Raw genomic sequence first — 72,089 nt, forward strand, 5'->3', positions numbered from 1 at the left:
AATTCTGCATATCTTCTGGGGATGTTTCTGATTCTTTGTGGTCTCTGAACTTGTTCAGAGTCTTGAGCTTCAGAGTTTCTAGCTTCAGATGGTTGACTTCCTCCAGAGCTTTGATCATCTTCAGGGTCTGGCATATTTCCAGAGTCTGAATTGCCACCAGAATCTGGATTACCATCAGAGTCTGGGTCATCAGAGTCTGGATCATCAGAGTCACCTTCATCTTCTGAGTCTTCTCCAGAGTCAGAATCACTATCAGAATCAGAATCAATGTCAGAGTTTACTCCAACTTCAGAAATTCTTAACTCTGACCTTTCTTTAGAAGTTCTAACATCAGAATCAGATTGAGACTTATCCCAATTCCAAACTTCTGATTCCTTCACAATCACATCTCTGCTGAATTCAATTTTATTGGTTTCTGGACAATAGAGCTTGTATGCACCTGTACTGTGGTACCCTATCAGAATCATCACTTTGCTTCTATCATCCAGCTTCTGTCTTCTGGCTTCTGGAACATGTTTATAGCAAACAGAACCAAACACCTTCAGATGACTAACACTTTGCTTATCTCCAGTCCACTTCTGTATTGGAACTATTTCCTTCAACTTCTTCGTAGGACATCGGTTGAGTACATACGTTATAGTGGCAACAGCTTCTCCCCAGAGCTTCTGAGGAAGTTTCTTCTCCTTTAGCATACTTCTCACCATATCAAGCAAAGTGCGGTTTCTTCTTTCAGCAAGACCATTGTGTTGAGGGGTATAAGGAGCAGTAACCTCATGCTCAATTCCATTCTCCTCACAGAACTTCTGGAACTCTTTGGAGTTATACTCACCTCCACCGTCAGTTCTAAGAATCTTCAACTTCTGACCACTCTGATTCTCAGCCTTCATTCTGAACTTCTTGAATTCATCAAACACCTCGTGTTTAAACTTAATAAGGGATACCCATGTCATTCTTGTGAATTCATCAACAAATAACACAAAGTATTTATTCCCTCCAATCGATGCTACTGGAAATGGACCACACACATCAGAATGTACAACTCCCAAGGCATGTTTTGCTCTTGGAGCAGTTTCTGACGCAAATGGCAATCGTGGTTGTTTTCCTTCCATGCAAACTTTGCATGACTTTTCAGGCTTCTTAATTGCAGGAATTCCATGTACCAACTTCTTTGAATTCAGATGTTTTAAGCTTCTGAAATTCAAATGACCAAATCTTCTGTGCCACAGCTCACTCTCCTTCTCAGCACTTGTTGCACTAAGACATTCTGAGTCTGCAGTTCTGACATTCACCTTGAATGTTCTATTCCTTCCCTGTTCTGACTCCATAATCAACTTCTGATTGCAGTCATACAACTTCAGAAGATTGTCCTTCATGGTAACTGAAAAACCTTTCTCAATTAATTGTCCCACACTCATCAGATTGCTTCTGATGCCAGGTACATACCACACGTTCTGAATCAATGCTGTTTTCCCATTGTTCAGAATCACTCTGACATTTCCCATACCTTCTGCATTAAGATATTTGTCATCAGCACATCTGATCTTTGTCCTCTTTTCAGAGTCAAAGTCAACCAGCCATTTCTTGTTTCCAGTAAGATGATTTGAACAGCCAGTGTCCATATACCACCAGTCTATCAGATCCAAATCATCAGATTCAGAGGCCATCAATAGCACAGATTCGTCATCAGAACTTCTGGCTATATTTGCTTCTTCTGATTTTCTCTCCTTGTTTGACCAACAGTCTCTAGCAAAGTGACCAAACTTCTTACAACAGTAACATTGGATCTTCTTCTTGTCATACTTCTCTTTTCCTTTCTGAGCATTCTTTTGTCTATCAGAGGTTGAGCTTTCTGACTTCTGACCACCATCAGATCTTCTCCTGGCTTCTGACTGCTTCTGATACCTCCTATCAGAAGTTGCTTTCAGAGTCTGCTGCTCTACTTCCCTTTCAGAAGTTCTTTCAGTCAAACGCAACTCTTGCGCTTCTAGACTGCTCTGCAGCTCTTCAATTCTCATGGTGCTCAGATCTTTGGAATGTTCTATTGCTACCACAATGTAATCAAATTGAGAGGTAAGCGATCTCAATACCTTCTCCATGATTGTTTCTTCAGAAAGAGTTTCTCCACACGCTTTCATCTCATAGTGATCAGAATCACTCTGGAGATGTATTCAGAAACTTTCTCATTATTCTTCATGTTGAGATTCTCATATTGCTTTCTCAAGGACTGAAGCTTCACCTTCTTCACTGATGCGTCACCACCATAACATCTAACCAGTGTGTCCCACGCAGCCTTTGCTGTCGTTGAATCTGCAATCTTCTCAAACACATTTACATCAACACATTGATGAATGAAGAACAATGCTTTCTGATCCTTCTTCCTTACTTCCTTCTGTGCGTTTTTCTGTTCATCCGTCGCATCTGCTGCTACCGGAACATAACCATCAGTGACAAGATCTAGAACATCTTGAGCACCGAACAGTACACGCATTTGGATCATCCAACGATTCCAGTTTTTACCGTCAAATACTGGAAGTTTGGTGTTCATGTTGCCGTTTCCGTTCATCTTTCTACCTTGCACAATACACTCAGATTTCTCACACAGTGTTTCCCAACCCACAGAATTAAAATTCTGATCAGATTTTGTTCAAGATTCAACACGAATCTAAGAATCAAAATCAAACACACAAGACCTCACGTTCACTCGTGTTTCCCGTGTTTCCCAATGAATCCGAACCGGAGCTCTAGATACCAATTGTTGGTGCAAAGGTAGAATGAAAGATGAATATTCTATTCAGAGAATGACGGCTACAAACATGATAAAAGTTACAATGATTGTCACCCTATTTATAAGCTAAAACTAGGGTTACTAGAATAGGATAAAATACTAAAATACCCTCTAACAAACTTAGGGGCTAAGAAAACTAAATATGAATTACTTCTAATAAGTTTTAGGGCTTGGAAGACGAGTATTCATGACTTACGAGCGATTACCACTTGAGCCTAATACTCGGGACTATGACTAAACCTTTCACCCAGATAGTCTTTTTCTTTTCGATTTTTTTGTAAAAGGTTCGAATATTTTACAAATGTTTTAAGGCGAAATACAAACACTTGAGCATGCAAGTTATTACATCTTGAGCTTAATGTTCAGGACTATGACTGGACCTTTCACCCATGTAGTCTTTTTCTTTCAATTTATTGCAAAAAAGATACGTGTTTGTATTTTATCGAAAGACGAGTATTTATGACTTACAAGCGATTACAACTTGGGCCTAATAGTTGAGGCTATGACTAGACATTTCATCCATTTAGCCTTTTTCTTTCATTATTGTTTGAAATGGTCAAAGTATAAATTAGTCATTTTGAATTTGATTATGAAAAGAGTTAGATATTGGGTCAAGCGTTTAATTTGCTTTTGTGGAAAGAATTGGGAAAATGGTTTAAGGTGTAAAAATTGTTCGACGTTGGATCAAGCACTATTTTTGTTCTTTTTGAACGTGGTTGATTTTATATAATAAGAACAAAATAAAGGGAATCAGTAGAATTATTACAGGTCACGGGAATGAAGGTACATTTTATCGAATGTGGATAAAATAAAGCGATTAAAATACAAGCTCATTGAACAAGTAAACAAGTGAATTATCATTTAATCAATTAATCAAGTTAATAAAAATTAATTAACAAAGCTAATAAATCTTAATTAACATAATTAACTAACTAAAACAAGATTTACTTAATTGATTAAGCAACAAGGAGCTCATTGTAAGAAAGCCCAAGAGAAAGTCAAGTGACCAAAAATAAACCAAAATCTAGAGTACTAAATTTAGTTTTAAGCTAACTTAAAGTGGATTCATGTAGGTATCACTCTATAAGAAGTCGAGCAAAAATGATATTACAAAGTCGAATTTGAAACGCAGTGAGAAATCCAGCAACTCGATAAACTATATATAATATTTACAACAGAAAATAAACTGAAACTTAAAGTATTAAATTTAGCTCTAAGCTAACTTAAAGTGGATTCATGTTTGAATTACTCTATAAGAAGCCGGGCAACCGAATCTATGCGTCTAAACAATTTTCGAAAGCTAAATTGGATTTAAACTCCGAAATCGCAACACAGTGGAAAGAAAAGCAAAATGCAACAACACTACACGCATATAATCGATATTATCAACAATAACCCAACAAAGTCCAATAAAAAACAATATAACAACAACATAAGCTAAAAAATATGTAACGATGCGAAATATAATCTGAATCATTACCATAGTATGAAAATAAAGTGTTGCTTCCCAGATCTGAAGATGCTTATAACATTAGAATTAAAGAAAAAATGGGTACATTTGTTGTTCAAGAAAGATGGTGGTCGAAAGAAAGATGGGTACATTAGAATCAATGATAAATGTAGATAGCTTAGACACAATGAATTAGGTGGTGTGTTAAATATGTAATTCTTTGTGTCGAAGTCAAAATAGTGTTTATATTCGACGGGTGTTAAAAGGTGTTTTAGTGTGTATCGAAATAGCATGCGTCGAACATAATTAGTATTTATTGTATTTGACAGAAAGTTAAATACAGCTTGTCAAAGCATGCAGTCGAAGCATGTAGCTACCGAAGGAGTTGACAGAGTCGAAGAAGATTGACTTAGCCTAGTTACTTTGTGATTACTTGGAGTGCAAGTAATCTCGTATATAAATATAGATGACCTCTTTTTCATTTGTATTGAGTGAGAATATCAAGTTGTTTGTACTAGCATTATGTAGCTTTTAGAAATCACAGTTGTGATTAATGCACATTGTAACAAACACATTGAGTGTAGTTTGCACAATAATACATTCATCTTCTTCATCCATAATTTATCTTTTCTCTCATTTCAAATTATATTATTTTCTTCTTTCAATTCTCTGCGTAGTATATAACCATCTTGCAACCAATGAATGATTGTTTCACCTGAGTAAAGGGTGAAAAACAAGAGGCGTGATCAATCATAAAGATTGATTCGATTAACTTCAAGATTTGAGTTTTTCCAACAAAAGTGACACTTTCAATATAATATTGACATGATTGAAATACGACGAAAGAATTGAAAATTTTCAAAACAGAGTGATCAAGCAATATGAGTGTAATTAGTTTCAAGCGTGACGTGATATGTTGTTTTTAGATTCTTTTTCTATAAATTATAAAGCAAGTTTAGTCATTAGTGTTTCAAATTTTTAAGAGGCATATGCATATTTTGATACCATAAAGAGGATAACACGAAGACTATAATTAGGGAGTCATCCCCTAATCAATGTCCTTGCTTTTCAATTATAATAGTCATAAATCTCTTAAGGATGAATGATTAGTTCTCTTAAATAAGGTTTCTTTTTTACCACTTCAAACGTCTTTGCCACCAACATTGTCCAAAAGTGGCACACTAAAGAGAGAATGGTGCAATGCGCTAAGTTATGAGGAATAGTGCATTTCAAACATTAATATTGTGCCAAAAAGAGAAGAAGAAAAACCAATGCTCCAACTTTTGGCGCAATGTGTCTAGAAATTAGAGCAATGTGCTAGTAATCACATTAATGAGCTAGCACATATCCCAAGTTTAAAACCCCCAAAATAATCAAATTGAGAGAGAGAGAGATTACTTTCTAAATCATTTAAGGAAGAAATAGAACCTCAATTTCCAACTTCTTCTTTGAGAATTGCTAGTATGAAGCCTTCTTCTCAACATGAGTTTATCATCTTTCAAGCTTGACAAACTTTTTTCAAACATAGCAAACTAATTATTTTAAGTCTATTTAGGTAAAATGCAAGGTCAAGCCTTTTAGGTCTATCAAGTCAAAATAATTTTGATGTTATAAATTCTCTAAAAGTATATTGATAATGTATTTCCTTATATAGTAAACATGAATTGAGTTAATATTAACATAATATATAGAATAAACAATTTAAAGCTAAAACATTCCACAAACTTTTGTTGATTTTCTTGTAAAGGAGACAATGTCCTTCCTCAACAACATTGTTCTTGTAATGAATAACCTCAAACATTTCAAATACATATTCTGCACATGAATTCAAATCTCAACATTTGACTTTGTTTCATGTTGCTTGTTCCTTCCTTCCATTTTTGTTTATTTCATACTTCAGACATTTTCCCTTCGCCACCTTTAATTAATCCCAAAATTTGATCTTTTCTCTACAAACCCTTCTATGTCATGTTTCAAATTTTGATCCAAAAGCAACCTTATTTACACTTTTTGTCCTAAAGCATTGATTTTTAGCTATAAATCTTCATAATTTTGTTGAATTCTAATCTGGGTTTTTTCCATTTTCATACCTTCACTTAATCACTTTGAAGCTTTGATCTTGTATCTGATAAAAATCTCATCTTTTGATTTTGATTTTGTGTTATAATCATGGGTATTTGTTTGAGTAAAAAAGAATCAGACCCAGATCAAAGACAGGTTGATTCTAGTCATCGCAATCCCAATCCTAATTCCAATCACAATCACAATCACAATTCCAATCACAATCATAATTCCAATCATAATCATAATCACAAGAATAATGAACCCCATGTGAATCAATCAAAACCAAAAGCCCCTTCTCAACATGCCTCAAGTACAAAACATGCTCATAGATCAGACACAAACACAATTCTAGGTAAACAATTTGAAGATGTGAAACAAGTTTACACAATTGGGAAAGAATTGGGGAGAGGACAATTTGGTGTGACTTATAGATGCACTCAGAATTCAACTGGTTTGAAATATGCTTGCAAATCGATTTCGAAGAGGAAACTTGTTAGTACAGCTGATAAGGAAGATATAAAGAGAGAGGTACAACTCATGCAACATATGAGTGGACAACCAAATATTGTTGAGTTTAAAGGTGCTTATGAGGATAGAAATTCAGTTCATGTTGTTATGGAACTCTGTGCTGGGGGCGAACTTTTCGATAGGATTATTGCGAAAGGACATTATAGCGAACGAGCCGCGTCTTCGATTTGTAGACAGATTGTTAATGTTGTTCAGATTTGTCATTTCATGGGTGTGATGCATAGAGATTTGAAGCCAGAGAATTTCTTGCTGTCTAGTAAGGATGATAAGGCAATTATCAAGGTTACTGATTTTGGCTTGTCGATTTTCATCGAAGAAGGTAAACATTTGATTCATTCATTGGTTTTTCTTTCTTGTATCTTTTAGTAATGTTTATGAATTATATAGAATGTGAAGCATGTGAACTGTAGCATAATCTTGAAATTTTATTTTAGCTGCAATGCACAAACCTGATTTTATCGTCGAGATTGTAATGTGCTATAGTTTATCGCTCGCTGCAACCAATGCGTTATAGTGTTGCGATGCAGATTCTCTGGTGGGCATAGAAACACTGCAATTGCAGGGCTGCGATTGTGAATCATGATGTTGCAGCTGCATCGCGTGATGTATAGTTAAACTTTTTTTATAATTTATTCACAGGAAAGGTATATCGAGATATAGTCGGTAGTGCATATTATGTTGCGCCAGAAGTTCTACGTCGTAGATATGGGAAGGAAGTAGATATATGGAGTGCAGGAGTTATATTGTATATCTTACTTTGTGGCGTGCCGCCGTTTTGGGCAGGTAAAATCAACTGGTTCATTTGTATTTTTTCATTCTGGAATAATCACCTTGTACTATACCTGAACTTGTCTATTTTTTTCCCGATAAATTACGCTTTTTAGAGACGGAAAAGGGAATATTTGAGGCCATATTGCAAGGTCATATTGACTTTGAAAATCGTCCATGGCCAAGCATAACAAACAGTGCTAAGGACCTTGTTCGTAGGATGCTTATACAAGACCCGAAGAAACGCATCACTGCTACTCAGGTTCTAGGTAAGTCACTTCACTTCTATTTTGTTTTTGCTTTTGTTGACGTATTTTTTCGAATGAAGAATTTTCTTCGGTACGGTTTTATAATTTCTCTAGTAACTGTTTTCTATGTATTGTATGGATTATCAGAGCATCCATGGCTTAAAGAAGGTGGAAGTGCTTCTGATAAGCCTATAGACAGTGCAGTACTTTCTAGAATGAAGCAATTCAGAGCGATGAATAAACTAAAAAAACTCGCCCTCAAGGTTAGTCCGGTTGCAATCTTCACGAACAGACATGTCGATAATTACGCACTGAGAGAAGAACTTAATGGATTTTGAAAACTCACTCAGGTAATTGCTGAAAATCTTTCTTCGGAAGAGATTCAAGGTTTGAAGGCAATGTTTACTAACATGGACACCGACAAAAGTGGTACGATCACATACGAGGAATTGAGAACAGGATTGCACAGACTCGGCTCAAAGCTTACCGAAGCTGAAGTTCGGCAGCTTATGGAAGCTGTAAGCCATTGCTGATTTACAACATTTGTTTTCTTCTCTATTTTTCGTATAATTAATTCTTCTAAAACTATATTCCTTCGCTTAAATTTAGGCTGATGTAGACGGAAATGGCACAATCGATTACATAGAATTCATCACTGCTACTATGCATCGACACAGGTTAGAAAGAGACGAACATCTTTACAAGGCCTTCAAGCATTTCGATAAAGACAATAGCGGGTAAGTACTTTCAACGGAATTTGAACAAATCTATTGTTATGTGATACAATATTTAGTACTAAATAATGTTGAATAGCTGCAATATAACACTATTGCGTAGCAGAATTTGAATGAACTGCTATTTTTCACGATCTAGGCTCGATAACACTTATGCTTTCCATGCGAATCTTTTGGTTATTTGGATTGTGTGTCGATATATTTTTGTTTGAATTCATCGCAGTTTTATTACAAGAGATGAACTGGAAACAGCCATGAAGGAATACGGTATGGGCGACGCAGACACAATCAAGGAAATTATATCCGAAGTTGATACCGATAATGTAAGGCTATTTGTTTCCTTACCTGGATTTGCTTTATTACGCAATTAGTACGGTGAACTAATCAGAGCCATCAGACGAAAATTGAACGACTCGCATACTTACCTCAAATGAAATACGAGTTGTCTAATGTTTCATCCGCCGGCTCTGATTGTTAGCTACACCATTTTTTAGCTATATCAAATCTAAGATTAAATTTTATCGGCACATTGCGGCTTTTAAAACTCGATGATATGATATATCTCAGGATGGTAGAATCAACTATGAAGAATTTTGTACAATGATGAGAAGTGGAGTTCATCAACAAGGCAAACTATTCTAAATCACACAATTATATCACTAGTTTGAATCTTCTGCGTCCAAGATCAGCTAATGAAAAAAGCTTAAACTTCTTTAGATGTGAAAAGTGCTTTCAAAAGTTTCATACATCATATCATAGGCATGTAAAGCATCTAATATAGATTTGTTTTCTATTCTTCTCTCATATTTCCCCTTTTTTGTTTCTTTTTAGTCTAGTTTTGAGCTCAGTAGCACCAACACCTCTGTAAAAAGGTCTCTCTATGTCCTAAACAGATACCGACACTTGTGATTACGTTTAATTTATACATTTTTGTAATTATTACCAGTGTTGATGTGTCAGTGTCGGTATCGTGTTTCTGATGTCTGTGCTTTATAGATTTTGCGTCATTTTGTAATTTGTTTTGGACAAACACTCATAAAGTATGAACTCACCTAGGAAAGGTGATTTTCTCATTAAGATTATATCAATTATACAAGATTTTTTATGCTTAATTATTTAATACAAGCATGCATGTAGAAAACACAAACATGAACTATAACCTTGATCAAAAACCATGAATCTTGATGTTATCCTTTCGGACGAGACCAGCATGAACAAGAAAGTGCGAAACATTCTTGCGCTGATCGCCTTGGAGTTGGATAATCTTGCCGAGATCCTTACAGTTGACGACGTTTCCGTTGCAACAAAACTCTTTCTTGAGATCCTTTAAGATCTTCTCATAGCTGAACTCCTTCTTCAGCCCTTGAACTGTGGTTAGGCTCTTCTTTCCATTCCGCTGCTGTATGCGAATATGCACATACTCTTTTGTACCCGGTGCATCTGATTCTTTGGCCTCCGCGAACGGGTCGAATGTGCTTGGGATTTGAATATCAACCATGTAAACTTTCTTTGTGGTTAACTCTTATGTAGCTGCAAAAGAAAAAACAAGAGTTATATTTCAATACGAGACGTTCGATCTTCATCTAACGAATGCGACTTCTTAAGAATGAACTTTATAGAGAAAGTTGGAAATGAAAGAGAGAGACAAACCTGAAGTATGCAGAGAGATAGGAAGGGTAGGAAAGAAAGAGAAGAGAGTTGGGGAGAATGAGAATGTGGAGATAGGTATATATATAGCAAGTGATGAAGGGTGTGTTAGATTTTGTGTATTATGTATGTGGAGATAGGTGAATGATGGTTGATAAACACTTAATTTAGGTGTTGGCGTGAAGAATATGAGATGCTTTTGGATGAATGGAGTATCATATTCTTGATGGGAATGACATGTGGTGCACAAGATAATTTTTGAGGTGGTAGTGGTAGAGAATGAGGGCAAAGAGAATCTAGACTCAATATTCATTTGGAGATTATGTTCCATCTTTTGGGTCTTGGTCATTGCAAGAATTCTCTCTTTTCAAAGTACTATTATATTGCATGTGCATATTATTTAAGGGTCATAATAAATTGTGCTCTAAGACCATAAGGGTACATATTAAAAAATTCATAAATAAATTTTTTGTGTTAGTTTCTGTCACAAAATTGCATGCAACATTGTGACCAGAAAAAACTTAAAACTAATTTTTTTTATCGGTTTAGTTAGTTTCTGTCATAAACGCGAGTTGTTTCAAGGAGTAATCTTGATGGTTTTTGTTTCAGCATCAAACACAAGGCGTGTGAGAAAAACGCCTTTTAGATACTTGCAAAGATCTTCCAACTCATAGAACAATAAATTATAAGAATCTATCTCTTTGTCTCTTTAAGTTTATGTCTCTAAAAATTACTTCTTAAAAAAATCCTTAAAAATCTTAAATACATCATAGCTTCCGAGACTAAACAACTAGCATTTTTCCAAAACGCCTAACTTCATGTTCAAACGCCTTGCAAACTTGGCTTAAGTAGAGAAAACTAGGACGGTGGATAAGGTTAAAAGTGTCTTTATCTTGTGCCTCAGAGATAAAATTTTACATGAACTCGCAAGGGAGAAGATCGCGTCAAAGATGTGGTTCAAATTTGAATCGTTTTATATGACCAATTTCTTTGATCTTAGATTATGTTTGAAACAACAAATCCACTCATTTTGGATTTTGGAGAACAAATATATTATGGAGTAATTTACGGAATTTCACAAAATTGTTGAAGACTTGCAAAATATTAAGGTAAATCCTGATGGTGAGGACAAGTGTATACTTTTATTGAGCAATTTATCTATATCTCTTAGCATTTCTGGGATATTTTTGTTTATGGTAAGAAAGACAATATCACCTTGAAAGAGGTCTCTCCAAACGAATATAATAATCAAGGAATTAACCAAGATGAAAGAGTTGAAAGTTGACGATAATGGATAAGATTTCACTATTTCAAGAGGGATGAATGAGAGAGCAAGGTAACCCAAACAAGAAAGAAATCTAGGTTCAAGTCCAAGTCTAAAGGGTTTTAAAGTCGAAGTACACAATCTTCCTTTTTCATAAAACAGATCACTTAAAGAAAGATTGTCCTGAGAAGGAGAGAAAATATGGTTCTGTATAGAATGAGATTTTCTTGGATGAGGTCGATCATGAGAGTATGGTTGCACTAGTGTAACGAATTTGAAAATGCAAAAGAGTTTAGTCATGGATTTTAAATGCTCTTATCATATGTTTATAAGGAAGCAATATTTTGATACTTATGAGTTAAAAGAAGTGAAAAAAAATTTGACTCGATAATTAAGGGTGGCAAACGAGCATGTCCACCCTATTTAGGTCCGCCCCGCAAAAGCTCACAAAAAACGGAGGGAACATAGTTGAGGGTGCGAACCTAAAATTTTGACTCGCACCACGCTAAAAGTGAGGACAGGGCGAGGCGGGCCCAATGGGCACCGTACATTTTAAATCTAAAAATACAAAATTTATGATACTGTTCGTGCCCGCAAAAATCCACAAAAAACGATCCAGACACATTAGAGGATGCGAGCCTAAACCTTTGGCCTCTCCCGTACTAAAGTGCGGACAAAATGGGCATGTCCAACAAGTCAGACTCATTTTGTCACCCTTATCGATAACAATAAGACTTGCAAGTTTCATTATATGAGTAAATTTTAGCACAAGATGTTTTAGAACCACGAGTTCCTTTTATGAAATGTGAGGTATGTTCCTATTACACTAGAATTGAACATGGCAGGTTGCAAATTTTGTGAGGTGCGTCAATAATTTCTAAAAGATCTAAAATGTGTGATTTGTACATTTTAGATGGTTCTAGTGGACTTTTGAGATTAAGACATGTTAGTAAGGTTTGGTTGAGCTAGCTAAACAAGGTTTTCTAGGTCACGAGAATTTGAACAAACTAAAGTTTTGTAGTCATTGCATATTAGAAAAACAACATAGGATAAAATTTAGGAGTGATATATATATATATATATATATATATATATATATATATATATATATATATATATATATATATATATATATATATATATATATATATATATATATATATATATATATATATATATATATTATATATATATATATATATATATATATATATATATATATATATATATATTGGTTACATTCACTCATGAGATACAAAAGGGTGGTTAGGTGCAAGTGAGTCTTCAAGAAGAAGAAATATGTTATCGGATTGAAGAACCAAGGTTTAAGGAAAAACTTGTAACAAAGTGTTTTACTCAGGTGGAGGAAATTAATTATAATGAAATTTTGTTCACTTATGAAAAACATTATTCTACAAGGATACTTATGGAAATTTGAAATCAATATGATATTGAGTTGAAACAAATATATGTCAAAACATCTTTATTACTTTGATACTGAAGAGATAATTTACATGGAGCAACTTGAAGATTTCGTAGAACACAAGTCTTAGGTGTGTTTATTGAAGAAATCTATGTATGAATTTAAACAAATTGCAAGGCAATGGTATATTCGATTTAATGAGTTTCTTCTTGAACATAGTTTTGTAAGAAGTGATTATGAATATGTGTTTAGATATTAAAGATGAATGATGAAGTCACTCTCTACCTTCTTATATATGTTGATGATATTCTGATGACAAAACTCTAGCACAAAAGAGACCAGTAGGCTCAAGGAGACTCTGAATGGAGAATTCAAGATGAAAGATATTGGTGAAGAGAATATGATCCTTAGGATAAATATCATGAGAAATCAGAAAAGAAGTTAATTATTTTTGTCTCCATTTAGTTCCTCAAATAAAGTGGTGGAGCGGTTTAAAACGAAATATGCTAAAATCTTTGTAACACCTCAAATTTGCACCTATCATTGTACATACATTCTCATATTAGGTCATAGCATAACATGGTCCACTGCATAGCATTGCATTGTCCCATTTGCCTCAAGTGCAAGCCAATCAAGAAATTAGGTCAAACTGGTCAGGAGATCAGTCAGTCAAGCAAGCAAGTACAAATTCCATTGAGCCAAGGCCCTAGGGTTGGTCCAACATGTTCACATGACTTGGAGGTCCATTTGAAGAGTTTAGGTCAAGGATTGGATGTTCAGAAGTCATCAGTCAATGCACAGTCAGTCAGAAACCCTAAAAAGTCAACTGTTGGTCAACTGTCCATTTAATCAGTGATTTGATGGTGGAAATTGGTTTGAGAGGTCTCATTCATGTCCATATAGTCTTCATATATCATGTCAAACACCATCATGGAAGAATTTGAAGCCAGATCAGAAATTTCCAAAAATGGAAACTGGACCTGTAACTGAAACTTACCAAAAATGGAAAGTCTTGATCCTCAAACTTACATCATGATACAAGCTTCAAATGAATTTTTTCCCAACATGAAAGTTGAAGATCTTGTTCTCCCATTTCCAAAAAGTCCAAGAACACTCAATTCCCATGTATGGTTGGCAAGATATGATCAAATCATTTTCAGAAATTCTTGAACTTCAAAAGGCCATATCTCTCAAACCATTTGGCCAATTTGGGTGGGGTTTTTTCCTACAAGTCACATTTGATCCCCTCTTTCCAAAAATGTAATTTTCATGTACCAAAACCTTATGGATCAAAATGGCATTTTTTGACTTACTTGAATTAATTTCAAGTGAAGTGAAATTTTGACTTTTTAAAATAAACCTTTTCCATCATTTTGGCCATTGGGAATTGATCTGAAATTGTATTTTGGACATGTTCAAAGTCAAATTCGTGCAAGTACATACACCCATGCCAACTTGCTTGAAACTTGGAAAAAAGTACATTTCTCAACAAATCTATCCCACCATTTCATGGACCATGCTTGGTACTATCAAACAGAGTATTTAGAGATCATTTTCTGCAAGAAGCAACCCTAGAAGCAGCCACAAGATATCACAGAAAAAAAACCTTTGTTCTCTCATTTTCTCAAAAACTTCATTTTTTGCATTTTTCAAAATCTGTCAAAAACTCCAAATAACCCGACCTTGCCTTTGTTGATTCATCATCCAAACAACATCTTGAGCTCATTCCAACATTGTTTCTCCACCTGTAGAAGCCTCTTGCCCGACTGTTTTTCCAAGGTGTCATCAATGGCAAAGTGTGGTTGAAGTCTTTTCAAGCTGTTGCAAGCCAAAGTCTCTCCACCATTCACCTCCTGGACACTTGTTGAGCAGCTGTTTTGGCCATTTGTAACAAAACAACAGCTACATCACTACTGTTCTACAAATTAGGTGAGTTTTCGACCTCAACCTTTTCCAAAACCATGATATGCATCTTGTAGATATTCTTACCATGAACACATTGGGCTTTGAATCGAAGAAAATGGCTAGGTATTGAGAGAGAAATATGAAATTCAAGTTTGATAATCAAAAATGTTTTTGTATGTTTTGTTTTGCTTAGTTCGATTCAGTCAAAAGTGAGGTTAGATTTGTGTTAGGCATGATTAGGCGAGTGGATTGTTGTGTTTAATTCCCATTTCTGGGATTTTTGTTCATCCTTGATGATGAACATCACTGTAGCACGCGAAACCCTAAAGGCCAGAACCCAGGAAACGCGTTTGGACGTTGAAGCCTTGTGCTTGCATGAATGTAGCACTGTTGCATGGCCAACAACCAATCAGGACATTTCATTTCCGTCCCCTATGCGCTGCGTTTTGATAAGTGGCATGGCTATTTACAAGTTTGCCACTGTCGTGGCACATGACCCATTAATCAATGTTGTTTTGCAATTTTTATTTCATTTGATCACCAACTTATAAAATCCATGGCTCATCCATTTTTAATCCAATTTTCATGGGGTTTTTTGCATCATGTTCATCACAATCTCTAGTTTTTTATCACATTTTTTCCAGATTTTTTTGATGAGTGGATTTTAATTGGTATTAGGGTTTGTGACATGTATGCATATTTTGTACACTTTGCCAAAACATTTGTGAAATGGTGATACTTTATCCAATGGCTCCCAAACTTTTTGTGCTTAAACTAGACACACACATGGTGATTTTGGTGTAGAGTTTGTGAATTTATCATTGCTGGTTTGTGAGATATGATTTTTTGAATTAGGGTGTGACAATTTGTGTCACACCATTGATGTCCAACTTCATGATTTTTGATACCATGCCTCCTGACCTCCAATTAATCTGATTTTTTGCATGAACCTACTCTTGTATGTCTAGTTTACATGTGAATTTTCTTGGAATTATTTGAGGCATTTCCTAATTGTTTGAGATTTTCCTCCCCTGTTTGGTCTTATGTTGACTTTTGGTGACACATGTTCCCATTTCATTTGTGAAATGCCCATACTTTATTAGATGGACATGAAATTTTACATGAAATAACTAGACATCCTCATCTTTGCCATGGTTTTAGTCCCATTCATTTATCATACACCATTTCTGATTTATGGTTTTTCTAAGTTGATGCATGTTTGGTTGACTTCTTTGAGCATGTTCAAAATTGCTTTGACTTTCTGATTTTTATTGACTGCCTTCCTCTTGTCCAAATGAGATGAAATTTGACATGCTTACCATGCTATGTGTTAGGATTGATCATGATTTATTTGGTAATTTTTGGAAATGTTTGAATTGACTTTTGATGCAAGTCTTTCTGTTGACTTCTTTGAGCTTCTAAATGCCATGTTTTGACCTAAATTGTTCATGAAATGATGATGATGATTGATATGAATGTGAACCCAATTGGTTGTGTTTCTTAATTGTTTGAACATGATTTTGGATACTTGCCCTTTGCTGTTTTGACTTTTTCATTCCTTTTTGACCCTAGGCTTGCCCTAGTGGTCCTGTTACTCACCTTTGAGCTCATGTTTTCAGGTTGACCAACAAATGACCAATGAGACCAATTCTTTTTTATTGAGCTTGCTTAAATATCATTGACTAACTTGTTTGTTTTGTAGGTGGCTTGGCTCACATGCCTTAAGCCTTGTGCCTTGCACATTCATTTGCTTCTGACTGACTGTTGACTTCTGTTTCCTTTTGCTTTGTTTGAGGTTGTATACTAATGTCTGCTTGACTATTTCAGGTGCTTTTAGTTGCTCAGTTCCTTGTGAACTTTTTGCTTTGCTTTGCTTATATAAGCAATTTTCATTGAGGTATATTTCTAATCTTCATGTAGTCTGGAAGACCTGGCCTGTTACTTGGCCAGGCAACTGTCTGAAGTCCTCCTTAAGAGGCAATGTTTGTGACTGTTTACTTTTGTCCTTGCATAGAGTCAAAGACCTCCTAAGTGAAGAGGCAACTGGCAGAACCCAAGGGATATGCAACCTATCCCCTGCTATTCTGTGTGTCATCTGCTTTGCTCACACCACTGTGTTGATGCATTACAGATAAAAACCCAAGATCTTGTACAATTGTACAGTTGAGTCAGTTTCAAATGTGTAGAAGGGTTCCCACTTTCTGAACCCACACATTCTTGTCTTAAGCTCTCCCAGGCCAGGGATAAGAGCTGTGAAGTCTTGTCTTCACTCACCTTTCATCTGCTTCACCTTGGCTCTCAATGTCAAGGTTAAGAGCTAACACTACCCAGTTCCAGTGGTTTGTTTGTTGAGGTTGATATGACCCCTCGACTAAAACCTAGCCTTGTTTGAGCCCCTTGCTTGTGTATAGTGTGTGCTACTTGTGCTTGTATGTTTGTTTGACTTGCTTCCTGTGCAAGTTAGGGTTAGTTTAGACTTGCTTCCTATGCAAGTTAGGTTTTGCTTGGCTTGCTCCCTGTGCAAGTTAACTGTGTGTGTGGCTTGCTTCCTGTGCAAGTCATGTTTAGGATAGGCTTGCTTCCTGTGCAAGTTAGCTAGAAACCTTAACTTAGGGATGATTTTGCATGATAACATCTAGGCTCGAGTCGTAGTCTCCCTAGTGTTGTGTCTCCCTCTGTTATCTGGTTAGGCTAGTCCTGTATCCCTCCGTAGGGGAACTACGTCGCCCTGATCCTCATACCAGATGAGGTACGTAGGCAGGAGATGAGCTGATCTCTCCGGGCGCCTGTGTCTTTGTTTTGTCTTGTTGTGTGCTTGGAAGCTGATGTAAGTCCATCGAGTGGCAGTTAGGTTCCAGTGTGCGTATGTTTGGTTCGGATGCTGATGTAAGTCCAGTAATTGGCATTCGGGCTCCACGTTTGCTTTCTTGTGTGTGTTTGGTTCGGATGCTGATGTAAGTCCAGTGATTGGCAGTCAGGCTCCACGTTTGCCTTTGCCAGTGTTTGTCTGTGTGCGTGTCAGCCGAGCTACAAATGCTCTGATTCTCCTTCGTCCAAGGAGATACGTATGCATAGGATGCGATATCCTAGCGAGCATGTGTCGTTTCCCCAGTCCGAACTACTTCGACTCTGATGTCTATGCCTGATAGACTAAGTAGGCCCAGGATGCGGTATCCTGCCGAGTCAGTTTCAGTTTGTTTTCTTGTGTCTCTTTCAGCCAGTGTGTGTGTGCGTGAGCAGTGTTTTAGCAACCATTTTCCTTTCTATTGTGCGTGGATCCCGTCGAGTACGACGGATGCGTAGGGGTGCTAATACCTTCCCTTCGCATAACCGACTCCCGATCCCATTCTCTTTGGTCGCGAGACCACGTTCTTTCCTAGGTTTACTCTGAGCGTTTCCTTTCCCTCTTTTGGGATAAATAACGCACGGTGGCGGCTCTGTTGTTCTTGTTTTCCCGCCGGTTTTTCGCGTGATGCGACAATCTTCAACACTCATTTGCGTCACAACATTAATCTATTGGTTAAGAAATGTCCTCAAGCCGAAGAAGAGAACAATATGATGAAGAGTACTCCATATGCAAACAAATTTGCATATTTCATATTTGCATGCTTTTTCCAACTTTGGTGGTACCTATTAGTGAAAAAATTAGGTTTATTGTACATATCATAGTGGGTTGAGAATTTGTATATGTTTATTGTATATGCTTTAGGAAAATTAAAATTTGGAGAATCATGTAAGGTAGGAAATGAATTTGTTGGATGCTTAGAAGAAGTGAAAATACCACAAACCCTTAATATTTGAGTTTTTCCTACTGCTAATTGTTTCACCGATTAAGTAAGATCATCATGACATTTCTCTAGATTTTTGTTGGAAGTAGAATAATCTTGAATCTCATTCACTCATCTTTTTAGTATCGTTGGATTATTTCTGGTTGTGAATTGCTGAAAGTTAAGTGACATATTCACAATTAAAGCTTTTGTCGCATTTGGGGTCTTATCGACAAGTGCTCTGACACTAGAAGCACCTAAGATGGTTCTATTCATAGGTAGCATACTTTATAAAAATATTGGATAAGCAGTTATTCGCTAATCTTGTGTTGGGGAAATCTAGACACTAGTTTCTTGAATCTCTCATAGTACTCATTCAAAGATTCTCTATCAATCAATATAATGTCACATATTTCTTTTCTGATCGAAGCAACTCTTAAGGAAGGAAAAAATCTTTCTAAGAACACTTTCTTAAGATCATTTTCAAATGAGGTGATACTTGACTTAAAGTAGATAAAAAATATGGTATAAAATTGGGGTATGACAACTCCCCTGAATCTCGATCTTAAAAAACACCTTGTCCTCTATCAGAAGGTCTCATGCTTGAGGGACTATGTAATGTTATATTTGTGAAATAAATATATTAGGGAAATGATTGTAGGACGCCTAATGAGAGACGACGATAACATGTTCCCAGAGGGAGGCATCTCCTAACCACCAAGGTCTTCCTATCACCCAGTCACGGGAAGCGTGGAAAAAGACGTTTATGGGGCAGAGACAAGTCAGGGTAATTAACTGACCATTTGAGATGACCTTTCCCAAGAGAACCCTAGGCCCTAGAGGTCTTTATAAATACACCTCATTCGTAGGAGGAAGGACGATTCATTACACCTTAAGTATAACGCTTAGTCAGATCACAACAGATATCGCTTACTACAAGCACATCATCCATCAACAAAGCCTATCACCTCACGTGAGAAGGACTCCTAAAACCACCACAAAACACCATTGTATAGGGCTTGTTGTCGTCGTGGGAAAGCTCTAACCACAATACAGTGTAATATATCTATAAAGACCTCTCAGTATCTCTTCCCTTACAAGAGGAACACACACTTGTATCTTTGACCAGTACATAAATAATTTCCCAATCCATGAATACTTGTTATTTTTTTATGAATCTATGCCAAAAAACTTACAAACAATGACAATATATTTATATGTTAAAATATAATCTATTTAACATATTCTCATCCCCTATCTATGTAATTGCTCATCTTTTTTTATTGTCTACTATTTATTATTCTTTTTTTTAAAATTATTTTAATTTTATTTTTCTATATCCTTAACAAAGTAAATTTTTAAAATTTACATATAACCTCTATTTTCATGTAAAATTAGTTACCACCGTTAAATTGCATGAAATTTCCAAAATCTCAAATAATTTGAAAAATATAATCTATAATACATAATTGAAACAAAAAATAAGACTTTATAGTCTCTATTATAATATAGTCCATAATATATTATAGCAATAGTAAGATAATACTAACCTTCAAAATAATTGAGAAATTTAATGCGACACATTCTCTCTCCGATCAGTATTATAAAAAAAACTTAAATCTAAGTAAATATTATAAATAAAATTTACAAATTTGTAAGCTATTAATGTTTTTATTTTATTTTAATTAAAATGTATTTTATTTAGTTTATTCATTATATATCACTAAGAATACTATAATATATTTTATGAAATATACAAAATTAATGTGAAATTAATTATTCCACTCAAAATAAATGTCATAATTAACATTTTTATGTAGATTAAAAAAATTATGATAAATGAAATAAAGACAATATCAATTTTAACAAATTATTATCATTAATGTAATGTGAAAAATAAATTAAAAATATTAATTAAAGAATAAAATTGAAAGATAAAAAACTAAAATTACATTAAAAACTAAAAACGACTCTTATTTTGACCCAAATAATTTTTAATTTTTAACATTTATTTTGAAACAGGAGAATTTTTTTTGTAATTGTGATCTTAGGGAGTACTCTACAACAAAATATAACTAATTAATATTAATTGAATTTAAATGCATTAATCCGATTTAGAATCAAATAAAGCATAAATATAAATTATATTAATGTCACCATTCAAAAAAATTTCATATAAGTATAATAAAAATAAATAATATTAACGCCTCCATTCAAAAGATATATTTGTAGAGTTTCGATTTAAATCGCACACAAATTTAATATAATCATAATATAAAAATGTGCACATTTATATTTATTTATTAACAAAATTAATAAAAATATTTTCCTCAATCATATTTTCATATTTAAATACGTAAAAAAACATGTTTCTAATATTATAAATTTTATAACAGTTAAAAATAAGTAAAATATCAATACAATAAATGACATTCATACTATTTTTTATGTCTTTATGTATTCTTGTGTTTATTATATTTCGTAGAGTTCACAAGTTTTTTCCCTTTTACTAATTTTAAAAGCTTCTTTTAATTTTGCTAATATATTATAGAGACATGTCTGTGGGAAATCACAAGAAATCTAATGGCATTGATAATTAATAAAATAGAATACCGATAATAGTATAAGGTGGATATGTTTTATGGTTATCATATAAATAAATAAATAGTTATAATTGGTTTGTCAACAATATTTGTACAATTCAATTTAATAAAACAGTACCAAATTACATATATTATGGATTAAATCCAATTGAATAAATAGAAAAGATAACTAGTAAGAAAGTTTAACAAATTACATATACTATTAATTGCACCCGATGCACGCAAAGTAAATTATGTTAATGATAATTTAATAAGTAATTAATTAAATAAATTAACATTAATATGAGCCATAATCATATTACATTGCATGATGAAAGAATAAAAAATAAATAATATTGTTTGTTTTATAATCTGATTTATAATCGTAAAAGAAAAACTAAAATAATATCATAATAAATAGTAATATCTATATGTAAATCTGATCTATCTCAAATTTTGAAAGTTTTTTTATAAACTACGTTGTAAGTTTTGTTGGAGACATGACTTTCATCATTGCATATAAGCAACTTCAACTCATCACGCGAAGTTACACGTGAAACAATAATTGACCATGTAAAAATTCAGGTTTTAGAAGATATATACCAATATTTTGAATAGATTGACCTTGACTCTTATTGATAGTCATAGCAAATGAGACAACAATAAGAAATTATTTACGTTGAAATGTGAAGGGAATTCTTGGGTCAGATGGAGTCAAAGACAATCTTGGGATATAAACCTTTTGTGCAATACTACTTTGTGATATGACTTTTGCCTCCAGTATATAAGTTTCCATCTGTGTAATTATAAGTCAAGTTCCATTACATAAACCTGATTGTTGATCAATATTTCTCAACAACATTACTGGAACACCAATTTTTAGTCTTAACTCATGTGTTGGTAGACCGGAAGAGTTAATGGTGTTAAAAAATTCAGGAGTATGAATATCATCAAGACTATTATTGTTTTCACCAAATGAACATGGGCTATCAGCACTTAAGTATGTTTCAAAGTCATAATGTAGTTGTTCAATGTATCAACAATATCATTTGTAGGTGCTAAGATTGTCCTATTCTGAAAACAAGAAGGATCATTCATATTATCCAAGAGTGATGGATATGTGGTATCAACAATTGAAGCAATAGGGTTGCTTGGATTCTTAATTAGCAAGTCATCTGGTATTGTAATTTCATTTTCATCATCATTATTTTCTTTGATGTTCCCATCACCAACTTTTAAAATCCAACTCGAGAAGTCTTTTACGTCATTGAGATCCGAACACAAAGATGTAGATTGGAGTCTCATATTTTTTGTCAATATTAAGACTCGACAAAATTGTCAAAGGTATGAAGAGTTAATGCTAGCATGTACAATATCTTGTCTCGTCCCTTTTTGAATAACAAGAAGAATTTACCTGAAATCACCGTCCAAGACAACAACTTTTCCTCCAAAGGGAAGATTCATACTTCTTGGATTAGAGGCTCTAAGTATATCCCTAAATGATTTATCAACCGCTTCAAAGAAATGTTTATGAACCATAAGAGCTTCATCCCAAATAATAAATTTTGACTTAACAATTAATTCAGCTAAATGATCACCTGGCTTAATACGGCGCGTAAATTCTCAATGATGTTTATTGGTATGGAGAATCTTGAATGGGTTGTCCTTCCATCAGAAATAAGTAATGATGATATTCCACTCGAGGCCACTGTCAAAACAATATCTCCCTTTGATCTAATTGCAGCAGAAATCGCCCTCCAGATGAATGTCTTACCGGTTCCACCATAGTCATATAGGAAAAAAAAGTCTGCCACGATTATCATTCACGCTACTTATGATTGTGCCATATATGTTCATTTGTTCTTTAGACATTGTGGAAGTTAATGTTCGGTGCTCTAAATGTAGACTTTGGCGATCATAATTAAGCTCGTCATAAATAAGGCGATTATGAGTTGTAGAAATCAAAGACATGTTTGCTTGAGGCATATTTGGGAAATCTTCAAGCCTTTGTTGTTGTCATGCAACATTAATTCTATCTCCATCAAAGTTAAATTCTTTAATTCATCTTCGGACAAAACTAAATCTATAAAAAATAATGAATAATAAGATGTACATAATAATAACTAAATATAATTTATGTCAATAAATTAATACAATGTAATTTTAAAACATAAAAATAAAGATAAGTTGATTAACGGGAAATTGTAAAAGGCGGCGTTGTCTATGCAAAATGTCATCACTTAAATATTGTCAAATATTATTCCAAGTAAATTTCGGACTTGTCATTTAATTTGACAATAATAAAGTTGCGAACATCTTTCTTAAAAAGATACTTGTTCCCTAATAAGATGCTTCAATAATAGCATCAATATATTCTCTCTCATCATCTATAAGACCCCTTGCATAGCGAACATCTTTAAAAGTGTTGAGTACCACATTGTTGACTGTCTTTATATCTTCAAAAGATGTCGGACCTTTACAATAATTCAAATAATACAATTGACCACTCCCTCGATGAACAAAATATAGTCTTCCGATTTAAAATCCTTTTTTTCTTGGATATCATTAATGTTCTCGTTGATTCCAAACAAATTTAAAAGGAAAATCACTATATGTAAGCTCCTTTGCTTCAAGATATTTTCTATTGGCATCCATCCATGCCAAAAATTTAGAATGATGAGATTTTTCTTTATTCACCACATGATCAATTCTCTCATGATCTGAGAAGGTAACAATTTGTTAATTTTCCAAATGAAAAGACAATCTTTCAACTGACGGTTCTTTATAATTAATGTCAAAAGCAAAAATTCTCCATGTTGCCTCACACGCTAACAAATATCTACAATCACAATACAATTTAATTTCATCAAACAAACATATTTTCTCTTGATCAATATCACCATTATAAAATGTTGTTGTAATTCGATCATAACCTTTGTTAACATACTTGAAGAGGTATTTTATGGAATGCGATTGATTATACCACTCAACATTTATGTGTGCATTGTATTTCAACAAAAGATACTTATTATATTATACAACAAATCTGTTATCAATGAATGAGTCACCTTTTTTAATAAATATACCATTATCCCTCTGTCTGTACACTGGATATCCTTTTGAATCAATGGTGGTGTTTTCAAGAAACTTTTTAGGGAAAAACTTAGTACACTTCCCATTTTGCATACATGAATTTTTTTTATTTTGCACTCTGCATGGACCATGAATCATAAGAGTGGACACAATTTTAAACAATTCAAGTTCAATTTGTTCATAAGATAGTTCAGCGGATATTATCTTGTCAATATCATGAGGGTGTGGATGTCGAAATTGCGGATAAAGAAAGATCAAGATGTGGGCATGAGGTAATCCAAGCTTTTGAAACTCAATTGTATATATCACTGCACATTAAAAACATGATTAATATTTGATATTGAATAATACAAAATGACCGATAATAAATAAAATTAATAATAATACATAAATTTGATTCTAAAGTATAAGTAATGTAATGATTAATTAATAAATATCTGATTTAACTTTTTCAAACATGTTTCCCTTTCTTATATCCTTTATCATGTGATCAAGTTTAATCTTAAAAATTCTACCTACTAAATCCCATATTTGTTACGACTCTCTGCATATCTGACCATTTTTTATTGGAAGTAAATGTGATGAACAATCAAATTTTGAAAATAATTGAAAAATGATTGAGAAATTTGTTTTATTTAGTTATAATTCTTTTATCAAAATAGTTAAAATATAAATTAGTATATATGATCATTAATCATTAATAGATGTAATCATTAAAATACAAATTACTAAAAATACTAAATACTAAAACAAATAAAATTTTAAAGAAATGAATTGAATGAAACTAATTAGTCTACCCTAAAAATATTCAGTCTTCAGATTTTTGTTTAACTGTCACAAGTTTTTTTAGAGCTTGGCGATTTAGTTACGCAATTAGTCTTAACATATGTCACATAAGAGTCTGCACTTCTCTTCTTTAAAGACTTATGAACAAAAGTTTTATCTTCATTAATTTTAATCTGCAAACAAAAATATTTAATAAGATATATAAAAAATATTAAAGTTAATTATATTTGTAATTAATAAATAAAGTATTTATTTAATATTTTGCTAGAATTTCCCTCAATATTGACATCAACATCTTCCTCATCGATTTCAGAAGTAATTTTACCATCATTATAATATTTCTTTTTAAATTCATGGATGATTTCAATATCATCAGACATCTTTTTGACTGCATATGTATAAAACAATTGCTCTGCATTTTTGTTATTTCCAATTTAAAAAACATCTCCTTGTTTCGTATATGTGTCAATTTCGGATGGATAATCCTCTACAACATTCTCCTATTATTGAAATATATAAGTAACCAATTAAAAAAGTTATTCATTTCTAAAATAGAATCTAAAACATTTAAATATATAAAAAATTAAAAAATTACCTTAGTCATTGAATTCAATAGTTCTTTTGCACTTTTTCCTAAATAGTGTGGAAGAACTATGTCAAACAAAACAAAGGTAGTTGATCCACCCTCATCTAAAACATCGATATCCACCTTAAAACATGATGATGATGATGATGATGATGATGATGATGATGGATGCTTAATAAATTAATATTAAAAATAGAGTAAATGTTAATAATATAAAAACATGAATCATAGTACCTTTCTGCATAAATTTAGAATATTAAATTATAATAATTAGTTATTAGGAAAGTATAATATAATTAATGTAAAAAGAAGTAATCCACATATATAAAATTAAAATAAGACCTGTTTAGTTTGAATGATATCAAAAATATTCATATTTTTAGTTTGGAGTAGAAGGTCATACAAAGATATTGAAGATTTTTCGATCATCTGACTAAGTTCTCGAGTCAAAGACATATTTCTGATTTCAAACATGTTATTCATATATTACTCCATCCGTTTTTTATTATAAATCGTTTTTTACTTTTCACCGATATTAAAAAATATAATAATTGTGGTATAAAAAAAGAGAAATTATGAAGAATTTTATAAAACTGTTATTTATTAATTATATTGAAAAGACAATTTGACATAATTGAAAAGAGAGAATAATAAATATATAAGGATATAATAAAAAAAATAACATTAATAATTTATTGATATTATAAAACGACTTATATTATAGTACAAAATATTTTTTTAAAACAACTTATAATAAAAAACAGAGGTAATATATAACAAATAATCAAATATCACAATTTCATAAAGTCTATAAGTTTGTCTCCAATAAATGATAAAGAAGTACATATTTTTTCTTGTAGTCAGAACATTCTTCAAAGTTAGAATTGACAAGCAATTTAGTTTCATTGCAATTTAGTTTCATTGAAGACGGAGCTATTCCCGATTGACCTAATAATTTGAATTACAATAAAATATCCAATCGTATAATAACAAAATAAAGAAATGTATTTTGTAAAAACCATAATAATATTAATCAAAATCATATAATAGGTACCACCAAATATTTTAAGCCAGCATAGAAACATAATAACTACTATAGAAAATTCTTTTTCATTTTTCAAATAATTGTTCATTTTTTCAGCCAAATGGCCCTATACAGAAATTTTTTGTCAACATGTTAACAAAAATAATTTTAATTTATTAATGCTAATTATACTTACTCAAGATCTTGAAGAGTTAAATCCATCACTTTGATCTTTTTTTCCTTTTGATTCAACTTCTTTAATATCAGCCTTTTCAACCACATGTCCAATCACATCTACAAAGAAATAATACTTATAATAGTAAAATTAGAATAGATAAAATAAAATGTAACTAAAAATTAAATTAAAAATTAATATTATATGTATAAAGTTAGAAAAAAGTCTAACCATCAAAAGACCGTTGTCACTGCCAGCCATGAGAATTTCTGCGAATTTTGTGAAATCGAAATGATTTTGAGGAATTTTGTTAGAAGTATTTTTCTGTAATATAGTGCTTTCAATGAAAGTAAGTCAGTATTTATGAGTTGTTGACTTATACTTTTCCACGTTATTCATTAAGACCAAAAAAAATTCTATGGTATAAACAACCCGTAACTCAATAGATTTTCCATGATGTTTGATATCCTTCTTTATAGAAGCTTGAATCTTTGACAACTAAGATGAAGAAACAAAATATTTTTTGAGATTTAAATTATAATTAAAGAAACTACGATTTTTTTATAAAAATCATATTGATATACCTTTTCATCTAGGAGGAGCAACTCAATACCGAAAGTTTCTTATGGATTGTTGTATTCAGGAACTTTCCAAATACTAATTACACGAACGTGTATTTTCCAATTAATTTTTCCATAAACAATATCATCAACCGCGGTGATATTGGAAACCATATTTAAATTACGTAAAGATGAATAAAAACTACAAAAACATAATTGTTATTGTTATGAGATGTGATATTTGAGAGATATTGAAAAGGAAAGACAAAAGAAAAAGGAAAGGGGAGGAATAAAATATCAATAGAAAGTTATAAATAAAATGAAAACCACGTATTTCCATTATTGTTATTTTTTTAAAATGTAGGTATTGAGTGTTGTAGGTATTGAGTGTTGTAGGTATTGAATGTTGCAGTGAGGTTGAGTGTTGTAGGTATTGAGTGTTACAGATGTTGAGTGTTGAGTGTTGTGAGTTGTTGCAATATTTATATATGAGATAGGTTGACAAGTTGCAGCATGTGATGTATAAGTGTAGGCGCCATTTGGAAGGGCACATGCCTTTTACTTTTGCATGCATGGGAGTAGGCGCCAAAGGTAAGGGTGCATGCCTTGTGTTTAAGCATGCATGGGAGTAGGCACCAATGAAGAGGGCGCATGGGTTTCTTTATGCGCCATTGATAAGGGTGTTTGCCTTGTCTTGTTAGGGAAGAAGTATCTTTGTAGAGAATCATGCAGGCGCATGCCTTGGCTTATTAGGGCAGAAGAATCTTGCAGGCTCCATTGGTAAGGGTGTTTGTCTTGTCTTGTCTTTGTATGGAATCCTACAGATTCTTTACGCGGTCAGTACATTGTCTTTTGCATGCGTTGTCATCACCATCTATCCTATTTAACTGCATGTTAATATGTGATCAATGCACTCACCATCAAACACTAAACTTACATTTTAAAAATATGTCTTCATTACCACATTACTTGATCAGTGCCCATACCGATGGTGAAATATTTGAGTGTCACTTATTCAGTTTTTGTTTTTGCAACACACAAGTAACTCGATTTACAATAAATCTACGATCAAATTTTTCACATTTGAAACAAAGAATAGAAAATAAATTGCAGTGCAGTCAAGCGGGACAAATCATCTAGAAAAATCTGGTGTTCTTTGCAGACAACCAAGTAAAGTTTTATCAGTTGAAGATTCGAGATGATGATGATGTTCACCATATGTTTCTCAGTCATGAACAATCTGGGTACAATGATATAAAGTTATATATATTAACACAACAACATCAAGTGTCTCAGTTCATTGATCTATCACAAGTGTTTTATAAAACTGATGACGACGAACAAGTTGAAGTCAATGTTGTTGACGAGGAAGAAGAAGTTGAGTTATTGGTTGATTCAATTGTGAATGATGAAGAAGAAGAAGAAGAGTTATTACCAGCTAGTCATGTATATTGTCCACCTCAACACATGATAAGATTGAATTTGGGTGTCGATGAACCTTCGTCAGATATATTTTACAATCCTTATGTGCAAATTCAAGGATAATTGAAAGAAGGAGACATATTTCACACAAAAGAAGACTGTGTTAGAGCCATTAAAAAGTATCACATGGACTTATTAGTTGATTATAGGATTGATCGAACTAATGCAACGAGGTATAAGATTTATTATCGAAATGAGCTCTGCCTATTCCGATTGTCAGCATCTTACCGGAAGAGGAGTGATTATTGGGAGATTGGTTCTATGGGTTCAGTTCACACATGCTTAATCACGAACCCAATGAAAGACCGTCGCAAAGTCAACTCTCAATTAATATGTGAGGAAATTTGGTCTATCATTAGCGGCAATCCGTCTTTAAAGGTGAGTACAATAATCTCGCATATTGTAACACAATACAACTATACTCCATTATATAGGAAGGCTTGTATAGCTAGGACTAAGGCGGTTGAAAAAGTGTTTGGCAATTGGGATGAGTCTTACAAACAACTTCCTAAATACTTGGTGGCTCTTAAAAATTATGCTCCAGGGACTATTGTCAATTAAGAAACATTGTTGGCGTATACCCCCGACGAGACTTCTACTATTGGTAATGGAATATTCCATCGACTCTACTAGGCGTATCAATCATGCATCAAAGATTTTGCTTTCTATAAACTTATTATACAAATTGATGGTACATTGTTATATGGGAAATATAAAGGAACGCTACTGATGACAGTGGCACAAGATGGCAACAACAACCTTTTTCTAATCGCTTTTTCCCTAGTTGAAGGGGAGACTGCTGAGGGATGGTGTTTTTTCCTAAAAAATCTCTAATTGCACATTGCTCCTCAGCCTAACTTATGTTTGATCTCAGACCGACACCCTTCAATAGTGAGTGCCTACAAAAACATTGATAATGGCTGGCAGGATCCTCCGTCGATGCATGTCTACTGTATTCGACATATCGCTCAAAATTTCATGCGAGAGATCAAAGACAAAACATTGCGGAAGAAGGTTGTAAACGTAGGGTATGCATTAACAGAATCTTCTTTCAAACACTACCACGAAGACATGAAATTGTAAAATGCATATGCAGTAAGGTGGATCGACAATATTCCATTAGCTTTTCAGTGGTAGAAAAAGAGGATTACTTGCATGCATATCAAGGGGACATTCTCTGGCATAATGAAATAATGCGAAGAAAGAAAAAGGGTCGCCCAAACAGCACCCGTATTCGAAACGAAATGGATACGGCGAACAAAATGGTTAGATTATGTAGTTCATGTCGTCATCCCGGTCATAATCGTACTAACTGTCACAGTGTTGGAACAAGCACAACAAGATAATTTTAATTGTAACTCTTTTGCTTTATATTAAAAACAACATTCATTTCATATGATAATTTTGTGAGGAAATACCATCATAAACAAATACAACACATACAACACATAAGCAACACTTAAACAACAACACAACAAACTACAATAAATAAAATATCATCACTAACAAATATAACACATAAACAACATAACTATGTCATTACAACAACATAACTATGCAATTACAACCATCAAAACAATTTTGAACATAGTATACACCATCCTGTGAACGTCTCTGTCAGTCTTAATATCCATCCATACACGAACATCTCCATTTTGGTTAAACGTTGACTCAAGCCATTGAATTCTTCTTATCCTTTCACCCTCTGTAATTTCTCCATCTAACCAACGACTCAACGTCCCATTAAGACGTTCGAACGTTTCTATATTCCAAAGTCGAATCTTTTTTGGAGGCTGCACTATTGAAAAGATTAAATCGGCATTTCTCTTGTGAATATATGAATATTCAGACATTTTAAAGAAAAGAAAGTTGAAGGAGGTTGAAGAAAAATGGAAGGAGGGTAAGAAGTTGTGTGAAAAATTATGGGAGATACACATTGTATTTATAGATCAGCACACACTTGCATGCGTCATTACCCTAGACGCCACACATACATGGCACATGTATGCGCCAATGCATGTGGTGCACACTCACATGCCTACATGCATGCGCCGATGCATGTGGTCCCTTCACATGCTTGGCTGCATGCATGCGTCAATGACTCCGGCGCCTCCTTTGAATGCTAATTAGATGCGTCAGTTCAACTGGCGCATCAGCAATGAAAGATGATTATTTCGATAATTAATTTGAAAAATAGATTATGTTAGTATTTAAATTGAAAAAAATGGTTATTTTAAAAAAATCATCATTTTTTAATAAAATATAAATCTGACGTGTGGTTTTGTTTTTATAATTTCTAATTGAAAAACACCCACCTTCCAAAATACTTGGGCTATTTCTCATATTATAACCTCCCAATTCACATTGTTTTTAAGTTGGTTATTATATTCCTAACATTATAACTCAAAATAAGCAAAATTTTAACAAACTTCAATTTAAAAATTCGTCTATTAATATTTGATACAACCACTCAAAATAAGCAAATTTTAACAAAATAATTTAATAATCTACATCTTTAATCATATATTAATTTTTTTATATCTAATAACAAATATATATAAATTGTATTTGTAGAATTTATATGGGTTATTATCATTTTGCATATAAAACATTTGTAATAAAAAAGTTGAATGTAATAGTTTATATGTTAATTAATTATAATAATTTTTATATCTAATAATAAATGTATAAAATTTTGATATTAAGTGAAACATAAATGAAAAAAATAGAAAATAAGAATAATAAAATAAATAAAAATATATAATAAATATTAAAGTTATTTGGAAATAAAATTGATTTAACGGTTATTAATAGAGAGAAGAAGATGGAGAGAGTGGAGGAAAGTTTCAAAATTGTGGTAGTAATTGTTGGAAATCCCCCAAAACCTATGGAGAATTTCAATCAATCTTGATGAACAAAATTGTTATTACCCACACAATAACAACGAAAAGAGAAGAACAATGGAGAAAGAAAGTGTATAGAACGATGAAGGAGAAGAGTAATAAAATTCTGCAGAGTGTGAATTACAAGTGTTGTGAATACTCTATTCACTTCTATATGAAAATAAGGGTTACTCCCTCTATTTATAGATTTATGTTAACTTGGACCTCAAGCAAAAGCCCAAAACTATAAAAACCCAAAATTATAAAAGCCCAAAATAGCTAACACTACTTAACACACTAGGTGGTTGAACACTTCCTTGCTCTGTCGAGCAACCTGCTTCGACACAAGGAATTACAATTCAACACACCGCCTAATTCATTGTGTCTAAGTTATCTACATTCATCTTAGCTCTTAGCCTTCTGAACACTTCGACCTGCACTCCCTTCATCATGATGTCTGCAATCTGATTCTCAGTTCTGCAGTGTTCCACTTTCATCTTCCCATCTGCTACCTGCTCTCGAAGATAATGGAACCTCATTTCGATGTGCTTGCTTTGACCATGTTTCACAAACCCAGCTGGTTGTGCAACGTAAATTTCTTCTTCTAAGGGGCCATTAAGGAATGAAAATTTCACGTCCATCTGGCACATCTGCCAGTTGTTCATGTTTGATAGACCAACAACCAACCTGATTGTTTCGATCCTAGCAACAGGTGCAAAAACTTCATCGAAGTCGATTCCTTCTTTTTGAAGAAATCCTTTCGCCACAAGTCTCGCCTTGTGTCGAGTCACTTATCCTTTGGGATTCAACTTCACCTTGTATACCCACTTCACGTCGATTGCCTTCTTATTTTGGGGCAATTCGACAAGTGACCAAGTGTTGTTGACTTCGATTGACAGCTCTTCGTCCATTGCTTTCATCCACTTCGAATCTTTCAATGCCTCAGCTGCATTGACAAGTTCGACATCTGTGTAGAAAGCATAATGTACCAGCTCACCTTCTTCATCGACCACATCATCTGATGTAATCATACATTCTTGCAACCTTGCAGGAATGTGTCTTGTTCTTTGAGGTCTGCTTGTACTTGCTTCACCTCTGACTTCTTCTTGTCTAACTTCTCTTTCGACTTCACTAGCTGGTTCATCACAAAATATTCTCACTGAATCTTTCTTGACATTCTCAGTCCAATCCCACTCATTAAGCTCATCTATGATCACGTCCATGCTGATCACTACTTGCTTATTCACTGGGTCGAAAAACTTGTATCCTCCAGTCGAATGATATCCTATTAGGATCATCTGACTGGACTTGTCGTCAAGTTTTCTTCTCAACTGATCTAGCACATGTCTATGTGCTATAGATCCAAACACCCTCAGATGACTCAAGCTAGGCTTGACACCAAACCAACATTCTTCTGGCGTGATTCCTTCTAGCTTCTTCGTCGGATATCTGTTCAGGATATATGTCGCAGTCGACACAACTTCTCCCCACAATTATTTGGGTAGATGCTTGCCTTTCAACATACTTATAACCATATTCATAATGGTTCTATTCTTCCTTTCTGCGACTCCATTCTGCTGTGCAGTGTAGGGTGGCACCACCTCATGCACAATCCCTTCTTTCACACATAATGCATCGAAATCTTTCGACACATATTCTCCACCACCATCAGTTCTCAAAATCTTGATCTTTCGACCGCTCTGTCTTTCGACCATAGATTTAAACTTGGAAAATACCTCGATCACTTCACTTTTCTTCTGGATCAGGTAAGACCATAGTTTTCTACTGAAATCATATATGAATGTAACAAAGTATTTGTTACCTCCAATCGAATCCACCTGGAGAGGACCACATACATGAGAGTATATGACTTCAAGAATTGCCTTTGACCTGCTTCCTGCATCCTTACTGAAGATGTTCTTATGCTGCTTTGCCTGCACACATTCTTCACACACTTTGTTTGGAATGTCGATTTCTGGTAATCCTAAAACCATATTTCTTCTCTTCAAATCTCTGATGTCTTTGAAATTGAGATGGCCAAGTCTGTAATACCATATCCATTCATCTATGTTAGCTGTTGTTGCAAGGCACTTATGCTCCATCACATTTAGTTCAATCTTGAAGGTTCTATTATGAGACATTGGAGCCTTTAAGATCAACCTTCCATTTGAGTCGAGAACTCTCATCATCTTGTCTTTAATCGACACCTTGTAGTTCTTCTCGACCAACTGCCCTATGCTGAGCAAATTACTCTTCATGCCTGGTATGTATAACACATATGAAATTAATGACCTCTTGCCATCTTTCCTCATAATCAGAACATCACCAACACCTTCAGCTGCTAGAGTGTTGTCATTTGCAAATTTCACCATGTTCTTCATTGAGGGACTTATGTTGACAAACCAATCTTTTCTTCCAGACATGTGTGATGAGCATCCTGAGTCCAAGTACCATTGGTCCTTGAATCTCTCATCTTCTCTTGTTGTGACCATCAGCAACGTCTCTTCTTCTTCATGCTTCGCCAACTTTGCATAAGTTTCTTGATTCTTATGCTTTTCTGGATAATCACTAGAATAGTGACCATAATTCTGACAATTGCAACACTGAATGTGACTCTTGTCTGGATTTTGACCATCACCTCTTCCTCTACCTGCAACACCACCTCTTTGGTTGCCTTGGTTCCAAGGTTTTCTCTTATTCGACGAGTTTCCTTCTTGCTGATTTCGACCAGTCGAATTGTTGTAACCTCCTCTTCCTTTGTTGCCATTTCAGCTTCCTTTGCCTTTTCTTTCTGTTGTTGATTGAGCCTGCAAAGCCATATCACTCTTCGACTTTCCTGCAGCTCTTTCAACCATTCTTTGTTCATGAGATTCAAGCACCCTTGAAGCTCTTCCTTTGTCAAATTTGACAAATATTTCGACTCTTCTATGGCTACTACCACGTGGTCGAACTTTGGAGCCAACGACCTCAAGATCTTTCCAACAACAAATCTTAATGTCAACACTTCTCCACATACCTTGATTTGATTCACCAATTTCGTAAACTTGGTGAAGAAATCAGTTATGCTTTCATTGTCTTCCATATGAAGCAATTCATACCTTCTTTTGTGAGTTTGTAACCTCACCTCTTTCACCTTCTCCGCGCCTCCAAACGATTTCTCTAGAATTTCCCATGCTTCTTTCGCTGACTCTGCATCACTAACCTTTTCAAAGTTATTCACATCAACATATTGACAGATTATAAAGAGAGCTTTATAATCTTTCTTCTTCAATTCTTTATGTGGAGCCTTTTCTTGATCCGTCGCGGCTTCTGCAAGCGTTGTTACTCCTTCCTTCACAAGATCCCAAAGATCTTGATAACAGAACATAACCTTCATCTACTTGCACCAATTCTCATAATTGTTGTTCTTGAGAATTGGAAGATTTGCTGGAAAATGCCCGTTTGGATGATTCGTTGTCATGGTGATTTTCTTCCCACGAATCGATTAACCGGAACTCTTGATACCAGATGTTGGAAATCCCCCAAAACCTATGGAGAATTTCAATCAATCTTGATGAACAAGATTATTATTACTCGTACAATAACAACGAAAAGAGAAGAATAATGGAGAAAGAAAGTGTATAGAACGATGAAGGAGAAGAGTAATAAAATTCTGCAGAGTTTCTCTCTGCCCACAAACTGTGGAATACTTCTTATTCACTTTGCAACTGCAAAATACTGTGAATTACAAGTGTTGTGAATACTCTATTCACTTATATATGAAAATAAGGGTTACTCCCTCTATTTATAGATTTAGGTTAACTTGGACCTCAAGCCAAAGCCCAAAACTATAAAAAAAAACCCAAAATTATAAAAGCCCAAAATAGCTAACACTACTTAATACACTAGGTGGTTGAACACTTCCTTGCTCTATCGAGCAACCTGCTTCGACACAAGGAATTACAATTCAACACTAATGCATCATGGTTTAAAACTAAGTTAGTGGGAGAAATGTTAGTGGAAGAGAAAATGAAAGAAAATAACAATAATATAAATTCTAGACAAATAAATTGTATAAATTAAATAATAATAAATTTTATTAATTAATAAAAAAACTTCACTCACCCAACACTCTGTTGTCAATTAATTAATAAAGAAAGAAAACGTCACTCACCCAACATTCAATTGTCAATGAATTAATAAAGAATTAACAATTCTAATTATAAATTAAAATAATATTTTATTATTGTTGAATTAAAAGAAAACAATATTAAATTATGACTCAAAATTAGAGAGATAGTCATTATTAAATAAATAAATATAGTCATTATTAAATAAATAAATAAAATAAATTATAAATTTAGTGGGATAACATATTATAATTATTTAACTATTAATTAATTAAAAAATATATTAAATTATAGTCATTATTAAATAAATAAATAAAATAACTTCTGTTTTGCCGCCAAAAATTGATAAGAGACTTAACAATTTTAATATATAAGATTACAAATATATAGAAAATATTAGTAAAGAAGTTTAAGAAAAAGATAGAAGGGGGATATAAGGAGGGAGAGAATATAGAATTTTTTACAAAAATAATCCACTTTTTTAAGGAAATTCCCAAAATACCTCTGGTTTCAAAAAAATCCCAAACTACCCCACTTTTAGGAGGAGGCGCCAATTCAATTGGCGACTCCTCTTAAAAATTGAATGCAAGCGCCAATTGGATTGGCGCCCCTGTGTATAAGTTGATAGGAGGCGCCAATTGGATTGGCGCCTCAGTGTAAAATGCAATCTTTTTGTTATAAATAGATGTGTTGTGTGAGTCATTGTTCCACATCTCATTTTATCATTTGGCAATCATGTTTGGTGTTCGTCGCTGATACGGAAATGTGATTTATGCGAGAGACAAACCTCAGATGCTGATGTTGTTCTGGAACATCACTACATTCGATAAACTGAAGAGGGAGCTGGTTTGTTGGTAAGATGGAAAAATACCATAAGGGGGGAAAATTAGAAGTATTGAGAGACTTGACAGTATCTTTGATTGGGTGCGAATGAAGACTGATAAGGATGCTAGGGAAATGATGTTCGATCGAGATGACATCAATTTGATTGTTGTAATCAGTTAGAAATATTTTTGTTTTCAGATAGCTTATTTTGTACTGATGTTTGTTGTGAACCTCGTTGTAACAAAAAGTTAATGATATATAATGATTGAAGGTTACAGAAATACAACGTTACAAAAAGCTTAAGACCTAGATGATGCTCCTCGATTGGGACAGTTGTTCTTGTTGTGTCCTAGTTGACGACAGATACTACATAATCTTGTCATTTTATCTGTGGAATCCATTTCTGTCTTGATACGTGTGTTATTTGGCCTTCCTTTTTTCTTTCTACGCTTCTCGTCGTTGTGCCAAACTATATCACCTTCATATGGAGGCCAGTATTCCTCCATTGGTAGTACCGAAAAGCTTTGATTATATACATTCATGACGGTGACGGCCTTGTACACATCAGATAAATGGTTGTAAGCGTCTTGACGAGTATAAGCGCATATTGCAATGACCTGGGAGCAAGGAATGCGGAAAGCCTGGAATTTTCCACAATCGCACCAACTTCTGTTTAGTCTAACAGCATAGGCTAAATTTGGTCTCCCCTCGTTGTGGTCCATTGTTTCCTGAACGCTGAAATTTTGCCTATGACGGTCAAAGACTGTTACAGCGTGTGTGCTAGCTTTGATGCTTTCTTATTCCATGACCTTCATGCAACACTCGATGAATACTTGCCCTGACATTAACACCGCACTCCATCTTTCACCTTTGGTTGCACACGTAGAAGCCAACCTATAATAGGTCGATCTTACCAAGGCGGTTATCGGCAAATTTCAAATTCCTTTGAATACCCCGTTCATGCATTCCACAAGGTTTGTTGTCATGTGGCCCCATCGACAACCTCTGTCAAATGCCCTTGTCCACTGCTCTACTGGTATGTTATTTAGCCATCTCCCCGCGTCTTTATTAGACAGTCTAATTTCATCACGATAATATTGAAATGACGGTTGAGTTAGAGCATACCCAACATTCACCACCTTCTTGCGAAGATTCTTATCTTTTATAGCACACATGAAGTTTTATGCAATGTGTCTGATGCAATAGACATGGGTAGAAGGAGGATCATGTCATCTGTTGTCATGGTTGTTGTAGGCACTCTCAATGGCAGCATGTCTATCAGAAATCAAACAGAGATTGGCTTGTGGAGCCACATGCGTTCTGAGATGTCGAAGAAAGAAACCCCATCCACCAGCCGTTTCACTTTCAACCAGAGCAAAGGCAATGGAGAAGACATTGTTATTGTCGTCTTGTGCAACCGCCATAAGCAAAGTACCCTTGTATTTGTCGTATAACCAAGTGCCATCAATTTGAATAATAGGTTTGTAGAATGCGAAATCTTTGATGCATAGGTCAAACGTCCAAAAGAGACGGTGAAAGATTCTATTACCTGTAACACAGGTTCCGTCTGGCATCATCGCTGGAAATGTCTCCATAATTGCCACAGTTCCTGGGACATATGTTTTTAGTACCCATAAAAACCGTGGCAATTCTTTGTATGAATCCTCCCAATTGTCGAATACATGTTCAACAGCTTTTGTCCTCCCATACCACCACCAACAAATTGACCATCAACCTGAGACCCAACATCGCTTCGCACCCACCCCATCACCCTACCAAAGTCGCCTTAGCCAGAACACCCAACGATCATTCAACACCAACCGCCCCTCCTCCTACCATAGCCAAGAAGCCCAAACCTCACAAAACCAAAACATCCAACAACCCTATCTCTATCAAACACCTCAACAACCATTCCAATCTTTCCTCGAGGTACCATTCACACCCATGTCTCCCTTCAACCGTCTCGGTCGCCCATTAATGAGTCAACCACAACCCAACTTCTCTGGCATGGGTCATGAACTCAGCTACGACGGTACACCATCGATGCATACTGAAGACTGCCGACTTGTCTGACTACCTCAATAGGCATTCTCATGTAGTTGGTAGTGATGCTCATGGCCCCTCAGATGCTCAAACACCGGTACTGAATCATCAACGTAGGTTAGGGCCACGAGTTAGGGTAGCTAGAGGATGTGGGATCAGAGGTCGGTTAGGTGATCTCGGTCATCACCATTAGGCTTTTTTGTGTAAACGGAAAATTTTATTAATATCAATTGGTCCTATTTCAAATTTATCTATCATGTATACCATTTAACAAAAAAAATGCATTTTACATTGAGGTGTCAATCCAATTGGCGCCTCCTATCAACTTATACACATGGGCGTCAATCCAATTGACTAGGGCACCTGCCATAGTCAATCCAATTGACGCCTCCATTCAAGCATTTAAGAGGAGTCACCAATTGAATTGGCGTTTCCTCCTAAAAGTGGGGTAGTTTGAGAATTTTTTGAAAACCAGAGATATTTTGGGAATTTCCATAAAAAAGTGGGTTATTTTTGTAAAAAATTCGAGAATATAGACTTTTCACATTTTCTTATTAACAATATTTCATTAATTATTGAATAAATGGATCAAGTAACACATGTTTCTTTTTTTCTAACTAATTTGATGACTTGACTTTTTTTTATTGGTACCAGAACAATTATCTCTATTTTTGTTTGTTTATCATATTAATAATAATTAACAAAATAGAAAGGAGGGTGATAAATATTATTGGCAAAATCAATTACAACTAGTTAATTATCAAAGAAGAACGTTTTGCAGAACGTATGGGCTAACCCCATAAGATTCTCCATTCGCCTTCATTAGATGCATTCTAATGTTGCTCATGATGTAATGATTTTGAATAATTTGATGATGTGTGTGTGTGCGTGTGCGTGTGCGTGTGCGTGTACGTGTACGTGTCCGTGTGTGCGCGTGTGTGTGTGTGTGTGTGTGTGTGGCATAACCTCCGATTTATATTTTTTTTCTTTTAATAATATAGAATTATTTATATTTTAAAAAAATATTTTACATCAAGATCGACTTTGGGATAGTGCAATCAGACCCACAATCCAGAGCCTCCAAAAAAACAGGGACTTCATTGTCCAGAATCTTCCGGCAATTGAGAGATGGAACAATGAGGAGACATAATCCAGAGTGATAGTCATCTTCTCAAATGGAAGATGAAATAAAGATGTCTTCTTGTGCCATCTCTCAACAAAAGTAGTAAGTAGTGGAGCGTTGAGAATGATGAGGGAGCAATGGGGAGATGACTATCACTCTGGATGATGTCTCCTCATTGTTCCATCTCTCAATCGCCGAAAGATTCTGGACGACTCCTGTTATTAGCTTGTCGCTTACATGGTTGACCATTGCACGAGATTTGGGAGTTTTTGAGGCGGCCGTGTTGGAGGAGTTTGACTTCAACAAGGGAGCTCACCTTCGTATATCTTGGCTTCGGGATAGGTACGAAGATCTTGTTGTGGCACAGAGGAATGAGGTTGTCGCTAGGGTTTACATGCTACATCTAGTAGTATGTACTCTTTTTGCAGACAAGTCAGATGTTTAAATCGACGCCTAATACGCGTGGCTGTTCAGTAGCCTCGGCGTTACCAGTTGGGCTTATGGGAATGTTGTGTTGACCATCCTGTATACAACACTTGGAGTGGCGACAATATTTGAGACCAGACAACTTGCTGGTTATTCAAGTCTATTACCGGTATACTTGAAATTATTGATTACTTATTTAATTGTTACGATTAACATTTCTTAATTATTATTTATTATGTTTGTGTTATGATATCAGTGTTGGATATACGAGCATTTGCTCACCATCTATGACAGGAGGAAGAGGACAATGAGGCTTAGGCAGTCACATCCCGGTGGTGTTGATGAGTATAGGAGGAGGCTGGATGCGCTGACGGTAGATGATTTCATCTGGACATCATACACTGATCATAAATTCCATCGTGAGCTTGATGACTCTTCTTTATATTCAGGTTATATGCGACGGGAGAGCATGGTCGCCAGACACTTGCCTGCGAGGTGTCTGCGACAATATGGTTATGTTCAGGGCTCTCACAGCCAGTTTCGGATATACCATATGCGGGCATTGACAGGTGGTTTCAAAGTAACATCATCAGCTCTGGTCATGCCATTAGAGATCGTGTAGTCCCGGTTCAGCACGCCTCGTAGTGTGAGGATGGTTACTTAGAGTGGTACCTCACTATATCACACCCTTGCATCATCACACCTATTGAGCATACAGATGATGATGGGTCTTCTAATGTTGTGGGACATGTTGATGGCGTGTCGCCGCCGCCTCCTATAATTGATGCCAATTACCAGCAGCGCCTCTATATGATTTCACTTATTATCGATAACCTCGTGGATTTAGTCAATTCAGATGGCGAGGTTTATACTGGATTATTCCGTGCTGCACACATAGGTTATTGAGGGTCTATTTAGACATTATTGTTATCTTTATATATTATTTTTATATTATTTATATATTACATGTAACATTAGTTAGACATCTTCATCAAAACTTTTTATTAGATAATATTATTTATCTTCCATTGATGCAACATCAACATAAATTAAAATTTAATAATGGATTACATAACTTAAAGATAACTTTAAAAAATGATAATAAATAAGAAAACCTAGACACTACCAAGAAATCTTAGCATCTAACTCGATCGGCCCCTTTGTTAACCTACAAAGAAATGATCTTCACATATCTTTCACATCTTCATCGGTCTTCAACTCAATAAGATTGTATTTCACCCTTCCGTCAGTATCAATTCAATCTTCATGAAACTCGATCTTTCTCACATTTCTATTTTTGATATCAGACAACAATTCATTCAACTTGGACGCCAAGGCAACGAGAGATGTGGTGTCATCTGGAAGTCAGAACTACGAAAAATAAAGTTTCGTTGAAGTACACTTCTGCCTTAATCAAAAATTGAGAAAGAGACATTTTGAGATATTTTTATCAAACAACAGTTGACCCTCTATTTATACAACTTTGCATTTACTCTGAACCATACAAAATTACCGGTGCAATCACAGTCATCCAAAATTATAGGCAAAATCCTGAGCGTATAAAATTTCAAACAATTAGCACTGCTGAAAAATTTCACTTTGGTTGAAATTTCGGATATATATTGGTAATTTTAGAATTTCCATTATTATTTACTAGCGTCTAAACAGACATTTTGTGCCCGTTTGTCCGTCATTTTATTGTGCTAACGCATGAAAATATTAACAATGTTTTTTTTTATAAATTTGATTTTAATATAAACTATTTTAATATAAATTTAATTTTAATATAAACTAATATTGACATATACATATTAAATTTTATTTGCAACATGTAATATTCGCGCAACATTTTTAAGGAAAAGTGGGACGAATGTGTCGCAAATTACAAGTTAAATGTTACATGAAATGAGAAATAATAATCATCAATCATCATTAATTAGATGTAATAAATGTTATACACAATAAAAAATAATAATTACTATCATCATTTTTTAAATAAAAAAATTGTATACATTATAGAAATATCCAATGAAATACTGAAATATTCTCCTTTATATTTTTTTAAATATATTCAACAATGTAGTTAATAAGTACACCAGTCCATTGATTATGTCATCTTAGTACGGATTAGAGCCAATAACCTAGGACACCGTCTTCTTTATATTATTCATTTATTTATCATCATAAATTTATTAATTTATTTGTCTTTTGTTGATTATTCATGCACTATTTGTTTTTTCATATGAATACCATTGGGCTTCATTCCTCTTCTTTTTCTTCTTAAAAAAAGTGATAAAAACAAAATTAAGAAAGTATAGTTAATAAAAATACACATAAATAAATCATTCTTTTCTTTCAAAATGTAGAATCAAATTTAAGACATAGGATCAAAGTGAGGAGTGAAAAATTATACAAACAATCATTTTCCTTTATAAATTTAAGATTATCTTGAAGAAAAAAAGGAAAAGAATCATTTAAATATATCAAATATAAATTATAAAATTAAAAATATAAAAGGTAAGTTTGAATGACAAAAGAAAAAGATATTGAATTCAATATTAGAGTTCTAAAGTTATAAAGCATAGTAATTGTGTCAAAAAAGCACAATAATTAACCAATAAAATTAATCAATAAATTTTAAAATTCAATCATAACATACCAAATAAAAAATTGTATCGTTACTAAAGTTGTGGTTAAAGCATGCGTCTCGGTTGAAATGGTGTTTCCTCTACTTCTCCCTTTTTCCTTCTTCATATCTATCTCCTTCAAAAATATTATGAAAATTATCATACAATTGTTGATTTACTTTTTCTTATTTTGATTGTGATTGAAAACTGGAATAATAATGGATCCGAAGTTGTGATTATGTGTTAAAAAAGTAAAAGATGTTGAAAACAATAAAAGCACAATAATGAATATTATACCTTCCAATAGATGAAATAGAGATTAAGAAAATAATAAGATAGAGATTAAAGAATAAAGAAAATTATAAGTGTTTCCGCATATCAAACCATTTTTATTCGAATTTCATACCCTGTTTATCACAATCAAAATTGTCTACTTCCTTCAAGAAACCACAAGTGTTTCCATTTGTCCCATTAATCTTTTATCTTCTCAAACTTGTATCTCTTTTGCATGTACAAACAAGTTATTCAGAAATGACTAGGTGAAGAAAACCAAGATAAAAAGAAAAATGAACAGAGCCAGCAAACCACATAACATCATCATCTGTCCCTTTATACTCGCCTTCTTCATCACCATTGCTACTCTTTTCTGAAATCATTAACAAAACTCTTCAACTTACACATGTCAACAACATTCAAGGCTTTTATTACAACCAACATTAAAATCAGATAACAGAAACTCACTTGGACAAAATCAAGACGATGGGATGTACTGTCCATCTCATTGCCAAGTTCATCTAGAATCTTTTCCTGAAGCATCATCAACATTTTCACTATTTAGAAACAAATTTCTCACAGCAACTTCTATTCTTGAGGGAAACACATAACTATCTCAAACCTACCTGCCCTAGGAGCTCTTCATGTATTGTAAGTCCGACACCTCCGATTCTTTGTACGCTTAAACTAAGCTCGTCTAACTCCTCATCTTGCCTCCTATCAAAACATCTCAAATTTTCATTATTAAAATTATAACTACCGGTTTCTGAAAGTACTTTTATATAATAAAGAAGTAACTAGGATCACACTGTTGAAAGTCAATTGCAGGTGATCACTATCCATTCCATAGTATATAAAGAGATAAACTCAAATTAGATCATCAGATAACTAAATAATGCAGAGATAATTGGAAAAGTTTGATAGAAGGAAGAACATTTTAGTTCACGTTCTTGACATTATAATTTATTATGTTACTTTACTCTGGAACCCATCACTGTCGAGCATAACTTCAAAAGGTTTAGAAGTTAGATGCATGAGTCATGTTTTAGAATTTTATGGGACACTCTAACACTAAGAATACTTAGCTGAGAAACTACGTTGCCTACTACCAACTCAGTAGTCCAAATGTTATATCTCGACCAAAGAAGCCAGAGGATAGCAATGCCAAGAAAAAATAAACACAACAGGGTAACGGTGTCAAGCTCAAGAAGGAACAGGTAATGGCTAAGAAACTGTATCGAATGACTTACGGTGTCGGTCATATTAAAATTAGAGTTTGACCTAACTCATCCCTACAAAACCAGTTTGTAAGGTGAGGGGTGTCCCTCAATATAAAGTCTTTTCAAGGTCTCTCTCTAACCAATGTGGGACTCGGGATCTTCCCAATAGGTAACACACAAGAAAGGTGTCGCTCACATAAACACAGGAACAACGTCGCACGGGAACGGTGCCGCACAGGAACAGCATTGTGCCAGAACGACAGTGGCGTGCCTTAACCAGAACAGCGGTGGTGGAAGCAAAACAGCAGGGGGGTCGTTCATAAGAGAAGACGCACAAAGCTTCCAAAGAGAATACGCACGGCGGACACAAGGATAAAGTTTTCATGTTATACAAACAACAAACAGAAAACATATTTAGACAGTTTGTGGCTTTACCTTAAAACTGTTTCAAAATTGAGTAAAAAAACATTTCAATGTTTTGTTTCCAAATTTAACTTTTAAAACCAAAATCAGAAACTTACAATCACCCAAACAGCACCTAAATACTGGAGCATTGTCTTTCGTGCCCAATATGTATGTTAAAGTTATCTGACACAGTTTATAATATTTGTTTCCGATTTTCTTTTTTTTTCATCGGAATTAAAAACTGAATCCACCATTTCAGTTCATAACATTAAAAAGATTAGCAAGGATGACAAGGAAGAACAACATTAATTAATATAATTTACCAGTGGAGTGGCACAAGAAACATCCGGGCATATTTTCACAATTTAATGCAAGTACAAAGGATCTCAAATATGGTCTTTAAGAAAAGTGTAATGAATCCAGCTTAAGAGGTCAAACTAACAACAGCGACAGTATTTTCCATCTCATGCAGAAAAGCGTCCATATTGGAGTTTGATATCATGGACATGTGCACAAAGTCGAGGTAGGAAAAAAGACAAAATACTTAATTCAAAGGCACATGAAAGAAAGATGAAGAAAAGGTACTTTATAAGAAGCATTTGCCTATCTGACTCTGATTCTATGAAATCATCATCACTCCCAGCAGCATATTGGTTGGACTTGGATGTGCTTTGATGAGAATCAGGTTGCCTCATTAACTCCCTGTGCATACCATTCATATTAGCATGAGTTGTTGTATTTGATCCCTTTCTAGCTTCCACTGTTTTCTTAACTGTGCGCACCTATTAGTGAACAAAACTCATTCATGTGTATCATGCAAGATGAATAAAGGCAAGGAAATCTAATGTGTGATTTATATACTAAATGAACAACTGTAGATTAGGTTTAGAAGATTTTGACAGTGTATTCTTCAGTCTTGTTGAAGTTTGGCATAGGTTAAAGATACCTGCGTGCGAGCATTGCTGGTCCACCTCCTCCGGTTTTCAATCTCCTTTTCATCAATGCCATACCAAGAAGGATCCCTAGATGCTACAGAAATTGCTTTGTCCAATTCGTCCACCTTTCTATCGAAAAATTAACATATTTTAGCAATTTGAACAGGTTGTATCGCAGCAGAAAATTCCACATGCAAGAATAAGAATCTGTCCCAAATACTAGCAATGCTTAACATGTCTGATAAAGTGCGTGTTTGAGGAGTTGGAAGATACTTTCTATGTTTCAACATTTCCACCAGACTCCATTTTTACTACCCATGGTATTTTAAAAAAACCGTCAATTTAGTTCTTGATATTAATATGTTAGGGACTAAACTGATGCAGTTTCATATACTTTACGGACTAAATTGACGGATTTAAATACTTTAAAAACTACTTATTACATTTCATAGTTTAGGAGCTAATAAATTGAAGAGAGAGTGATTAGTTAAGGACTAAATTGATGATTTATTTTCTTATTTTTTCATCTTTCCTTCCACAAGGAGGAAGTGATGCAATCAAAGAAAAGCAAAGCTAGGAAAGGAAATAAATTAGTGTAATACATCATTACATTTAACTTTCATATCAATAATCAATCAGCTATTATATACATGTTATAATTAAATATTTTGCGTACAATGTTCACAAAGTAAACTATTCTTTTGATTTTAATTTTCTTACTAAAGAATACCACATAAATAATTTCTAAACAAGGGAAGGTTATACACTTCCTCCCTTTCATCTAGATTCAACTCCAAACCCAACATACCCTAAGTGTGTGTTTAACAACAATTTATATAACCATGTAGGAGGAATACCTAAAATTCATTTCAAACATCTATAACACCGACACCTCTGGAAAAAAAGGTGTGACACGTGTCCGTGCCAGTGTCAGTGCCCGAAACCGAAAGCGGCACTTGTGATTATGTTTAATTTATTCATTTTTCAAATTATTGCCGGTTGTCAACATGCCAGTGTCGTGTTTCCGGTGTTCGTGTTTTATAGTTTGAAACAAAAACTGATTAACCAAATGCAATCGAAACAAACCTGCCACTCAATACTTCCACAAGCAGCAAGAACTTCCTTTGAAAGGTTCAAATGCTCCCCAGTATCCAAAGTATTTTCCCATTGGTGGAAATTAGATTGCAACCTATCAATCTTTCCACAATAAAAAAAAAAACAAATATGAATCACACCCAAATAACAATAATAATAAAAAAAAATTACTTCCTTTTAATAAAAACGAGATTCATAATTATTAATTACATATCAGAACTAGGTTTTCTTCAAAATCAAAACGCCGCATCAACAAAAACAGCATAATTAGATCAATTATCAAACAAATTATCACAATTACTAATTGCAACATGTAACAATTAAACGGATCGTTGAATGATGAAGAAAATTTGCAAACTTGAATTTGAAAATTGCAAAATGAAGGTGAAAAGGAACAACATACAGAATCTTGAATATCTTCCTTGACAACGTAAAATGGATCTTGAGCTGAGGGCATTTTAGCTTTTACGCTTTTCGGAATCGGAAATCGGAATGATATAGAAACGAAATTCGGGAAGAAATGGAGGAAGGAACACTATGATTACACTTTGTTTGGTTGAGAGGAGAAAGTTTAAAGAGAAAGGACGGAGAAAGAAATAGAGGAGAAAGTGGGAGGAGTTTTGTTATTGTTTGGTCTGAGAGAATATGAATGGAAAGATAAAAAGTTTTACATGGTTAGCAGATTAAAAAAAAGATTATTTAGGATTGAAGTTTAATATTTTTATTAATTTAAATGTTGTAGTATGTTGATAGTGTAATAAAAAAGATTAGTTTAATACATATGAATTAAATTTATAAAATTGTAAAAAGAAAAGAAAAATAAAATATTTTAGCATGTTTCTTTGAATTTTGGAGAAATTATTTGTAAATTAGCCTCTATTTTTTCTTTTCCTCTCATCTTTTCTTAACGAAATTATTTTTTGCATTATGTGTGCAAAAAAGTTTGCTATGTTTAAGAGGTAAGTGTGTGTGATTTTAAATATAATTATGGCTTAGTTGCAATTTTATTTTCTATATTTTTACTTTTTTTTAACTTTAAACTCCTATTTTAAATTTTTTATTTATTTATTTAGGTTTTCGTAATTTTAGTCCACTTCAAATTTAAGATTAAATTTTAATGAGATGACATTCGGCCTAGGTCTAATGATATATTATTGTCACATTTACCAAATTTTATTTTAAATTTATAATGATGTTATTAATATTGATAACACATATTTCATTAATAATAATAATTTAATAATATTAATAGTAACATATTTGATTAATAATAATATCAATTTATCATATTTTATTAAAATATATTATTCTATAATTCTCAAACTCTAACCTCATTGTTACATCTTCTTCTCTAAATTGTCGAGCCTAAAACTCACATCAACATTCTAATTTAAGGTTCCAAATGTGTGTCAGTCCTCAACGACTCTGAAGCATGCAGCGTGTTCGTGATCTCAATTTCTCAAATACGCACGCATTTATCCTCATTAATTGTCTCCATTTTTTTCGTCTGAGTTTTAAAATGTCAAATTTGTCGTACGTCTTGAGGTTTGTGATTTTGTCTCATATTATTTTTGGGTATTTTGATATCACAATTAAGTTTTGCTTATGTTTTGTCTCATGGTCCCTAATATCTAAAATCTGTAATGAAATTTCTTGTTGTCCCAGTTTCAAAAATTGATGTTTGTGGTCCTTAATGTGTTGTTATGTTTGTGGTTATTTTAATACTAAGTTGTGTTTCCTAATATTCATCATGCTTGTGGTTTTTTTTACTATGTTGTAGTCCTTAATGTCAATTATACTTGTGGTTATTTTCTTACTAAGTTATGGTCCCTAATGTCTGTTATACTTGTGTTTGTCTTGGGTAGACTTAGGAGGAAAACAGTTTATTAAACTTAGAATACACCACAGGGGTCAATTGGTTTATCATTCTATGAGGTGGTATGTTGGTGAAACAATTTATGAAATGGATTGGGATTGAGACGTGGCTTAATGTCCTAAATGCAAATTGAAAGTTGAAACAAGATGATGCCAATAGCATATGCTGTTGTGGAAGATGAAACAAAAGACTAATGACAAAGGTTCATAAAGTTATTACTTGATGACTTACAATTCATCCAACATAAGGTTTATGGATTTAACTCAGATCAATAAAATGTATATTTCTTCATTATCTTATCATGTGTATTTTATTATGCTACTATTATGTTATGTTATGTTTATGTAACCTTATATTTTCATTATGTTACCTTAAATTAGGGTTTGGTACGAGCTATTATTGAGACAAGCCAATATGTTGAACATAGATTATGTGTTAAACATTTATATGGCAACTAGAGAAAGAAATATCAATGGATATAGATTAAACAAGCTTTATGAAGGGTATATAGGGTCACAACAATACCTAGATAGGATAGATCATTGAATTAAGTAAAAGATTTTAATGTGAACGCTTGATAAGACATTATGGATGTACTTGCTACATATTAGAGTATATCTCATTTCAAGATAGTGGATTAAGGATTAGGGATCTCTAGTGGATTAACCTTTCCCTTCTAGCAAAATGGAGAGGGAGACTTCTTTCTAGTGACTCGGGCCTATGGTTCGATATTCTTTCTTCTAGGTATGGTGCTTCCATTGTCTCCTCCCTGCAAGGTCGAAGGTCCTCCGATCTTCGTTCCTGTTCAACCTGGTGGAAAGGGGTTTCCCTTATCGGTCTTCATTTCATGTAAAAAATTTCATGCAGATCACCGTGAAGAAAATTCGTCTTCACCTCTGTTTGCCCTACTTCCAAATCAAGACTAGCGGCTAACCCAAGAACCACTAGAATAGATTGCATCTTTACAACCGGAGCAAAAATCTCGCCAAAGTCAACATTTTTCCTTTGTTTAAAACCCTTTACCACCAAGCGAGCCTTTTATATTCTTTGAGAAGTACACTTATCTTGCTTAATCCGATAAACCCATATATTATTTAATGCTCTCTTACCCTTGGGCAACTTCACCAACTCAAATGTATTATTCTCATAAAGTGATTTCATTTCATCCTCCATGGCATCCATCCACTCCTTTTTGTTCTCATCCTCCAAAACTTTTTCAAAGCTTTCAGGTTCTCCATCATCAGTAAGAAAAACATACTCATTCAAGGGGTATCGAATAGAAGGCCTTTTATCACGAGTAGACCTCATTAACTCATTAGAAGCAACAGGTTGTCAACACTTTCAACCTCTTGATCAACCTCATTTTCAACAATGTCTTTCGTAGAACCTACATCAACAATATCATTAGGATTTAAAACATTATCAACATTCAAATCCATACCTTGATTTTCAATTGGAACATCTTTTAAAGTGATAGGGGTGGGAGCAATAGTTGTTGATCCCGTATCAATCGTTTCTTAGTCTTCAAAAATTAGATCTTTATTCTCAACTTTGTCGATGTCCTCAATGGTATAATCCTCCATGAATATGACATCACGACTACGAATAATCTTCCATTGAACCGGATCAAAGAATCGATACCCAAACTCATCAAGTCTATACCCAACAAACACACATTTCTTCGGCTTCTCATCCAATTTTGATCTCTCATCCTTCGGAATATACACATAAGCCATGCACCCCAAACTCCCGAAGATGGTCGTAGGAAACATCTTTACTGCTCCAAACATGATTTGGAACATCAAACTTCAATGGAACGCATGGAGTGAGGTTTAAAAGATGTACAAATATGCTCAATGCTTCTCCCTAAAAGTATTTCGGCAACTTTGATTGAGAAAGTAAACATCTCACCCTTTCCACCAAAGTTCTATTCATTCTTTTGGCTAACTCATTCAATTGTGGTGTCTTTGGAGGAGACTTTTGATAAAGTATACCTTGATCTTGGCAATACTTGTCAAAAGGTTTAACATACTCTCCCACATTATCGGTTCGGATACACTTGAGCTTTTTCCATGTTTCTCTTTCAACCGATGCTTGAAATGACTTGAAGGTATCTAACACTTGATCTTTCGTCTTCAAGGTATAAGCCCATGTTTCCGAGAATAATCATCAATGAAAGTCACAAAGTAATATGCATCATCAAGTGACAGTGTCGTCATCGGACCACACATATCGAAATGTATTAATCCAACACTTCAGATTTCCTCTTTAGTTTAGATGACATAAAGGAAACTTGCCTTTGCTTACCTACCAAATAATGCGAACAAAGTAATATGCATCATCAAGTGACAGTGTCGTCATCGGACCACACATATCGGAATGTATTAATCCAACACTTCATATTTTCTCTTTAGTTTAGATGACATAAAGGAAACTTGCCTTTGCTTACCTACCAAACAATGCGAACACTTTCTCAACTTTGCATCAGAAACACCATAGAATACATTCTTATTTTCCAAAATGCTCAAATCTTTTTCACTCATATGACCCAAACGCTTGTGCCATAATTCGGATGAGCTATCATTGTCACAAGTGTTGATGTAGCTATTTGAAACCCCAAGTTGGACGATATACAAGTTTGAATTCCTTTTTCCTTTAGCAACCACCATTGATCCTTTCTTTAACTTCCATTTATTGGCCGAAAAAGAATGATCATATCCCTCATTATCCAACTTTCCAATAGACAAAGATTAAATTGAAGTTCTGGAATGTGATTCACTCCTTTGAGAACTAGAGTAGTCTCATTGCTAGTTTTGACACAAATATCTCTTATTCCAATGACATTAGTTTGCCCATTATTTCCCATACGAGCAACCCCAAAGTCGTCAGTCTCGTAAGTTGAAAAATGACCACGTCTCGAGTTTGCATGAGTAGAAGCACCACTATTAACCACATAATCCATCTCATCACATGATAGATTGGCATTCTCTATACAACTATAACAAACAACAAAGAAATCATCAACAATAGTAACATCTTAACTATTGTTACCTTCCTTTTTGTTGTTGTTGATGTAGATCTTCTTCTTGTTTTTCCTTTTCAACTTCTGGCAATACATTTTTATGTGTCCCTTTTCCCTGCAACGATGACACTCAATATTAGAGAATCTATTAGAGCCTTCTTGTAATTTACCACGTGATATCCCACGATTACTTGAACATCTACTTTGATGTCTCCCCCTCGATTCGATAACCAAAACCTCGGAATATGAAGAAGAACCTTAGAACTTACGCCTCAGCTCATCATTCAACACACTACTTTTAGCCAAGTCCATTGAGATGATACTATTCAGAGAGGAGTTAGACAAGGATGTCCTAAAAGTCTCCCAAGAATTAGGCAAAGTACCAATAAGCCACAAACTTTGAATTTCATCATCAAAAATAAGATCCATCACCGAGAATTCATTTAGAATCCCTTGGAAACTGTTCAAATAATCGGTCATTGGTGAACCATCATTATACCTCAATGACATCAATATAAGTCACCTCACAAATGGACACATCAGGCAGACTTATATTGCATATAATCTGATCTCCACCGTTCGAAATGTACTCCTATGAGTGACGAACACTGTGCCAGAATTTCAGGATGATCCAACTGTTGAATTGTGTGCAAACTCCGATCTTATAGAATTGGTTTGTGCTGAATTGGGCTTGCAGGATTTGGTGTGGCTACTAGGGTTTTCATTATTCTCTCCTTTTTATTTTGTTGTTTCTCACCTTATGAGTTATTGCCATAATTCTCTTTGTTAGATAATAACAAAGACTTACACACACATGGGCTACTAACCCGCATTCATTTGGGCCACTCCAAATAGGAGGGATAGCCCAATAAGAGTCTTATATACGACCTTGGAAACCTCTACGATTGAATTCATAAGTTTGAAAAGGTTCTATGAAGCTTTGTCATTCAAAACAACGATTCTCTTTAATGAAAAGTTGTATTGCTTCAGGTGGTAATCGATTATCCAAACCTGAGTCGAAGTTTGTTTCAGAGTAGAAGGAACAAATCCTTTGTCCAAGGAAATAACTTGATGACACCTTGGTTTAGGGTCCAATCATTAACCGACCTCACTTGTTGAACATCTTCAAGCGAAGAAAAAACAAATTTGAAAAATCCATATCCAAGAGAGGTGACACCCTATTTTCCTATTGAACCATAACACCATAAGCGTGTGTTTTAGATTCACAATCATTAACGGCGTCGACACCCTCGACTAAACAACTTTACCATGTAAATGGTGTTTGCAAGCTTCGACTCCTAAATTATATTCATCCTATGGGATGGTGATGGCCACTCAATCCTGTTTGAGACAAGGAACCAGTAATCGACGATTCGTATATAACAAACATTATTTGAAACCACAAATGGAAATGATTTCCCATTTTGTTGGTTTGTTTTCTTCGCCGTTGTAATAGAAGTATAATTAGCGTGTGTGTGTTTCCGGAAATAGTATATGAGCTTCCATGGAGAAGGGGAGAAAGGAACAAGAAACAACCACAAAAGAGAGATTTTTAGTATAAAAAAAACTAGTCATTATAGATAGAGTAGCAAAGCATCATTTCATGTTCTTCTAATCGTACGATTTCATGTGATTTTATTTTACCATTATTTCTAATTTATATTTTAAATTTAGGGTTATTGAAGATTTTAAAGACTCAAATATAAATTATTTATAAAAAAAAGACTCGAATATAAATCATTTGTAAAATTTAAGACTTAATTATATGTTATCTAAAAATTTACATGCATTATTAAAATATAATTGAAATATCGTCTGTGTTTGTTGAGGGAGTTTTTCACTATGGAGCATTGAATATTGTGAGACTTTTTCTTTTTATAGCAACACATTTGTGAGAGACACACCATATTCACACTTGATACATTTTCAACACTCTCCCTCAAGTGTGAGTCCATAATGCTCGAATATAAATTATTTATAAAATAAAGACTCGAATATAAATCATTTGTAAATTTTAAAACTTAATTATATATTATCTAAAAATTTATATGCGTTATTAAAATATAATTGAAATATCACGTGTGTTTGTTGGGGAAGTTTTTCACTAGTGAACATTGAATATTGTGAAACTTCTTTTTTTAGAGCAACATCTTTGTGATAGACACACCACATTCACATATGATACATTCTCAACACTCTTTCTCAAGTGTGAGTCCATAATGCTTCCCCTCAAGCATGAACGAAGATACGTATAGTGATATGGGGCATGTGCCCCCCTAATTTAAAAAATAAATAAATACAATTATACAATACTTATTTAAAATAATATAATCCTTCCATTAATTGAAGAATATTCTTGCTATTAGAAATTACATATAAACACCTGTTATATATATAATCCATCAATTAATTGAAAGAATATTCTTGATATAGATATATTATTTGAATAATTGTTTAGACCGTTCAAATTTATTATGAATTTTTTAATTTGAAAATCAATTTTAAAACCAAAATATATTCAACTAAAATATAGTCAAACTAATTTTATATTTAAAAAATCATTAAAAAAATTGTTTTATTTATTTTTATTTTAACTATAAGATATCATCAAAAAATATTGCAGACAACTATATAAACACATGTTACATAAATAATATTTGAAAATACATATAAACACATGTTATATAAAGAATAGTTTAGATTCCCGTCAAAGATATATATATATATATATATATATATATATATATATATATATATATATATATATATATATATATATATATATATATATATATATATATATATATATATATATATATTCTATCAAGAATATTCTTGCTATAGATATATTATTTGAATAATTGTTTAGGCGTTCAAAATTATTGTAAATTTCTTAATTTGAAAATCAATTTTAAAACAAAATATAGTCAAACTAATTTTATATTTAAAAAAATCATTAAAATTAAAAAAAAATTGTTTCATTTGCTTTTATTTTAACTATAAGATATCATCAAAAAAAATATTGGAGACAACTACTCGTATTATGTTTAATTAATTATATATATATGAATCAGATATGCCGACTTACAAGGATCTATAGCATGACCTATTTAAGTTTGACCAAATCTCGTCTATTTAATAAAAAATTATATTTAAATTTTTTTAAAAGCATATTTAGTTAAATAGATTATGATTAAGTTATTAAAAAAACATATGACATTTTATAGATTCGTCTATATATATATACATATTTATAATAAAATAAGTTAAATAGTATATAAAAGACCTTGTGGTCTATGAAAAAAAGAAAGTAAAATTGACTATTTGAATTATAAGTCACACGTCATATTCAAACCTTAAAAATTTATGTAGTCTAAGCTCAAGTTTACTATATAAATTTATGTAGTCTCTGACCTACCATATTCCCACTTTTATTATATAGATAAATAGATAAATAATTTTGTTGATAATTAAATTGAAAAATTATTAAATATCTTCTAAAGATAAATCTCATATATATATATATATATATATATATATATATATATATTCTTTAAAAAATATTATTCTACAAATTCATTAATTAATATTATGCCCCACATTTTAAAATTTATGGTTCTGTCTCTACCCTCAATTGAAAATTATGTTTCTTATTCACCACACTGGCGCCCCCATGATACCATTTGCTGGAGGACTACAAACTTTTGTACCGCACGAAACGTTTCTTATTCACCACACTAGCTCCCTCATGATACCATTTGTTGGGGGAGGTTTCACTAGGGAGCATTGAACATTGTTAGACTTCTTCTGTTTAGAGCCCGCACGAAACGTTTCTTATTCAACACCTTTGTGAGAGACACACCACGTATTCATCTTAAATCTTAAGGTGATAGGTGGGTGGGTTCATTTACTTATAAATGCTCAAGTCTCCATATTTTCAACCAACGTATGACTATTCCACATACTTCTCACACTTTATACATTCTCAATAGTGTTAAGTATTTAATTAAATATCGTACGTAAAAAAAATTACCTATTTAATATGAAAATGATTCAAGATAATTTTGAGTCAAAATTGGATTTTTTTACAAAAATAACCCAGTTTTTAAAGGAAATTCCCAAAATACCCATGGTTTCAAAAAAATTCCAAAAATACCCCACTTTTAGGAGGAGTCTCCAATTGAATTGGCGACTCCTCTTAAAACTTGAATGGAGGCGCCAATTGGATTGGCTATGGAAGGTGCGTAAAGTTAACGACCAATGGAATTTCAATCCATGGCAAAGCTTCGCAAGATCGGAGTGTCGTAAATGGAAGCACCGTCATGACCATGTCTTAACTGACGCAGTCATGCCAACTGAGGTAAAACCAAGTCGTACTTATATGGCTTGGTACATATCGGTTGGTTTTCTATTCATCGCCGAAAATATGTACCTATACGACTCACACCAGGCAACTTACACACAAGAAGGATCAACATCTAACCCCCAACAACATTCTCAGCCCGGTTACTCACAACCCCCTATCCGTCAAACTTTCTGTTCCATAAACACACAAACATACAACCAAAACATGTCATTCAACCAACCCCAATACCTAGAGCATACCCCATACCACCACCAACAAATTGATCATCAACCTGAGACCCAACATCGCTTCGCACCCACACCATCACCCTACCAAAGTCGCCTTAGCCAAAACACCAACCGCCCCTCCTCCTACCGTAGCCAAGAAGCCCAAACATCACAAAACCAAAACATCCAACAACCCTATCTCTACCAAACACCCCAACAACCTTTCCAACCTTTCCTCGACGCATCCTTCACACCCATGTCTCCCTTCAACCGTCCCGGTCGCTCATCCATGAGTCAACCACATCCCAATTTCTCTAGCATGGGTCATGAGCTCAGCTACGACGGTACATCATCAATGCATACTGAAGACTATGCTGACTTGTCTGAATACCTCAACGGACCTTCTCCTGTAGTTGGTAGTGACGCTCCTGGCCCCTCAGATGATCAAACACCGGTGCAGAATCGTCAACGTGGGTTAGGGCAAAGGGTTAGGGTAGCTAGAGGATGTGGGGCCAGAGGTCGGTTAGGTGATCCCGGTCATCACCATTAGGTTTCTTTGTGTAAACTCCAAACTTTATTAATATCAAGTCGTATTATATCAAATTTATCTTTCACTTATACCATAAAACACAAAAAAAAAGCATTTTAGGAGGAGTCTCCAATTGAATTGGCGACTCCTCTTAAAACCTACACATAGGCACCAATTGGATTGGCTAGGGCACCTACCCTAGCCAATCCAATTGACGCCTCCATTCAAGTTTTAAGAGGAGTCTCCAATTCAATTGGCGACCCCTCCTAAAAGTGGGGTATTTTGAGAATTTTTTTAAAACTAGGGGTATTTTGGGAATTTCCTTGAAAAAGTGGGTTATTTTGGTAAAAAAAACCCTAAAAATTGACCATAAATCACGTTTATACATTACACTAATAAGATGCTAAGTTTCTAATAAATCTAATATATACTACTAACTAAATTAATAAAAAATTTAAATTTTCATATCTTTAGAGTAATTTGGATAACATTAATTTCATAATAAATAAGTTTAATTCTAGTATTGTTCCTCTGATTGAGCTCATTCATATAATTAGTCCATGGATTTCATTTTCAAATAATTTTGGTATTCATCTCACATATTTATATATTTAAAATAGAGGTGCTAATGAGTGTTTAAAAAACACTCTTTAAGGATTCTAAATTTATAAAAACGCATCGTTTTGTTCTTTATAAAATTCAATTATTTCAATTTTTAATTCATTTATAGAGATGCTATTGAGTTTTGAAAAGCACAGAATTCTAAATAAAGAAATTATTCTTTAAAAAAAATCAATTCCAATACATTGAATACAAATATTTTCAAAAAACTTATCTTTTTATTTTTTATAAAATTCAATTATTTCAATTTTTAATACATTGAATACAAATGTTTTCAAAAAAACATATATTTTTAAACTCTTAACAAATATTTTGGAGCATTCATTAGCATTTCTTTTTAAAATATTAATAAATACTTATTTTTTAATAGATCTAATCGCAACCTTAATCTTTTTATTATTTATTTATTTTTTAATTTTGATCCTCTCTTTTTAAAATTTGTCTTATTGATCCCCATATTTTAAATTTTTTAGAATTTTAATCTCCACTTTATTTAAGTTTCAGTTTTATGATGAGATAACTAAGTCGTATGTGGCATAAATGAATTTTTACCTCATTTATAATGATTTTTTATTTTAATAATAATATAAATTATTATATTATATAAAAATATAAAAAAACTAAACCAGAATTTTAAATTATTTATTTTTTTGAAAGAGTAAATTATATATATATATATATATATATATATATATATATATATATATATATATATATATATATTTATTTATATATATATATATATATATATATATATATATATATATATATATATATATATATATATATATATATAAATAAATATATATAAATATAAACAACTTATTCAAAAAAATCAATAGTTTAAAAAAAAATTATAAATAAATATAATAATATATTGATACGGGTTCAGAGCCCCCTTCAAACCAAAGTTCTGCTATTGGGCCTAAAGAGGTTGGAGGCCCAGTATTGAGAAAGAGTCAAAGGGCTAGAAAGCAACCCATTTGGATGCAAGACTTTGCCTAAGGGAAATTTTACTGTGCTGCCATCACTTTCTGTTTTCCTTTTACCTTTCCTTTTAATTACGTACTAGAAGCTTCCATTTGTTTTGGTCATGTAGCAGCTGCCCTGTAATCCGGGAATCTAGGGAATTTGTTAGAATGATTTCCTATTCTTTATAACCATCTTTTACATGAATGAAAGGTAGCCAAAAATTTTATCCCAATTTCACATTGGATTCTAATCTCTTTCTTCTTTTCTGGAGTTGCTCTAACTCGAATAGAGCCGATAGGTTAATACCTTATCATTTTGGTGCTTTCATTCACCATGCCTCGCGGCGATCCTCCTGGAGTAACACCAGAAGATGTGTTAGCTCAGATGAAAGAAATGCAACTGGCTTTTGAACGGCAATATACAGTAATGGCAACCGAAATTGCAACTCTCCGAGAGCAAGTCGTTAACCACAAACCTTCAGGTAGTGGTTCCGCCCCTCCCACTCCTGCTCCCAAAGCGGCCAAGGTACGATTGTCTCCGTTTGATGGTTCCAACCCCCTTGAGTGGATATTTCAAGCAGAACAGTATTTCGACCTCACGAACACGCCAAACAATCAAAGGCTCGCCTTGGTTCCGTTCTTCATGCAAGGCTCAGCTCTTGGGTGGTTCAAATGGCTTCACTCCACTCAACAACTCTCGACGTGGTCGGCTTTCACTCGCGCGTTGGAGTTACGTTTTGGCCCTTCCTCTTATGTTAATCATCAAGCAGCATTGTTTAAGCTCCGTCAAGTCGGCACAGTGATGGAGTACCAACTACAATTTGAGACGATTTCCAATCGGGTGTTGGGTCTTTCAGCTGAATCTTTGCTTAATTGTTTCATTTCAGGGTTACGTGCCGACATTCAACGTGAGCTTGCAATTTTGCAACCTCACTCCATTACTCAAGCAATTGGGTTGGCGAAGTTGGTTGAGGCGAAAATTCTAGATTCCAAACCTTCTTATGCAAGACCGCCACGAAGTGCAAGCTCTCCCTCGTTGCTTGGACCTGCAGGAAACCCTCCGCCGTCTTCTATACCTATTCGCCGGTTATCCCCTACTGAAATGCAAGAGCGGCGTAGCAGAGGACTTTGTTTTAACTGCGATGACAAGTTCAGCCCTGGTCACCGTTGTCACAAAAAGCAATTTCTCCTGCTTTTGGCGGAGGAGGAGCCACCTCCAGAGCCATCAACTCTGCTGCAGTTAGACTCTGCGTTGCTCGATCAGCAGGTTGAACCTGTTGCTATACCGGTGGTGGAGGAACTGAATCAGAGTGCTGAACACTTTCAGCTTTCCCAGGCGGCGCTATTAGGTCCACCTTCTCCAAAAACACTGCGTGTGAATGGTCACATTAAGGAGTTAGGGGTTACAATTCTAATTGATTCAGGAAGCTCTCACAACATTATGCAACCCAGGATTGCTGAGTTTCTGGGCATTCCAGTTGTGGCACACACTCCCTTTTCGGTGATTGTGGGTAATGGAGATTCCATTCAATGTAATGGGTGTTGTCAAGACGTGCAGGTGAGAATTGCTGAACAAGATTTCCACATCTCATTCTTTATATTGCCTATTCATGGAGCAGACCTTGTCTTAGGAGTTCAATGGTTACAAACTTTGGGTTCTTTTCTGTCTGACTATTCGATTCCGTCCATCCAATTTACCTATAACAACAAACCGATCACCCTCACCGGCTCTACTTCCATGACCCCTACTGCGGCATCTTATGCTCAGTTTTGTAGGTTTATGTTCACCCAAGCCATTGACTCTATCCATTCACTTCACCTTACTTCCTTTGATAAACCTGATTCCAACACCACAACCAAAACAGAACACCTAGTCAACAGTAACATTGACCCTGCCATTAAAGACTTACTTCACCGGTATGCCACCATCTTTGACACCCCTCAAGGCCTTCCCCCAGATAGACACCAAAACCATCATATACATCTAAACCCAAACACTCACCCTGTCAATATAAAACCGTATCGTTACCCGCAATTCCAAAAAGAAATTATGACAAATATGATCCATGACATGCTCCATGAGGGAATTATTAAACCAAGTACCAGCCCCTTTTCTTCTCCGGTTTTATTAGTCAAAAAGAAAGATGGCACGTGGCGATTTTGTGTAGATTATCGTGCATTAAATGCTGTTACGGTTAAGGACCGTTTTCCTATTCCCACGGTTGATGAACTTCTTGATGAACTCCATGGCTCCTTGGTTTTTTCTAAGTTGGACTTGCGTTCGGGGTATCACCAAATACTCCTTGCACCGGAAGACACTTTTAAAACAGCTTTTCGGACCGTGGACGGACACTTCGAGTTCTTAGTGATGCCGTTTGGACTCACCAATGCTCCCTCAACTTTTCAGGCTACAATGAACGAGGTGTTTCGACCATTTCTACGCAAGAGTGTGCTTGTTTTTTTTTGACGACATACTGGTTTATAGCAAGGATTGGAAGTCCCATTTGCAGCATCTCCATCAGGTGTTAGAAATTTTGGTCGAACACAAACTGTTTGCTAAATTCTCCAAATGTGAGTTCGGCGTTAATCAGATTGGTTATCTTGGGCATATTATTTCGGCCGATGGAGTGGCAGCTGACCCAGAGAAACTACAGGCTATAGCAGCATGGCCCACGCCTACTTCAGTTACAGCCCTTCGCGGTTTTCTTGGATTGACAGGTTATTACCGCCGTTTTGTTCGAGGTTATGCAGCCCTTACTAGTTCCTTAACAGACCTTTTGAAGTCCAAAGGTTTCATTTGGAATGAGCAAGCCTTAGAGGCATTCCAAGCACTTAAGGATGCTATGATCCAGTTGCCTACCTTGGCTTTACCCAGTTTCGAACTTCCGTTTGATGTCACCACAGATGCTTCGGGTATCGCCATTGGAGCAGTGTTGTCTCAAGCTACTTACCCCCTTGCATTCTTTAGTAAGAAGTTGTGCACACGAATGAAATCAGCATCTGCTTACGAGCGTGAGATGTTTGCGATCACATCGGCTGTGAAGAAATGGCGTCATTACTTACTTGGTCGTCATTTCCGCATCTATACGGATCAAAAGAGTTTACGGGGCATGTTCTTACAAACAATCCAAACGCCGGCGCAACAGAAATGGCTCACCAAATTATTGGGTTTTGATTATGAAATACTTTATACTCCAGGGCGCAGTAATGTAGTAGCAGATGCACTGTCCCGAATTCCAGAACCTACAGTGTCAGTATACACTAGTCTGTCAGCAAGTCAGCCACTGTTGTTGACACAATTGGTTGATTTTTACGCAAATACCCAGATTGGGCTGGAATTATTGTCTAAATTGAGTAGCTGCAGTAGCACACCCATTCACTTTACAGTGCAACATGGTCTTCTCTATTTCAAGGGACGTTTATTCATTCCTTTCGAAGCCAAATTGCGCTCTCAATTGCTACATGAGGCACATGCTTCTGCTGTAGGAGGTCATTCCGGGGTCAAAGCGACGATGGCACGTTTGGCAGCCACTTATTATTGGCCCCAAATGATTAAGGATGTCAAGTGTTATGTGCAGAACTGTGCAACCTGTCAACAGTACAAGACATCGACGCAGAAACCAGGCGGACTGTTGAACCCCTTACCCATTCCGGGTCAGATTTGGGAAGACATTAGCATGGATTTCATAACTCATTTACCTCCGGTGCAAGGAAAAACGACTGTGTGGGTTGTGGTAGATCGGTTATCCAAGTACGCGCACTTCATAGCACTACCTGCTGCTTTCTCCGCATCTATGCTTGCTGCTGTATTTTTAGCTGAAGTTTACAAGCTTCATGGTATGCCAAAGACTATTGTGAGTGACCGAGACAAGGTTTTTGTAAGCAAATTTTGGCGTGAATTATTTCGTTTACAGGGTACCACCTTAGCTTTTAGCAGTTCCTACCATCCCCAAACAGATGGCCAAACAGAAGTAACCAACCGCACTTTGGAGACTTATTTGCGTTGCTTGACTGGGGATACACCAAAACAGTGGTTGTTTTACCTGCCGTTGGCAGAGTATTGGTACAACACCACTCACCACACTGCCATTAAAATGACCCCGTTTGAAGCCGTTTACGGTCGCTCTCCCCCCTCCATCCGTTCCTACATCACAGGGTCCACGGTGGTTGCATCTCTTGATGAAACCTTGGCAAGACGACACCAGATGCTACGGCTCATTAAGGAGAACTTGACGTTGGCACAGATGCGTATGCGCAATCAGGCCAATGCTCATCGACAAGATCGTTCTTTTGAAATTGGTACTTGGGTTTGGCTTCGTCTCCAACCATACCGACAAATCTCAGTTCGGGGAAGAGCCTCACCTAAACTTTCAAAGCGTTATTTTGGTCCATTTCAAATTCTACAGCGCCTTGGCTCGGTTGCGTATGAGTTGGCATTACCAGACACGGCTCGCATTCACCCAGTTTTTCATGTTTCCAAGCTCAAAAAATATTACGGAAACCCGCCTTTGGTCACTCCTTCCCTGGACCCATCTGTCATAGGCACCTGGGTTGCCCTCCAACCTGCCCAGGTTCTTGGAGCTCGCGAACTGCAAACACCTACGGGAATGTGCAAACAGTTATTGATTCATTGGGTAGGATTACCTGCCGTTGAAGCCACTTGGGAAGAGATCAATATGCTCAAGGAAACTTATCCGAATTTCAACCTTGAGGACAAGGTTGTCGTGGAAGAACGGAGTAATGATACGGGTTCAGAGCCCCCTTCAAACCAAAGTTCTGCTATTGGGCCTAAAGAGGTTGGAGGCCCAGTATTGAGAAAGAGTCAAAGGGCTAGAAAGCAACCCATTTGGATGCAAGACTTTGCCTAAGGGAAATTTTACTGTGCTGCCATCACTTTCTGTTTTCCTTTTACCTTTCCTTTTAATTACGTACTAGAAGCTTCCATTTGTTTTGGTCATGTAGCAGCTGCCCTGTAATCCGGGAATCTAGGGAATTTGTTAGAATGATTTCCTATTCTTTATAACCATCTTTTACATGAATGAAAGGTAGCCAAAAATTTTATCCCAATTTCACATTGGATTCTAATCTCTTTCTTCTTTTCTGGAGTTGCTCTAACTCGAATAGAGCCGATAGGTTAATACCTTATCATATATATTATTATTAAAATAAAAAATATAAATTAGTAAAAAATCATTTATGCTTCCTAACCTCTGACACATCATCAATTTATCTGTCAAGTCATAAAAATGGGACATAAATGAAGTTGGGACTAAAATTTGGAAAAAATTGAAATAGAGGCTAATAAACTAGATTTTAAAAGAAAAGAATCAAAACTAAAAAAAAACTAAAAATTGGAGAATCAAAAGTTACAATTAAGCTTTTCTAATAATATTACATACCACGCCCAATAAAGATTCTCGTACAATAATTTATTACATTGCTACGTTCCACAAGTAGGGCTAATTTATTACGTTGTTACATTTCACAAATAGGGTTGAAAATGAGTTGAGTCAAACTTGTTTCAACGCGACTCGATTTGTTAAGAATTGATTCAGTTTAAATTTTGATTTGAATTTGATATGGACCTTTTTTAAACTCAAACTCGACTAGTTATAAATTCACGAATAATTTGGTTCAACTCGTTAGATTCATTCACTTGCTTCACGGACTTAAAAGTCATTATATATATATATATATATATATATATATATATATATATATATATATATATATATATATATATATAACATTTTAAATTTAAATTTTTTAAAAAAGAAAATATTTAAATAAAATATAAGTTTATCATATTGGAATTTAAATTTATCTCAAAAATTTACTAATTCAAAAACTACACAACTTTCAAGAGATACATTTGAAAGTTTAGTTCAAAAATTACTCAATTAAAATTTAAATTTGTCTCAAAAATACACAAATTCATATAAATATTTAAGAACCATACAAATTTAATAAAATAGTACACTAAAAATTACTAAAAATTGATACATTCTCATCACAGAATAATTACATCACCTATAACATTCATTACACATGTTATTTTAGCAAATTTCATTATGACTCCAACAAAGATGACTTTAAATACAATTGTCAATTTTACTGTCGTAATTAATACGAAAGAGATAATATAGGGTATAGTCGAGTTGACTCTTGAAGATAACGAGTCGAATTATTTATAGTTCAAATTCAATCTATTTAGTTGACGAATTTAACTTTTTTCTCATATTCAGATCATGAACCTTGTTCAACAATTTATTTTGGAATTTAACGAATTGAATTCTAAATTATTTTCGAATTGGTTTAGTTCATTGTCAGCTCTATCCACAAGTGATATGTGGCTTAATTGGATATCGCGTCAAATTTATATGCAAAAATATTAGAGATATTAAATCGTTTGAATTTAAAATAAAATATTAATTTTAAAAGTGAATTAAAATAAATAAGAAAATTATAATTAAATTAAAAATATCATGAGTGATTAATTAAAAAAAAGGAGTTGTTGAGGCCATGATCCAAATAAGAAACCAAAAGAAAAAGAAATATAAAAACAATTGCTTAGGGTTTTCAATTTTTTAAAGGTAATCTTTTGAACTCATTTTGTGTTTCATATTAAAAATATTAAAATGAACATTTTAATAAAAATCAAAGATAATTATTTTAAAAAAATGAAATGGAAAAAAATCATGAAAAATGGGACTCCCAAGCAAATTGCCTATTAAGAAATCTAAAAATGTCTAAAAAGGAAAATTGGTCTCATGCTAAAAAAATATGATAAAAAATATAAATCTACTATATCTGAAATAAAGAAATCCAAATAGGAAACAATTGATAGTAGTATATCAAATTTATTTTTGATTGATATTAATAATTATTATTAATATCAATTAATCAATTAATATAATGGTAATTGGCATTATATTCAATAATCCAATCAAATAATTTTATTGTAAATGATTTAGAATCGATATTACAATTTTCTTTTTTACTATAAATATTCTTGTTTAACGAAGAAAAAGATATCAAACTAAAATGATTTGGAGAAAAAGTTGAAAGGAAGGATAATTGTTCATTCATCCTTGATTTAGAAAGGTGAGTTTTTTTTTTTCTTCTACTTTGTATTAGTTTCTTCTCATTGATACATTAGTTTGATTTCATTATTTTTTCTTCACATTATTTTTTTCAAACAAATGCAATCTAAAGATGGTGTTTGCATTATTTTCTTCTCATTGTTTTTTCAGACAACATGCAACCTAAAGATGGTGTTCGGGATTGCAAGAGTTGTGAGGGTGTTGGGAGAATATCTATTAAGATAAGAAGAAGTGATCAATCATTTAGAGTTGGTTTTCTCAATCAAGATAGAAGGAATAATGATGCGATTCTCGAGAAATCTTCATTCGTCGAGGATTCTAAGAAGATTAAAAAAAGAAAATCTAAGAATGGAAAATCGAGGAAACTCTCAAAGAAGCTAAAGAATGGTTACGACAATGATAATGTTAATCATCCAATGGAAGAAGAGCGACCTGAACTTCCATTGGCTTTTAAAGAAATTATTGGACATATGAAAGGTAGTGATGTGAAGTTGGTGATTCAGAAGCAACTAACTAAGAGTGACCTTACTCAAAATAATGGTCGTTTATCCATCCCAAAAGGTAGGGTTATAGAGAGTTTTCTGACACCAACCGAGGAATTATGTTTGGATTATGAGCGTAAACATAAAGGAGAGGAAAAAAATAAGATTGCTAGTATGGTTGTATCTATGTTGGATCCCAATCTTAATCTTTGGGATGATATGTGCTTAAAGAAGTGGAAAATGGAGACAACCGAAGTCTATAATATCACATATGGATGGAACGAACTTGTTAAAGACAATCATTGGGAAAATGATCAAAAGATAAAAGTGCAACTTTGGTCTTTTAGAAGAAATCTTAACCTCAATTTTGCACTCGTTAAACTTCAATAAAGATCTATCAATTAATCATCTACAAATCATCAATTATCATCAACAAATCAACAACCGTATCAGCAAACTATGCTGATTTTTTTTTTCCAGTTTTGTTGGCAGTTTTTGTAGACTCTTGTTTTGTTTCCTCTTTGTTTTAGTGTGTTTGAAGCTTGATACATCTTGTGTCATCTAAAAATATTTTTTTTACTTTGATTGATTATTTACCTCTTTTTTATTATTAATATATTATTTCGTGTTAAAAAATTAGTTTAAAAATTTGCAATGATTGTTTTTGTTTAATTTTTTATAATTATTGTTGTTAAGAAATACTTTAATCAATTATTAATAATGATAGATATTTTAATCAATTAGAATAAATATCAATACAATCTGTATTTCAGAATGAATTTCAAGTTCACATGTTGAATGAGGGGATGTTTTTTTTTTGCTCTATATGATATAAAATAAATCCTTTAACTTTTGCAAATTGTTTGTTTTGCATCTGTCCGAATTTTGGTGTATTAAAAATTCTAAAAATAGTTATTCCACACATTAATTATGTTTATCTAATTTTTAAATATTTTGTAGGTAATTTTTTAAACTCATTGTGTTTAATATAAAAAAATATTTATGTTAATATAATTTTAGTTAAAAATTTAAGATTTAAAATAAAATCAAATTTTGTTTTTTAAATGGAAAGATAAATATTGTAAAAATGGGAAAAAAAATTAATGAAAGTGTGTGATAAATTTTTTATTAAGAAATCTAAAATTATCAAAACATGAAGATTTGTTAATTGTAATTGGTATCATAATAATTGTATCAAATAATTTAAATGGAAGGGGATTAAGGATTACAAGAATCATTTGATGTTTAGGAGAAAAAATTGATAAACATCTTATCAATAATAATTAATATTAATAGAAATTGTATATCGGAATGAATTTTAATTCAGATATTAATTAAGGGTTTATGCGATTTTATATTTTTATAAGAGCAACGTGTATGATATATTGATTGAAGGACTTTGATGATTAAAATTGGTATCATTAAAAAATTATAAAACAAAGTCTAGATCATGATTTATTTATTTAGTTATTAATGGAATATAAAAATGAAAGTTTAGTATATTCAATTTATATTTGAAATGAAATTTGTAAAATTATTGTCATTTAACTAAATTTATCAATTGCACGAAAGTTAAAAAAAAAAGAATTCGGTGATAGGCTTTATTTGGAAAATTTAGTATTATTTAGCCTCCAATTATCTTTGTTTTAAAAAAATTATTTGGATCTAATATTAGTTCAATAAAATTAAGATTTAGAATAACAAATCTTAAATTTCTACAAAAAAAGAAGAAGATGAATAGTTATAAAAAAAATTGGGGACACGTAAATGTCCTCAAAGCAAATTGTTTCCTGAAAAATCTATAAAAATTGAAAGAGGAAATCTAAATAGGTTGTATAACTAATTTAGTTGTGATTGATATTAATAATTAATAATTTTATTATTAATATCAATTAGTTTAATTGTAATTGGTATCTAATCAATAAATGTTTTAAGATGATCTAATCAATAATCATGTCAACTGATTTAATTGTGATTGATTTCTTATTAAATTTTATAATTCATTTTTCAATATAAATAAAGGAAAGCTGTTGTTTGGTTAGTAAAGTGGAAGGAAGAGGACATTTTATAATTCTTTGAATGAAGAGCGTAAAAAATATATATTTGTGAAATTACAATAGTATCTTAAAATATAAAATATAATAGTAATATATTTAATTGCAACTTTGATTTCTCTATTTTATTATTTTTTGAGTTTTAATTTTAATTTTTTGTGTTGAATTTTAATCCTAGAAAAAAAAAGAGACTAAAATCCAACACAAAACATAAAAAAATATCAAAATTATAATTTTAAAATGACGGATCAAAATCCAAAAATAAAATAAAATACAAGAATTAAATTGCAATTAAACCCAAATAATATAGTATAAAAGAAAACACTAAATTAGAATTTTAAATTTATAAAATATTGTGTTTAAAAAGAGTAAATTTATTCCAAAAAAAATTATAAAGTAAATATTTTTTAATTTATTACCGTAAATATTATTTCAATTTATTAAACTTTTTCCCTAATGTAATACTAGTTACGGGGATGTTTTTGTCATAATTCTAATTTTGCGGTGGTGGTATATTTAGAAACCACTTTAGTTATTTCATTTTAATTTTTGCTGAAAAATTCTAAGTGATTCTCTTCCTCGTGTTGAATTTGGAGTAAGGATCAAAGCAATGGAAATCACTATCTCGAGGGATTGGAATAAGCTTTAACTTGAAATTGATTCTTCTTTGGTGATCAAAGTTTATTTCAACTCCAATCTGATTCTTTAAAAATTTAGAAACCGTTGGAATTTCTGTTTATTTCCTGACAAATTCTCTAACTTAATCATAATTCTATAGATAAAATAATTCTTGTGTCGACTTTTTGACGAACTTTGCGTTCAGCATAAACACCTTATCCTTTTTTGATTTCATTCCTTTAAGAATTATGAATGATTTTGTAAAAAATACGTTAGACATACCATTTTTTAGATTCTTTTGATCTTGGGGCTAACTTGTTCCCCGTCTTTTTTTGTATCTTTTGTATCTGTATCCTTTTTGGTATATATTGGTAGTTTTATAAAAAAAATTGTCTTTCGGTATCTGTATCTATTAAGTAATTTGTCTTGTTCGTCAGGGATGACTCTCTGATGAGAATGGGGGTTCTGATCCCTCCCTTTCAGAACTCTGTGCTAGCACACTATTGATAAATATTTTCTACGATGCATTCAAAAGAGTGTACTTATCGTACCGGCCAACATTCCCCGGTCGAACTCATTTTTTCTCTGTTGAGACTCCTTCCCTATCGGCGACTAGAATTGGCATCGGCAGCGACCAAGTTATCAAACCAGGTGTTCAGCTTTTCCTCGAGGTTGATGAAATATTGATCCCTATTTAATAACTTCTTCATGGTATCCCGGAGTAGGCCATTCTCGAATATCTAGTATTTGAGACCTTCTGCGACTTCTTGTACTTCCACGCCCACTTGTGCGAATCAGTTGATATAAGATTGCAAGCTCGCATTCATTCCTTGAGTGAGCCCCTTAAAGGTAGCTATAAACACTCGATTCCTCTTTCGGACAATGAAGTGAGTGGTGAAGCTCTCCAAAATCCCGTTCATAACTCAATGCTTTTGTCTAGCAAAGTGTTAAACCAAAGCCCGACTGGTTCAATCAAGGTTAGCTCAGTTTACACTTGAAGGCTTCGTCAGCTTGTAAGTAATCAAATGCTCGTTGATGAGTTGCACGGGCTTGTCCATATCTTCTTTCCCGTTGTACTTGCCCTATTTAAGATACTTTTCCATTGATTTTGGTAATCTGTTATCTAAAATGTGGGCGCATAAGGGATGTTTCTGCAGATTCTTTGGCATTTGTTTCTCTACCAGGTCCTGTGGAGAAACATGGCTACTTTGGTCTCCCACAGGACTCTGAGGAGGACTCTGGCATTTCCTGCTCTTTTGGTGATTCTCTATTTTTGGAGCCTCGACACGGTCGACTTAGGGATGTTAGCTTGGCTTCTTTTTTACATAGCTTATTGTACATTGTTATCATGTGGAGGCACTTTGTGCATACTTTCTTCAAAACGAAGCAACCTTTCCTCTATCGCCTGTGAATTTTGTTATCGAACGATGTTGTACATGTTGTTTAATAGTTCATTAGCGCATTGTATTATGAGATTGGCTCGCAATAGTTAGAATCCAGACAATGCTTTTGCTTGTGTATTTAGTGGTAGCATCGAAGGTCTGGCTGGAGGCACCAAAGTAGATCATGTGATCCAAGGATGTTGAAGCAAATTTGAATGTAGCGGAGTGTCTGCCACGTGATCCGCAATACCTTGAGGAGAAGGCAAAATAGGTTGATTGATCGTCGTAATACGCTCAAATCTAATATTTACACCAATTAGATGTAAATACAAATTTTCTTCATGGAGACTTTGATAAGGAAGTCTACATGAAAGTCCCACCTGGACTGAATGTCCCTAACAAAAATATAGTATGTAAATTAAATAGGTCCATATATGATTTTAAAAGTCCAATAGACAATGAAACTATAAACCTTCTAACACTATTCTTGAATTAGGTTTCAAACTATATAAGTGTGATTATTCCCTATTCATTAAGAATGATAAAAATAATTTCACTGATATTTTAGTTTATGTTTATGATCTTCTGCTTGCAGTAAATAATATAACTGATTTTTCCCACATTAAACAAGTTTTGGACACTAAATTCAGCTTAAAAGACCTGCGCAACCTCAAATGCTTTCTTGATTTGAGATTGCTCGATCATCATATGGCATTTCTCTCTATCAAAGAAAGTACGACCTTGCCCTCCTTCAAGAAGCTGGGTTACGTGGGGAAAGACCAACATCTACATCCATTGACCCCAATCACAAATTACACTACTACAAAAAAACACATCTTACCTCGGACATGAAGTAGATTTTACCTCGGTTATACAAGCGAGGTAACGAAGGGCTACATGAAAATTTGTCACTTTACTCATCGGTTTCTGATTAATTAATGAGATAGTTAAAATGGTCATGAGTTCGATCACTAGTGAGATTCTTTTTGGAACTTTCAAATGACGAAAAAATTTATCCTCTTGATTTTGAAATTTAACCGACGAGTAAAACAAGCTCGAATTTATTATTATCTAATGTGAATTGCTTGAAGCATTTAGCCATAACTGAACATATAATTTTTTAAATTGATTTACAAAATAATTATATAAACAAGTTAGATTTGAAGAACAAATTACAATAAAATTTTGTCAATATTTAAAATTTTCGTTCAACTTCGATTTTAATTTATTCAAAGTGTTATTCTTTTCTATTCAGTTGTGATGTGGTTTTTAAAAGTGTAATTGTTTTCTTTAAGTCTTTTATCTAAGGTTAATACTTTTGTTTGGATTTGGTTTTACTATAACTAAATAATATAAGTGATTTTTTATGCTTAATTCCTTTTCCATATTGTTAATCACTCTTTTGTTCCAAAAGTCATCAATAATCACTCTTTTTTTTTCTTTCAAAAAGTCATCAATGGCTAACCCGCCCAAATTGAATTACCAAATGATATCAGGTAAAGAAAATTAATCATATTCTCTTATTTTGCAATTAGTATATAATCTTCTTTTTCTAATGTAACTCTGGCCTATTTATTTTATCTTTAAAAAATAGAAATAAAAAATTGGTATTTTTTTTAAAAAAATTTATAAAGATATTTTTAATAATTTTATACAATTTATTTTTTTATAAATTAAAAGATTAACTTTAATCTTCTATAACATAAATATAAATTACTCAAGATTAAAATATAATTCAAATCATAATTTTTTTAAAAAAAAATATATTTAAAAAATTATTTCTATAAAAAATTATTTAAAATCACTTAAAATTTAAATTAGTTTTTGAAATTTTAATATCTAAATTATTAGAATATTATAATATAATAATAAATATTTAAAATAATATTTTGAAAATAATTATTCAAACCAATTTTATAATGGAAGTTTTTATTAAAAAAATTGTTAAATTTTTTTAAACAAACATATATAATATTATAAAAAATATTTTAAAAAACTAAAATAAATTCACCGTCTATCTATTGA

General features: G+C 33.5%; 4 protein-coding genes and 1 pseudogene across 5 annotated transcripts; 2 read left to right on the top strand and 3 right to left on the bottom strand.

The window, feature by feature from the left end:
- The first annotated feature begins 5,600 nt into the window (after positions 1–5,600).
- Positions 5,601–9,654, top strand: LOC127117656 (calcium-dependent protein kinase 2). Its single transcript, XM_051047743.1, has 8 exons — positions 5,601–7,146; positions 7,467–7,610; positions 7,712–7,864; positions 7,991–8,106; positions 8,194–8,361; positions 8,453–8,580; positions 8,801–8,900; positions 9,145–9,654. Exons 1-8 carry the CDS (start codon positions 6,405–6,407, stop codon positions 9,217–9,219), a joined length of 1,626 nt encoding a protein of 541 aa, XP_050903700.1. The 5' UTR covers positions 5,601–6,404; the 3' UTR covers positions 9,220–9,654.
- Positions 9,619–10,098, bottom strand: LOC127117657 (protein translation factor SUI1 homolog). Its single transcript, XM_051047744.1, has one exon. The coding sequence runs from the start codon at positions 10,073–10,075 to the stop codon at positions 9,743–9,745; it is 333 nt and encodes a 110-aa protein (XP_050903701.1). The 5' UTR covers positions 10,076–10,098; the 3' UTR covers positions 9,619–9,742.
- An 11,516-nt stretch (positions 10,099–21,614) lies between these two features.
- LOC127121649 (uncharacterized) lies at positions 21,615–26,113 on the bottom strand (annotated as a pseudogene).
- Positions 26,114–43,256: 17,143 nt separating this feature from the next.
- Positions 43,257–47,482, bottom strand: LOC127117658 (syntaxin-61). Of its 2 annotated transcripts, none has more exons than XM_051047745.1 (7): positions 47,238–47,482; positions 46,826–46,936; positions 45,751–45,864; positions 45,390–45,586; positions 43,806–43,896; positions 43,648–43,713; positions 43,257–43,552 (listed from the first exon to the last, which is right to left on the bottom strand). In XM_051047745.1, exons 1-7 carry the CDS (start codon positions 47,289–47,291, stop codon positions 43,442–43,444), a joined length of 744 nt encoding a protein of 247 aa, XP_050903702.1. In that variant the 5' UTR covers positions 47,292–47,482; the 3' UTR covers positions 43,257–43,441. The 2 variants fall into 2 exon arrangements, with proteins under 2 accessions (XP_050903702.1, XP_050903703.1); XM_051047746.1 differs by having other exon boundaries at positions 43,257–43,572.
- Positions 47,483–65,683: 18,201 nt separating this feature from the next.
- Positions 65,684–66,400, top strand: LOC127121650 (B3 domain-containing protein At2g32645-like). The gene has a single exon (XM_051052104.1). The coding sequence runs from the start codon at positions 65,684–65,686 to the stop codon at positions 66,398–66,400; it is 717 nt and encodes a 238-aa protein (XP_050908061.1).
- Positions 66,401–72,089: the final 5,689 nt, after the last annotated feature.

Source organism: Lathyrus oleraceus, chromosome 2, assembly GCF_024323335.1.
Source record: "Lathyrus oleraceus cultivar Zhongwan6 chromosome 2, CAAS_Psat_ZW6_1.0, whole genome shotgun sequence".
In the NCBI taxonomy this organism is placed as follows: domain Eukaryota; kingdom Viridiplantae; phylum Streptophyta; class Magnoliopsida; order Fabales; family Fabaceae; genus Lathyrus; species Lathyrus oleraceus.

Excerpts from the sequence above, each read along its gene's own strand:
- LOC127117656 (XM_051047743.1), top strand. The coding sequence starts at position 6,405 with ATGGGTATTTGTTTGAGTAAAAAAGAATCAGACCCAGATCAAAGACAG. Across the intron at positions 8,362-8,452 it reads TTCGGCAGCTTATGGAAGCT|GCTGATGTAGACGGAAATGG; the intron begins GTAAGCCATTGC and ends GCTTAAATTTAG. Across the intron at positions 8,581-8,800 it reads TTCGATAAAGACAATAGCGG|TTTTATTACAAGAGATGAAC; the intron begins GTAAGTACTTTC and ends AATTCATCGCAG.
- LOC127117657 (XM_051047744.1), bottom strand. The coding sequence starts at position 10,075 with ATGGTTGATATTCAAATCCCAAGCACATTCGACCCGTTCGCGGAGGCC.
- LOC127117658 (XM_051047745.1), bottom strand. The coding sequence starts at position 47,291 with ATGCCCTCAGCTCAAGATCCATTTTACGTTGTCAAGGAAGATATTCAA. Across the intron at positions 43,714-43,805 it reads ATGAAGAGCTCCTAGGGCAG|GAAAAGATTCTAGATGAACT; the intron begins GTAGGTTTGAGA and ends ATGATGCTTCAG. Across the intron at positions 43,553-43,647 it reads ATCGTCTTGATTTTGTCCAA|AAAAGAGTAGCAATGGTGAT; the intron begins GTGAGTTTCTGT and ends TAATGATTTCAG.
- LOC127121650 (XM_051052104.1), top strand. The coding sequence starts at position 65,684 with ATGCAACCTAAAGATGGTGTTCGGGATTGCAAGAGTTGTGAGGGTGTT.